At 33.8% G+C, this 67,705-nt stretch overlaps 4 protein-coding genes and 1 pseudogene across 7 annotated transcripts; 4 read left to right on the top strand and 1 right to left on the bottom strand.

Moving 5' to 3' along the window:
- The first annotated feature begins 8,089 nt into the window (after nucleotides 1-8,089).
- Nucleotides 8,090-11,584, top strand: LOC115974966 (annotated as a pseudogene).
- A 29,596-nt stretch (nucleotides 11,585-41,180) lies between these two features.
- On the top strand, nucleotides 41,181-43,345 carry LOC115977912 (peroxidase 9-like). The gene is made up of 4 exons (XM_031099943.1): nucleotides 41,181-41,491; nucleotides 41,853-42,044; nucleotides 42,476-42,641; nucleotides 42,745-43,345. The coding sequence occupies exons 1-4, from the start codon at nucleotides 41,225-41,227 to the stop codon at nucleotides 43,155-43,157; spliced, it is 1,038 nt and encodes a 345-aa protein (XP_030955803.1). The 5' UTR covers nucleotides 41,181-41,224; the 3' UTR covers nucleotides 43,158-43,345.
- Nucleotides 43,346-44,877: 1,532 nt separating this feature from the next.
- LOC115974395 lies at nucleotides 44,878-51,912 on the top strand. Of its 4 annotated transcripts, none has more exons than XM_031094743.1 (7): nucleotides 44,880-45,410; nucleotides 45,491-45,633; nucleotides 46,841-47,112; nucleotides 47,971-48,125; nucleotides 48,951-49,213; nucleotides 50,222-50,284; nucleotides 50,372-50,541. In XM_031094743.1, exons 1-7 carry the CDS (start codon nucleotides 45,110-45,112, stop codon nucleotides 50,393-50,395), a joined length of 1,221 nt encoding a protein of 406 aa, XP_030950603.1. In that variant the 5' UTR covers nucleotides 44,880-45,109; the 3' UTR covers nucleotides 50,396-50,541. The 4 variants fall into 4 exon arrangements, with proteins under 4 accessions (XP_030950602.1, XP_030950603.1, XP_030950600.1 ...); XM_031094740.1 differs by lacking the exon at nucleotides 50,372-50,541 and adding an exon at nucleotides 51,278-51,912 and having other exon boundaries at nucleotides 44,882-45,410; XM_031094742.1 differs by lacking the exons at nucleotides 50,222-50,284; nucleotides 50,372-50,541 and adding an exon at nucleotides 49,749-50,195 and having other exon boundaries at nucleotides 44,878-45,410.
- A 1,083-nt stretch (nucleotides 51,913-52,995) lies between these two features.
- Nucleotides 52,996-57,266, top strand: LOC115974394 (26S proteasome regulatory subunit 10B homolog A). Its single transcript, XM_031094739.1, has 10 exons — nucleotides 52,996-53,251; nucleotides 53,739-53,858; nucleotides 54,477-54,613; nucleotides 54,780-54,941; nucleotides 55,088-55,174; nucleotides 55,280-55,366; nucleotides 55,464-55,601; nucleotides 56,236-56,427; nucleotides 56,508-56,606; nucleotides 56,838-57,266. Exons 1-10 carry the CDS (start codon nucleotides 53,152-53,154, stop codon nucleotides 56,910-56,912), a joined length of 1,197 nt encoding a protein of 398 aa, XP_030950599.1. The 5' UTR covers nucleotides 52,996-53,151; the 3' UTR covers nucleotides 56,913-57,266.
- A 787-nt stretch (nucleotides 57,267-58,053) lies between these two features.
- LOC115974393 (TLC domain-containing protein 5-like) lies at nucleotides 58,054-61,995 on the bottom strand. Its single transcript, XM_031094737.1, has 5 exons — nucleotides 61,632-61,995; nucleotides 61,276-61,416; nucleotides 59,961-60,080; nucleotides 58,629-58,724; nucleotides 58,054-58,533 (listed from the first exon to the last, which is right to left on the bottom strand). The coding sequence occupies exons 1-5, from the start codon at nucleotides 61,956-61,958 to the stop codon at nucleotides 58,429-58,431; spliced, it is 789 nt and encodes a 262-aa protein (XP_030950597.1). The 5' UTR covers nucleotides 61,959-61,995; the 3' UTR covers nucleotides 58,054-58,428.
- Between the last annotated feature and the right edge of the window lie 5,710 nt (nucleotides 61,996-67,705).

Genomic DNA, 67,705 nt, shown 5'->3' with positions numbered 1-67,705 from the left:
TGATCCTACAGCTGTCTGTTCTTCTAGGCACCATGAGATTTTACATGACTTTCATTGGCGATGGAGTAGTACTTTACCGTATATAGTATAATTACAAGTATTGTAGTAAGTTTGCTAACTTTTTGTGTAGTTCAAAGATGCTATATTCTATATTATTTTAGATTATATAACCTTAAACTTTACCTTATGGAGACGTATGTTAGGTTGTCTCACATCAGAAGTAGCTTATTGCATTTGTTGTACAAGTTTTCAATTCCTTTTGTGTGGATATTTTTTCACAGCTGTGGAGTAAGGTATATGCACTATATGTTATCTTATGTTTTCTCTTATGGTGTCATGCTTCTTTGTTTATTAATTAAAGATTATGTTGGAAGCCTATATTATTTGCACTTTCAAAGTGTTTGACAATGTTTGAACCAAATTTTTCATCAATTAGGAAGAATTGGATAAAAAAAACTTAGAAAGGCTTTCCATCCTTACTGAAATTGTCTCGCAATAATGACTTTTTTTTTTTTTTTAATAATTTGTAGATTCTGAATCTTTTGATTTTTAATTTTATTGTCTTTTGAAAGTTTGACCATCTAAATTTTTGGGTTCAATTTTTTGCAATATTTGAAACAGTTTAGCAAATTTCAACTGTTATAACTATGGATTATTCTCTTGAAAGTAACCTATCTTTCTCTTATATTTATCTATTTGGTAGTCATATATATTTTGTTTTGTTTCAATAATTTCTAGGTAGTGCCAGTAAAATTTTTTCCTTTTTTTTTCCTATCAGACGTTTTAACATCAGAATTTTTTAGTTATTTTTTTTCAATATCTAAATTTGTTAGCTAGATTTTTTACAACCCATTGCATGTTCAAACAATGACCTATTCATCAAATTGTAACTCAAAAAGATATGAGCAATTCACACAATAGTATAGTTTCATAATCAATTTAAAATTTTATAAAATTATTTTAGTCTATTATAAATAGGTAAGTTCCCATGCATTGCACGGGTTTCCAACTAGTAATATTAAAAAACAAGTCTTGCACTTGCCTGATGCTGACCTCTCACCAGCTTGAGTGGGCTTCACATCAATGTTATAAATTCCGTTTCAATACCTATTTTAATTTGTCTATTAAAACGAAATATTTTGATATTAATTAGTTTCAATGTACTGTTTTGAAATTTACATATTAATGATGCATATTTTTTATTTTATAATTTAAACATATGACTTAATATGTCAATATTTTTGCAAAAAAAAAAAAAAGTCAATATTAATACATCAAAATGTGATATAATTCTAACAACAATAGGTAATTTAAAGATGAAATTAGAATATTAATTAGATATAACCCATGAAACAATTATTGTAATTTAGCCTAAAATTATGGGTTGATAGATAACCTGCGAGAGTTAAGAATATTCAAATTATTTATTGATACCCACCCACCATGGATGAGTGCCTTTATTAACCTTAGGTAACCTATGAAATCAAAATTAATTGGGAGGGTGGGAGTTTAAAAAGCCACTAAACTCAAAGCACTAATTAAAAATGTGAGAGTGCATATTTTGGTAAAGTAGGGTTATAAGAGCATTTTCAATAGATGCTCTATCTCTACTTTTTCTCCAAAAAAGCTCACTGTTCACGTTCCAACAACTTCTCTAAACACACAGGGTTCATTTGGCAGAGAAGTTTGAGTAATGTTGTTTGGGTGTTTTTGATATACGTATGGATGAAAAAATGTGTAATGTTGTTTAAAATGTGAAAATGTGTATTAGAACTAAGCTACCAAACAGGGCCACAATTTTTCCATTTTTTTTTTTTTGAAGTTCCTACAGTAGTTCTCTTAATCTAGAGAACACTGTAGCAACTCCAAACCATTATTTTATCTTTAAAAAATACCTGGCTGAATAAAAAAATATTCTTTCTCTTTCCTCTTCTCTTCTTTGTTCATCTGTCTCTCTCTCAAACGGAAATACAATCAAAACACAAACACAATAACTGTTAGAATTATGTGCCCTCAAAAACAATACTATGCATTTTTATTTGATGATAAAATTCTATTTTCACATTCATAACTTTTATAGGTATATTTCATTGTTTAAATGTGGCATGTGATGTCACCTCTGTAGGAAAAATCATGTTAATGGTTAAGGAACCAAAGACAGGGAGTAATGATTTTTCATATATTATTAAATTGTTCTAGGCTGTGGATATTAATTGAATATTACTATTGAAGCCTACACTTGTTGTGCTGCTATATGATAGGATGATTTACTCCATCATTGAAGTAGTGACTTTAAGCAAACAAGTGGGTGTAATGTAACAAGTACATACACTGAATTGGATCCGATCAAGGACACCTTATGGAGTGATCATTGTTATTTAAAAGGTTGTTCTATCACAATTTTTCTATTGTCCTCAAACATGAGGGGTTTGTGTATATTTATTTATTATGCACATAACTTTGACAATGTCAACTGGTGATGTCAATTTTAAAGGCTATATACAGACACGTTGGGTTATGTATGTAATAAGTAAAATATATAAATGCTCAACAATGAATCCACCAGTCTCTAAAGAAGATAGTATATTCAGTTGATTTTCATATTGAAGTTGGATTCAAAACAAAACCGGCCGGTGACATTTTTCAAAAATGTTTTTCATATATATAATATTGTATATATATATAGTTAAAGAGTTTTTTAAAGATATTTTGGAGTCCAATAGAAATTATGAAATCAAGAAATTAAGGGTCACATAAGCTAGGGACATGACAATGATATTTATCCAGTCCTAGTGGCTTGTGGGAATATAGTATGATGAAAGGACATAAATATAAAATTGTATAAAATGGGACCTCATTTGTAATTCTCTAATCTTCAGGGGTCAATTGCAATGTGTTGATGGACATTATTGCAATATGTAGAAATTCAGATATTTTTTTGATATGATTGAGAAAATTAAGAAATAATTTTGGAAAGAGTTTCAAGATAAGTCAATAACGTTCAAAAAGTTATTGATAAAATCCTATGGCTGAAGATTAGGATCCCTAAGGATCCCACGTCCAATCTCTCTCTAGGGTTTTAGAAGTCTACTATAAAATAAGATATTATAATATCATATTCAGTTGTTGGCCATCAAAACTACTGTGTGATACTGCAGTCTTTTGAAAACTCAAAAGAAATAGAGAGAGAGAGACGTGAATACCTTGGGAGGCAACACGCTTGGGTTGCTAAGAGAGGTACGCAATTTTGTTCTATTTATAATCCATGGTTGTGTGGTACAATGATCTTTAAATGAAAATATGATTTTTTGTTTTATATTGCTTCCGCAAAAGCTTTCAATAACATATCAAGAACAGGGAAAAAGACAAATTTAATTGGAGCAATAAATCTAAAATCAAAACAAAAACAACAGATTAAGAACATGAAAGCCTAACTAAGCTCCATTGTAACAAAGTGAATCAGAACAAGAAAAGAAGGAAGAAAAAAAAAAAAAAAGGATAGACAAAGGCCAATCTCTCTGCCGGTTGTGTGTGTGAGTGAAGTGAGATGAAGAAGAAAGAAAATAAAAAACAAAAATGCAAACATAGAGGAGAAGTCAAAAGATCATGGTCAGCTGTGTGTGTGAAGTAAGCCGAAGATGAAAGAAAATAAAAACGAAAAGGTAAGCACAGAAGAAGACGAGAAAGAGAGAGGGAGGTTATGGAATCAAGTGGAAAGTAGAGATAAAAAAGGAGAGGATGGAGATATATGGGTATACAAGTATGGTGGAGAAAAAGAAAAAAGAAAAAAAAGGAAACGTATGGATGAAAGAAAGGAAATGAATAGGAAATGACCATTTAGAAATACTATCACAATATTTTCACAATAAATTTTAAGTAATTAGCTAATATTGGTGAGTAAAAAAATAATTTCAGTGGTGGGTTTAAATTAAAACTAGTAACAACTTTCCACATAAATTTTGATATGATTCTTGTGAAAGTATTGTGAAAAATGTTGTGAACATAACACTTTTCATTGAAAAATATAATTGTTGGGAATGAATAAAGAAAGAATAAATGATGATAAAAAAAGAATAAAAAAATGAATGAAGAAATAATATTTAAATGAGATAGAGAATGGGATAGAGAATCTGTTGGAAAGTGTATTTGAAAAAGTGGATAGTTAAAAGGTAAACATCACTGTTCATTCTCCAAACAGTACAAAAATTTGGAGAATGTGTTGGAGATGCTTTAACCAGTAACCAGTAACCAAGGAATTAGTGGGTAAATTTAGTCTATGGTCCTACTGAAGTAAGGCTTTGTTTTCCAAGATTTTTAGGGCCCGTTTGATAGAATAGTTTGAATAATGTTATTTGTATTTTTTTGAAATACGTGTGGGTAAAAAAGTGTGTAAAAATACGTGTAATATTGTTTGAAATCTAAAAACATGTGTTTAAGATGCTCTACCAAACAGACCCTTATTTTCACAAATCACAAGAATCAAAGTGCTTTGTGTTGACTGGGCCTAGCTCATTAGTCTATGGTCCTATTGAAGTTAGGCTTGGGCCCAACACAATGTTACAGGGAAGGGTTGACCTGGTTTGGCTCGATTTGACATTTTGAATCAGGTTAAGCAAGACCTAGATTTTTATTTTATTTTTTTAATAATTCAATAGTTAGAAGAGAGATATTTGAACAGTAAATATTTTTATTAAAAATACTAAAAAATATTAGTTAAGTTACAAAACTCTTAACAAAGCACATACTCCAGTTAAATCTTAAAACGTGAAAGACCGGCCCTACATTCTAATCTAATTCATTGATCAAGTTGGATTTAAGTGATAGTCCAATGATTATAGCATCATTGATAGTGTCTCATGTTTGTGGTTCAAATTCTACCAATCTCCCACTATTTATTTATATAAAAAAATAGAAATACATAAAAATAAAAATAAAAAGAGTTGGTTTTAAGTCTTTATTTAGTTTTTTTAAATTAAAATGTTAGAAATTAAGTCTAATTTATTTTGGTAAAATAAAATAAGGTGAGTTTATTTAAAGAGTATTGTTACGTGCACAAACTATTTTACAACATTTTTATAAAAATATTAATGTGACCAACCTTTTATTGGTTTTCATTTAGGCCTACAATTAATATCACTTTTTTTTTTACCAATAATCACTCACCACATCAACAATTTGTAAAAAATTTTGTAAAATAGTTTGTACCTATAGCATTATTTTTATTTAAATGGTCAATAAAAAACTTTCTTTATACAATTATTTATACCCATATGATACGACGACGTGTTGGTTGATTTTTTTTGGAAGAACCCTGGGTAAATTGGTAACCATGCAAAACCGAACTATAAAAAGAAGTACAGAACCAACCATCAAAAATTAAAAGTAGAGAAGCACAAAGACTAAAGAGGCTACCTCTTTCTCAAGTTAAAAACCACCTTGGTTCGATTTCTTTAGAGTTGGGCATTCTTTATTTTCAAGGCGAAAAGCACTTTTTAGTTCTTACATTTTCCGGCGATTCCCATTTTAGTCTCTACATTTTATTTTTACCATTTTTAGTCTCTATCTTGAAAAACGCTTTCTGTTTTGGTTCCTGCTGTTACATCAGAAACGGAGAATGCTGACGTGGCAAACGACAGGAATAAATAATACTAAATGAATGTTCACGTGGCCTAAATTAATAATAAAAAATGTTTTTTGGCATTAAAAAATGCCACGTCAGTATCTAAATTAAAAAAATAATTTATTAATTTTAACTAAATTAAAAAAATTAAAAACTAAAAATCATATGAATTGAGATCTAAGTGTGTCTTGAACAAGAACAACAAGAATACAAACCCATATCCAAAAACACAAACCTAGAAATTTAAAAAAAAAAAAAAAAAAAAAAAAAAAAAAAAAACAATTTAGATCTGTCTTCATCTTCAACAAGAACACTAAAGGCCACAAACCCAGATTTTAAATATAAGAACACATGCCCATATTTTCTTACCCTTTCTTGTCAACCAAACACAAAAATACAAACCGATCTCTAGCAAGAACACAAACACAAACCCAACAGTAGATCTCTCTTGTCAGCCAAACACAAAAACACAAACTGGTCTTAAGTGGGAACATAAACACAAACCCACAAACCGGTCTTAAGTGGGAACACAAACACAAACCCAGTAGTAAATCTCTCTTGTCAACCAAACACAAAAAAGAAAACACATACCCAAAAATCCGCAAGAAAACAAACACAAACCCATCAATCCATCTTCAGCAACAACCCAACAATCCAAACACAAAATCACAATGATCCGCGTTTTGAAACCCAACAATCCAAAACTAAACTCAAACCAATGATCCAAAATCTTCAAACCCACCACATCCACATCCACAAGCTTTAATCCTTCACCGATCTTCAAACCAATCACAACCATCCGATCTTCTTTTGTTTCACCGTGAGGAAACCAGGCCGAAGCTCCTCAAGCTTTAATCCTTCACTGTTGACCACCACAACCATGAACGGCAGTGGGTCCTTTTTGAGTTTCGTTTATGGTTTTCAAATCCAAACACCATACAACAGTGGGTGAGGGTTTAAATCGATCGAGAGAGAGAGAGAGAGAGAGAGTCGAGGGTTTGTGTGAGAAGAGAGCTTGAGATAAGAAAAGACGAGATCTGAAAACCATGGCCATGAAGGTGATGATTCGGTCTTGATCTGAAGAAAGAGGGGCTTTGAGGAGGCCATGGGTCTTGATCTAAGAGAGAGAGAGAGAGAGGCTTTAAATTTGGTTTGTGTTTGAATCGGGTGAGATAGTATGGGGCTTTTCAACATAATATTTGTTTTGTTTATTTTTTCCATTTGGGGCTATCCGGAGCTTGAAGAACATGAATTCATGTTCTGTTTAGAGTTCTTAGTATTCTTCCCAAAAAAGAGAAAAAAAATGATAATTTTTTGGGTTTCAAAATTTTTAGGTTCAAAATCCACTAAAATCTTAATTAATGTGATTTTTTGTTTTTAATTTTGTTTTTATTTTTTTGTTTAGTTAAAATTAATAAATTAATTTTTTTAATTTAGATGTTGATGTTGTATTTTTTAATGCCAAAAAATATTTTTTATTATTAATTTAGGCCACGTGAACATTAATTTAGTATTATTTATTTCTACCGTTTGTCAAGTCAGTTTTCTCCGTTTCTGATGTAACTGTAGAGACCAACCGTTTCTGATGTAACTGTAGAGACCAAAACGGGAAGAGCCTTTCAGGATAGGAACTAAAAAAAAAAAAAAAAAAAAAAAAAAAAAAAAAAAAAAAGGTAGAAACTAGGACAGGAATAATCTAAAAATATAGGTACGGTGCTTTTCGCCTATTTTTAAGAGTGTGAAGATGAGCGAAGCGGAAGAGGCAACACGACGCCGTAATGCGGTGGCCGAGTACCGCAAGAAACTCCTCCAGCACAAGGAACTCGAATCCCGAGTCCGATCTGGTCCGTCTCTCTCTCCCTCTCTCCCTCTCCAAACCCTAATTCCTTTCAATCTAAAAAGGCTTTGTTTTTTCTTATTCGGATTATAGCTACGGTTTCGGTTTTTCTATTAGCTTCGAATGATTTGGGAAAGTTCTTTATTCTTACGGTTTTCGGCTATTCATCGCTAATTCATCATCGATTAGCTTCAAATCTGATTCAATTTTGTGATTTTCACTATAAAACCTTGAGGTTTTAAAATTTAATTTGTGCTTTTGATATGCTTAGTGTGTAATTTCACGGTTTAGAATATGTTAGACTTCAAGGATCTATCGTTTCAAGCAATTAAGTGCAGATATAGTTCGCAAGATGGAAAATTTTACTTATTTTGCATATTTAGCTGAACAAATTTGAACCTTTTTTGTGTTTTCGTTCGTGTTTTTGAAGTTTTTTGTTTTGTAAACCATTATGCACTTTTTTTAAAGCTTGTCTTAACGTTGAGGTGGAATAATGAATGAATTTGCAGTCAGGGAGAATTTGCGAGCTTCAAAGGAGTTCAATAAAACAGAAGATGACTTGAAGTCGCTTCAAAGTGTTGGGCAGATCATTGGAGAAGTTCTCAGGCCCCTCGACAATGAACGCTGTAAGTTCTCCTTTGTCCTCTGCCTCACTCCCATTCTTGGTTTGAAACTCTTGCTTGAAGAAGAAAGAGTTCCTTTTTTTATGTACCACTACTAGCATCAGCAACTTATTGTCACTGCCTCATCCAACATGGCAACACACAATGAAGTGACTGCCATTTTGTGGGGGCCAGGGTGAGGGGATGTTGCTGGTTGTCATTGTATACTCTAGTGGCAGGGGGGTTGGGGTGGGGGGGGAAGGGAAAGGGCACCAATTTAGATGTGTTAAAATACTACGGAACATAATGGTTGTTATTTCATTGGTATGTCGGTGCAAGCTGTTAGCTTCAGATAGAGGACAAGGGAGACAATTAGGGACCTTGGTAGATTTAGGAAAGAAAATTTAGTTAAATACTTATATGTGCACCTGACTGAACAGTATAGTTAAGAAAAAATGAGCGATAAGAAATTGTTGGTTTTCTGTTCCAACTTTTATGGATGGGTCTGCTATCCTCATATTTATTAACACAATATCATTTATTGTTTATCCCCCAACCTAGAGTAGCTAGGTGGGGAAGTAAAATTAATCCCTGTTCATACATCGGCTTTTTACCTGTTAGTTTTTTTATTTTTCCCCTTAAAATTTTGTAGGAATATAAATAAAATGGAAGATTAGTCAAGGCGTATGTTCCCTTGCAGTTTGCAAGGTTGCTCACACCGATGAGGCAACTGTATATATCATAGTCTCCAGCATGTATATACTTCTTTACTTTTCCCGAACATTGCTATCACATATACTTCCATCTGAGGAGCCATAATATTTTTGTTGTTACAGAGGGGAGAGAGAGTGAGGGAGAGTTTGAATTTAGTCTGTATGGCGGTTATTGTATCATATTCCTATCTGTCAAAAGATCTGTATGTAGAGTAGCCAGACTTTGTTTTCTTTTGAAAGTGTAAAAAACAAAACAAGCGTAGTTCCAGTTTTTCCTGTTAATGGAGTTTATTTGAAAAATGAGTGTGAAATTTAGCATAATTTTGAATTATTTTTCTCCCCAAAAAAGTAGCGTTGGCAAGATACAGATAACCAAACAAAAGGCCATCTAGCAAAAGGTTAAACCATTCTTGTCTCATGAATTATTCTGGGTTTAATAACTGTGTTAAGTTCAAATGTTCAGCTGTATAAGTATTTACTTATATTTCGTCAACTAGTACTTGTTTGTTTATCCAAAAAAAAGAGAGAGGAATATCAATTCAAGTAAATAACCTAATATGGTGTTTAGTAACCATTTTAAGCTATAAAGGTTGATGAAAGAAAGATTCCACAAGGGGCACAATAATGTAGAAGGCAGATCCATCCAAATTTGTCCTTGGTGCAGGTAATACCAAAAACACTTTCAAAACCAAATCCCTCTCTCTCAGACACAATCGAGTAACATAACTCTTGTGCCAAAAAGAGGTTTGCACTTAGACTTGGTCCTCCCTCGGCATCCATATTAGGCGAGGGTTTTTGGTCGGGAAAGTGGTTGATTTGATCTCTTGAGCTCTATATATATGCAAGCAAAGGCTAGGCAATCTCTAAAATGTGCAGCTATAATTTGAGTCATCAATGGAACTCTTCAAAGTTACTCTTGGTCTTATAGTAATAGCTTCCCTCTCATACTCTCCTCAGCTCAACCAGGCCTCAATTTTGGCTGGGGTGGTCATGGTGGAAGTAGTGGATGGTCTTTTAGCCTTTTCCCTGGATTTTATCAGTTCTCGTCCTGAAGCCAATAACATTGTCATGTCTGTGTTGGAGAGGGACATTGCCAATGAGCCAAGGATGGCTGCTTCTTTGCTTAGTACAGGTTATAGAATTTACTCCATTGGCTCCAAAAGCACAAACATATAAAATATGAGTGATGCTAGGCATACAAACGTTTATTTCGTATTTTTTTGAGTTGTTAAATTGTAATTGGTGCAACATCGTTTTCATATGGACCTCCCACTCATGTCAAAAAAAAAAAAATTATGAATAATTTTTTTGTAATTAGAGTTATTGATAAAATACCATAGAAGAATGAAAGTTTCTCCTTTTTGGGGGTTTTAAAGTATAACAAATCATTTAAAAGTTACAACCCTTTGTGCTTATTATCACTTGCATAAAATGGTCCATCTGTCTAATGTTACAGGGTTGCGATGCCTTAGTATTATTGGATGACAATGCCACAATAGCCAGTGAAAAGAAATCTGGGCCAAACAGGAATTTTCTTAAGGTTTTGAAGTGATTGGTGAGATCAAGGCCAAGTTGGAAGAAGCATGTCCTCAAACTATTTCTTGTGCAGACATTCTCGCCCTTGCTGCATGTGGCTCCACTGTATTAGTAAGCCAAAGCCCCAACTTCATCCCTACTTTGTTTGCCTTTTTGTTTTATTTTTTAATTTTTATTAATGTTGTTAATGTGACGCTAATCATATTCATAGTCTCGTTAATTTGTAAGTTTTTATAGTAAAATTGGTAGTATTTTAGCATTATTATGTTTAAACATATCCTTAGAAGGACCTTGATAGAAGAAAAGGTTTAACTTTACTAGAATGAGTCCTAATGGCCTTCTGAATTGTACTCTTTAAGGATTTCTTACCAACCAGTTTGCTAAGTTTGTTGGGTGTGATGAAACAGAGCGGTGGACCGAATTGGGAACTCCCATTGGGAACAAGGGACTCAAAGGCAGCAAGCTTAACTACCTCAAACGCTAATTTTTACTCACCAAACTCTACTCTCCAAAACCTTGTGACACTGTTCAAGCATCGAGGACTCAATGAAGTTGACCTTGTTGCACTCTCTGGTAAATTTGGCCTTTTAAATGTAACACACTAACATCTATCATGATAAATTATTAATTGTCCCAAAAGCTTAATCATTTAACGATTACTCAGCTTTCACATTACTTCTTTTTTTGTTGTTGCTAAGTACGTATTGCAGGGGGGCATACAATTGGTATGGCAAGGTGTGTGACATTCAAGCAAAGGCTGTACAACCAAAATGGAAACAATCAACCTTGATCAGACTCTTGACAAGGGCTACTACTATAATTTGAAATCACTTTGTCCTAAATCAGGTGGTGACAATAACATCTCTCCCTTGGACTTTGCCTCCCCACCAAAATTCGACAACGTATATTTCAAGCTCATCCTGTGGGGAAAAGGGCTCCTCACTTCAGATGAAGAGCTTTTCACAGGAAGTGCTGGGACTACTATGCAATTGGTTAAGAGATATGCTGAGGATGAGAGCCTATTCTTCGACCAGTTTGCCAAGTCCATGGCTAAGCTGGGAAACATAAGCCCTCTCACTAGTTTTAAGGGTGAAGTTAGGAAGAACTGTTGCCAAGTTGATTGAGCAACTAATTATCTACCTAAACTGTTTGATTTATAATGCTTTTATGTTGTGTTGACATCTAGTTTGGTAAAGCTTTGTGATGTTTGTAATGTACGCAAGTGAGAGCTTTTTATAGTGCCTACTTTCTCTCTATCGACATTCCTTTTTCACCTTTTAACTTTTGTTTGGATGGATTAGGATAGTTCAAGACGCCGGGATATTTATATTCGGTTAATTTTATTTAGCCAACTTGATTGTGCAAAAGTCCAATTTAGCATGGGATGGGTATAAACCATATCGTAAAAATTTGAAGTGCGGAAAGAAAGAATCCCAAATACAATCATATTAAAGTATACATCAAAATGTGAAGGACACAAGTTTAGGAGTTTTTTTTTGTATGTCCGCATATATATAATCTTAATATTAGTCACTTTGTAAATGCTTTTTAACTTAATAAGCCTCCTCATCCCCACCCACCCCGTATCCAATACCCTCAAGATAAACGAAGACCATATCAGAGAGAGAGAGAGCACTGAAGTGATATAGGAAACAAAACAATAATGCTAATCATTAACTAAGAGAAATCACAATTTGCAGTGATGTTACACATGTAAAACAAAACAGTTTGAAGTCTTAACAAGCCACGTCTCTATGTTCATTTTTATGCTTCTTTTTTCTTTTCCATTTTTACTAAGCTGAATTGGAATGAAGGGCTATTGAATATTAAGAAACAAAAGATGTGTATGTCGAATAGCCAGCTTCTGATTTTTTTTTGGAAGTGTAAGAAACAAAACTAGCATAGTTCCAGTTTTTCCTGTTAATGGAGTTCATTTTTTATTCTTTGTCTCTCTCCTTTCATTAAAAAAACCATTTCCTCTCTTTTTTCACACACTCTCTCTCCCTCTTTCTTTATTTTTATTTTTTTTTAATTTTTTTTTATAATTTATTTATTTTATCTCTCTCCAGTGCCTCACTCTCCTTTCTTCTCTCTATCTTGCTTTGGGTTCGTCGAGATCATTATTTGGGTTAGTGGGTGGGTTTGTGGTGGTGGGTCAGGTAGTGGCTAAAATCAAGTTGCTAGCTATGGATGTGGATGTGGATGTGGATGTGGATGGTGGTGGCTGGGATCAATGGTCAATGGTGGTGTGGTTATGTTGGTGGTGGTGGTAGTAGATTTTGGCTATGGTGGTGGTAGTAGATTTTGGCTATGGGTTTCGTGAGTTTGGTTGTGGTAGTGCGTTGTGATTGAGATGGTAGGTTGTGGTTGGTGGTGATGGATTTTTTTTTTGTTTGTTTGTTTGTTTGTGTTGTGAGCTGTGGTTGCCATAGTGGTGGTTGTGGTTGTGGTTGTGGCTAGTGGAGTGGTGGTTGTGGCTGGTTCCTGAAGTTTTTTGCGGTGGATTTTGTTTATTTATTTTAATGAGTTCTTTATATTATTTTAATTGAAATGGTAAAAAAATAGAACTATTGATATTGAGTGTGTTATAAAATGGTGTGTTAAAATAGATGAGGTGAGTTTTTGATATGCTAAAAGCTAAAAATTTTAGCTCTATCAATGCTAATGCTCTTAACTGTTAAGTTCATATGTACAGCTGTCTAAGTATTTACTTCTTTTTTGTCAACTAGTACTCATTCATTTATCCCCAAAAAAGAGAGGAGTATCGGTTCAAGTAAATAACCTAATACTAGGGGTGGCAAAATTGGAAACAACCTGCGAATCAAACACAACACAATATGAAATTAGTAGGTTATAGGTTGAGGTTTAATGAGTTTGTGTCATATTCGGGTTAACACAACTGACTCTTTTAATAAACAGGTTGGGTTAGTGTCTATCATATGGAACCCGTTTAAGCTGTTTAATTAAATGACATTTTATCAATATACCTTTCAAACCCTAGGTATATAAACTTTTTTTTTTTTTTGATAGGTAATAAGAGTATTATTAGTTGTTGTGGTTTATTTTCTAATTTCTTTGATATATTATGATTTATTATTTGTGATATTGAGATATGCTTTAATTTTGAATGATTATTTGTGATACTCGTTAGTTTTGAATTTTATGTTAAAAATATTTATTTGTTTGGTTTTTCATAATTCATATCAAATTGGTTAATACTAAAATTAGTTTTTTATTTTTATTTTTATTTATTTATAAAATCTGATAAATTAGTTGACATGACTGACCCGTTTAATAAATGGGTTGTGTTAGGGTTGAGGAATCCTGACCTGTTTAATAAATACGTTAGATTAGGGTTAACCCATATAATCGAATATTCATGAGTCAACATGACACGAACCCGACACACGAACACGAATAGCCACTCCTACCCAGTGGTGGCTTCAGGAATTTTGTTTTGGGGGGTCATTAAGAAACTTAAATTAAAAAATTTGTAATAAAAAGAGAACTTGAATATATCAAGTTATTGACCAAAAAAAAAAAATGAAGTTTTACAATTTCCTTCTACAAGTTTTCAAATTTTGAATTGTTACATGATAGTTTATTATGAGTATTTATTGCTAATGTGGGTAGCTATGACCATTTTATTTTGGTAAGTTTGTCTAACATTTTTATTTTTATGCGGTTGTTATTATCTATTAATTTTTCATTGTTTTTATAAAAATATTTTAAACTAAATGAATAAACTTCTCATTGGCTCTGTATTAATTATTGAAGCATACAACCATACTCATTCATACATAAAATAATACACTATGTGTCTACTTAACCAATTAAATGCTTGAACAATCACTAACTTTACAATTTTCCTTCTTGAATTTTTCTGACTTTATAACAAAAAAGTTATTATAACATGATAATAATACATACACATGTAATAAATCCTCTCTATTTCCTAATTATTAAATTATATAAAGTTATATTATATTTATATTGTACACACAAATATCCACACACGTCATTATTCACACAAATAACATTATAACAAAAAGTAATGCACACAATTAATATTAGACACACTCATACACATATAATATAAATCAATATATATTATATATAAAAGTAGAGACCTCATGCGAGAGTGCATGAGGTCTTGCCATGTGGCGCTCTAATTTTGCATTTAGCCATTTTTACCTCTTTGAATTAATTTTTTTTTTTTTATTGTTACCCAATAGGTCATAGTAACTTCTTTTTACTATTATATAAAATATGGGTTGCTCTTAACAATTAGACCAAATGTTGTTCTCTACAAAATGAACTACCATTTAAAAATAGACAAAACCTTAAGAAAAGCCCAAACCCAGTTATTATCTTACATATTATGACCCAAGTTTGACCCTTCTCATGTGTAAATCAAAGCCAAAACTCTTACCTACTTACAAACTCTCTTCCTCCTCCCCCACGTATGGATGATACTTCTAGAAAATCTCATTCTCATGAAATCATGTCTTCCTTTATTGTCAATTTCAAGTTAATACGCTTTTGTTTATTAATAATGTTCTATACAATTTATGCAGGCAACTTCTCTTTGTCATCGACCAGTGCAACAAAAATATATATAAATCTTAAGATCCCTAAAGTTGCTGAAATAATTAATGATTGCATATTTCTAAAATTTATAATAACAAAAAAAAAAAAAGTCTAATAAATAGCATATACTTTCTTACAAAATGCCATTTACTTAATATTTTCTTTAAAAAAAACTCAATCATAGGAATGGTAAAAATAATGATCCTACACAAGAAATACCAAAATACATGCATGTTGACACCCCATTTTACAGCCCGCATTTAACCTCCCATGGAGGGTAAATGGATAATTTCACCTTAGAAATATGCATCTTTATTTTGGTCACTAGATCATTAATCTCATTTCACCAAAATGATCTTGATGCTGTAACGATCAAATTGACTGGTCATAAGCCCTAATCGGACCATCAGATTGAAAGTTATCATCAAATCAAGTTCTAATGGCCGAGATGTACTATCACAAATTGAGTCCGACTATATGTAATTATGAACAATTGATTTCAATTGGTTATAAGTATAATCAATTTGAGAACGATAATATGTCATAATTTGATTGGTTAAAACTACATTTTATGGTAGGGTTGCACACACCTAATTAACTAGATAGTTAAATATTAATTATTCAATGAGTAATTTGTGCAATTATCTTTTAATTAGGGTAAATTTGGAACCAATTAAGTCTGAAATGGGAGTGATTGAAGCCATTTAATGTTAATTGGGAGCTAATTTGGGACCTATTAATGTTAATTGTGCTGAAATCATTTTCTAACAAATGACCTTTGCTCACCATTTCATCGATATCTCTCAAAATATTTTGAATCTATGAATGAGGTTAATATTACAAAAACTAGACATTTGGGGCTTCAATTTGAGCACAAGAACGAGACAATTCCGATTAGAAGTGAGTCAAATATGATTATTCGAAATTGGCTCTACAAGCTGTTATAGCAGCTACGAGAAAATCGAATTTTGGCTTGCTTCTCACTCCCACCAATCTTTCCATTTAATGCACCAGATTTCCCCCAAGGCTAAAATGAGGTCTAGGTTCATGATTCTTTGTCAACCCTCATTAAATGGCATTCCATTTATATTTTCTCCATCACTACTATATAAACCCCCCTCTCCTTCATTCCAAAAGACACAAAAAAACCCCCTCTCTTCCCCTCTCTTGAGTTCTAGTGAAGTTGAATAGTCTTGTCATATATTAGTCTTCCTGAGACTCAAGATATTGAGTGAGACTTACTCTTCCTCTCCTAACTCTTCTTTTCCTCCACCCTTAGGACCTCCACCGAGAGTCTCCTCCTCTACTATATGGATCTTGCATGAAGGTATAATTTCTTTCCCTAACTTGTTTTTTATGTTGCCATGATGAGAATTTAGAATTAAAGCATGATAGTAACTATTTAAATTCTCTTAAATATGTTTGAATGTTCTTAAATTTTCTTATGTGTTCTTCATATGTTCTTGATTATTCATCACATGTTCATGCATAACACTAGTTTCGATTTTAAATCCACATAAAAAAATATGAAAAATATGTTTGTTTAATAATTCTTTTAAATTCTTGAATCTAGGATATCACCATTCACACACATTCACTAGAGTTTATTTTTCAATTCAAATGCAATACTTAATAAATTGAATTAGGGTTTATCACATGCACACACATTAAATTCAACATGCAAATTGATTGATAACATATTGGATAATGTGATATGAATGTTGGCCACCATAGTCTAGAAAACCGGTTTCACCGGGCAAGGTGGGTGCCTAACACCTTCCCACCTTGTAACATAGCCTCCGAACTTAGATCAAGGGTTGATAGACCAATGTTTATCCTTGTAATTTTCATTTTTTAGATTGTAACTAGGAAACAAAGTAATGTACTTTATCTTAGATTGTATCTAGGACCAAAGTCATGTAATTTTCCTATGATCAATGTAAATTCAATTGAAAATTAATAAAATGAGGAATTTTTCAATTCTGGTTTTCTTATTTATTACAATAATTAAATAAGTGGCGACTCCATTGTAAAACCCTTAATCTAAAGGGGAAAATATAACTAGTCGAACCTCTATTTTGAGAGGTAATAACACGACTCCACCCAGGCCCAACATCCTATAAAAAAGGGGCCGGGGGCGCGGTCTCTCACAATGCAAAATAATTTTCATAGGAGGATTTATCTTTAAAAAATATGAAGACAATAACAAAGATAAAATGCATAGAATGAGATCTTTCAAAATAGGTTTGTTAATCATTTCAAATTATACTCATCATTTACTTGAAAAAATAATAATATATCATATTATTTACATTAAAATAATAATACACATTAAATTTAAAGTTCATTGCAGGATATGAATTGCTAGAGTATTGAAACAATAAGCAACATTGATACAACAATGGGTTGGTATTACATTTCATGCGTGCTTTGTGGAAGGAAGGTCAAACCACAATCACTATCATTTTGGTGTGCAAATGTGAAACAAAAACAAGTCTCTCTATCCCAAGGCTAGAGGTACTCAAATTAACTATGTACTTTACAAATATTTATAATATATTCATCTCACTATAACTACTATATATACAATCACAAATTACTTTAGATATAGGATTTAAATTGAAGTTTTTGATGCAAGGCAAAACAAATTTTGTAATATTAAATTGAGATGCCGATAAAAGCCTAAATAAATCTACAAGAGATCTTGCTGAAAAACAAATTGAGACACAACTTATTTAAATTATTAAATTACTGTAAAACTATTGATATTGGAGAAGGAATCCCACATAATTTGAAGAGAATTTTAGGAAAAAAAAAAGATTTTCCTACTTCATTTGAATGAATTATATCTAAAGGATGGTTTTGAAAATTACATAGTTACTAAGATTCTTATTGCACCTTCAAATGACAAAAAGATATGGAAGAGAAAAAAAATATACACAATCCAATATGCTCTATTAATTCTTTTGCTACACTATTCCAAAATTAACAAAAAAATAAAAATAAAAAGATTTTCTAAAAAACTGTCGTATCATTGAAATTTAATATGAATGTAAGTACCTATGAAAATCTTAGCGACAACTCCTAGCCAAAAGAAACTGGGTTCAAATCATATATGATAACTATTCAATTGATAAAATCTTTGTCATCAAATTAGGAACTAGGTTCAAATCTTAAAGTTCCTAACTACACAACAAAATAAAAAATAAAAACTGATATTTTGGGCTTCTTGACTTAATAATAAAAAATAATTATTATAATAGAAAAAATGTTATGGATATTTTAAATCCTATTATATCTGTAGAAAAGATTTCGAAATTCAAATTATTAGAATTTACATAAATTATAGCCATACAATATTGAAGAAGCTCAGTTTCAAAGGTTACAAAATTACATGTGGTTTGGTGTCATATTTTTAAGGCCTAAATGTTAGGTAAGTAGTAATGAGTAATGACATAAGGTTGACATGAAATATTAGAATGTGATCACATCACGTCATAAACAATCCCCACTTCAAGGTTTTGAAACTCGGATCAGACCGTACGGTCCGACTGAAAAACCACGAACCTCTCAGTTTTGCAGTTTTTTTAGCTTCAAGAACCGCTCTATGGGAAAAAAAGCAGGGACTCGTGCGAACCGTGGTCGAACCATACGGTTCTGAGAACCGTGACCGGTTTTGAGGTTCAGACGGTTTCTTTTTGTTTCAGCTTTTCCAGTGAATTTTGGCCAATACACCGGTATGAAGTTATGATCAGATCTAGAAGAAATGAAAGAACATGAAGAAGAACAAAGATCGGAAGGAGATCTAATAATTTCAGATCTTGAACAAAGGGATTTGTAAGGGGAAAAAAAAAAAAAAAAGAACTAGAGAAGAAGAAGAAGACAAGTTCCAAAAAAAAAAAACAAAGAGAGAGAGAAGAACACAACGAAGCAGGGTCTGCGCCAAAACAAACTCCACACTTGCTTAGCAAATAAACAGTAAACACAAACTACATCAGATCAAAAAAACAAAAACACAAATTACAGTAACATGTGTCTTCGTCTTTTGCTGTTGCTTCTTCTTCTTCTTTCTTCTTTTAATTTCCTCTTTTTCACTGAGGTATGTGTTTCTCTTTCTTTCTTTAGACTTTTGTTACTTTTTTACTCCTTTTGAATTCCTAAGTCCCTGTACCTCACGTGGCTAACTTGGAAATGATGAAAGGTTTTAATTTTTTAATAAAAGCAAAAATTTTCAGCCATTAGATTTAGATATTTTTTTCAGCTGCCTAACGTGATGTAACATGCATTGATAGGTGCATTAAATATTTTAAGTATTTCTGAGAGTAAGAGAGGTGCTAGGTCCACAACAATTTTACAATAATTTTACAACAAATCATAAGTGGTTAGTTGTTATTAGTTCAAATTTGAACTTAACACTAAGATTACTTTTTTGTCCTATTAATAACAACCAGTAACAACCTGTCACTTAGGATTTGTTGTAAAAATGTTGTGAAAATGTTGTGAACATATCATTTCTCTGATAGTAATGTAGTATCACAGTATTTTACACAATTTTTTTTTTATAGTTTGACACATGGCAAAGTGTGAGTAATGAAAAAAAAATTATGGGTTTACATCTCTACTACTCACATCTCGTCACGTGGCAAATTGTGGCAAAATTTGTATAAAATGTTATGGTACTATTATTGCTCTAATTTTAATTAATATTTACAGTTAAGTATATAATAATTATTAAATAATTATTTCAATTTAAAATTATTAAATAATTTAAATATTTTATTTGAGTGTCTTTCTAATTCTTATATAATAATAATTATTATTATTATTATTACAAGTTTAACTAATCAATATATAAATAAATAAATAGATATTATATTTAAATTTGCTTAGGATTTGATATTTTTTATTTGTCTTGTAAAAGTTATGATATGAAAATATATATTTGAAATATAGATATTTATATTTAATTGGATTATTTTAGTTAATTTAATATTTTTTATTAATTTAATATTTTTATATAAAAAATAATTATTAAATTAATTATGATGTCATCACGGTTCAACCCCGGTTTGACCTCGGTTCGACCTTAAAAACCTTGAACTTCTCCCTTTTACGGTTCAATGAACGGTCTAGGTTTCAAAACCTCTCCTATATTGATCATGGATTAAAGGGTTCTAAAAAAAAAAGATTATAGATTATAGATTAAGGACCATGCATCAACAACAAATTAGTGTGTGATATTTAATTTGATTCCATAAATTATGATATTGTCTTTGTTCATGTTATTTCAAAATCATTGTAAAGCTCCCTCCTGCCCAAATCATCTACCTATCAAAGAAAAAAAAACATTATAAAGCTCTAAATATAGAGTTGTGTACACAATCAAAATTGTTACAATTAGCTAATGAAAAAACATGTAACTTATAGCTTTTGGCGAAACTACATTGTTGATTCCTGAAGTTTATTTTATGAGCGCAATTGGTCCCTCAAGTTTTAAGCGTGTGTTATTGGTCCCTTAAGTTTTAAAGATAAACAATATTAGTCCTTCTATTAGCTACCATCAGTAATATTGCTTATATGACTAACAGAATAGTGACTTGGAATTTTTTTAACTAAAAGAATTACAAAAATTATTTTACACGCAACTGACCCGGTTCCAAAATCAAAATTTTATCCTACGTTGTTCTAAATCAAACCCAGCTTGGCTATCCCCATCTGATTCTGAAACGCAGGAGAGAGAAGATCTCTCTTCAGCAAAGCCCTCATCGCCTCAATCAATCAAAGAAGAAGAAGACATAATGGGCTCCGTCGTTGGCTGGCAGTGCACTTGTTTCTCCTTGCTCCTCTAACTAACGGTACACAAAAAAAACGGTGGTCCAAGAAGGACTTCTCTCTTTCTTTCTCTAAGAGATCAATGACATTGTACCTTGTTATTATCTCGTGTAACATGTGCTTTGATTGTTGATTATTTAATTCTGCTACTTATTCATTTGAAGATTGTTGAAATCTGGATCCATATTCCTACTCTACCTTTTTTTTTTTCTTGATCATTGTATAATTGAATTGCAAGCCAAACTCTTTATTGTTTGGGATCATTTAGAATTACTGCATTGTGAAGACTAAAGATAGAGAAATTCATAATGCTTATCCCCAATCTCAAATTGAGTCAGTATGCGTTGAGGATTGCACTATGGGATCCGATTTTTGGGCCGTCTGAATTGGATGTGAGTAAGGTCCGTTTAATCACTTTCTCTCTCATTTCAAAATCTGATGGCCAAGTGGGGTTTTGATTTGGAACCAGCTAGAATTAAGATTAGATTTTGAAACCGGGTCAATTTGATTCAAGTCTAATAATTTTTGTAAATTTTTTCATTAAGAAAAATTGCCAAGTTATTATTTTGTTAGCCACATAAGCGATACATTAACGATAGTTAACAAAATGACTAAGGATCCATTTGAAATCCGCTTATTTTGTTGAAACTGAATTTTTTTTGCTAAAAGTATTATAAATAAATGTAAAAGTTAGCTGAGATAGTATAGTAGGATCTATGAATAGTACCAAAAAGTGCAATGGAACTCATGAATAATTGCAAAAATAAGCTGAATAGTAAAATAAATTGGCAAAAATAATCTTTGCCAAATAGACACTTAGTCATTCTGTTAACTATTTATGGGTCTCATTGTACTATTTTAATTAACTTTTACCTTTATTTACAGTATTTTCAACAAAAAGTTTTCAGTTTCAGTAAAATAAGCGGATCCCAAACGGACCCTAATATTGCTAATTTTAAAAACTTGAGGGACTAGTGCACACTTAGAACTTGAGGGACCAATTGCACTTACATGGTAAACTTCAGAGACTAATAGTATAGTTTCGCCTTAACTTTTATATGTGGATGTAGGCCATATGTAACCGTTTGAAATTCGCATATATTGTCTATTCTTTCTTCTCATTTTCCATAACCCCATCTTAGATTTCTACAAAAGTCGGTTAGTTCAGTTTTGAGCAATTTGGCCTTTTTTTTTTTTAAAAAAAAAAAATCTGAATCATTAGAAATAGGGGTGGCAAAATCTGACACGACCTGCGAATCCGAGATGACTAACCTGTTTATAAACAGGTCATGGGTTGAGGCTAAATGGGTTCAGGTCATATTCAGGTTGACACAGCTAACCCGTTTAGTAAACGGATCGTGTTTGTGTTTAACATGCGAACCCATCTGACCCGTTTGACCCGTTCAGCTTATAAAATTATTAATTATTTTGATATTATTGCTTAATTAATGGTTGTTTTTATATGTTTATTACTATATTTATAGTTGCAATTGTATTTTAGTTTTAGATATATGGGAATTGAGAAAAATTATATAGGTTTGGTATGACCTATTTATGAAATAGATTATTAAATGGGTCATTTGCATTGACCTTTACATGACTTGTTAATTAAACGAGTTAAACGTGTTGAGTTGGGTTGACCTGTTTAATAAACAGGTTGTGTTCAGGTTGAAGATTCCTGACATGTAAACAAGTCGGGTTCGGGTCAACTCATATAGCCAATACTATCATTTTATAACACTTTTTATATTACAAAAGCACTTAGTTTTTGAATAAACCAATTCAAAGTGAAGCTTAAGCTTAAGCAATCAACAGGACAGAGAGAAAGAGGGCTAAATTAATTTTGAGTAGATTTGCACAGTTGGGAAGTTATCTCAAATTTCTGCTATGTGGGTGGGCATTGATTAAAGTATACAAATTGCAACCACTCTTTTTCACCAGCCATACCTTGCTTACAGAAAGCAAAAAGAGTCACAAGCAATTAAAGAAATATATTGACATTCAGGAATCAGGGCCGAACCAGCTTTTGTAGAATCTTCACAGAACTAAAGATCATACAAAACTTAAAAAGAAACTGGAAACTTTTTCTTTTTCTTTTTTTAATATTTTGCTATGTTATCAAATGGTAAAGGAGATTTGATCAAGTTTGAAAGAAGAAGAAAGAGGAGAACAAAAAAAGAAGAATTTTATTCTAAGTGCAACATTAAAATGCTTAATGGGGTATGGTAAGCTTCTTTATGCCATAAAAAGCATGTGAAGCCTCCAAACAATTACTGGTCTCTCTGCTCTGTCTTGGACCATGTATTCAAATGAAATAAGCTTTTAGGTGGTTCTGGCAAATGTGCATAACTCATTTATTGCTTGCAACTACAGGATACTCTGGCATTAATCTGATTAATTATAAACAGAACTATCCTTTGAAAAGGTTTGGGGGCTATCTTTAAGATCTTGAACCACAATCATTTGAGAACATTTATTTCTGTTTGGTCCCCGTAGGTCGTAGGTACAAAGTGTACAATGGACACACAAAATGTTTTTCAATCATCAATTATAAATAGTTCTTGATAATAAGCTCAGCATTAGGAGGTAAATAATAATAATAATAAAGAAAAAGCCAATTCAGTGTGGAATTCTTATTTCAGTGTATCTTCAATTTTACTCAGAGAATCGTTTCTTAGCTGAAAGTTGGGCTTTACAGGTAATGTTTTTCCACAGTTTGAAATTTATGACTTCATCGAACAAATTTGTCTAGCATGAATAAAATAATGTCAACTACCAATATGGTTACTGAAAAAAAATTAAATAATACATGTACCTGCAGGATCTGTGATATGCTAAATACAATTTGATTATCCAAAAAAAATGAAAAAGAAGAAAAATTGGTACAATTGAATAAGACCAGTATTTATTACTCCACATAGCCACCTCCTTTGCATGATTTATTTGTTTACGTCCATTACGATTCTGCTCATTGAGATCCAATAGACTTCTGAACCTCCACCAACTACATTAATTTCTTGATCCCTCTCACAAAGACAAGGTCATCTTTGACTTTCATAACCATCCAAAACAAGCTGTGCCTTTCTTTGATTTTACATTCACATTGCTATCCTTGCAAGTTCTATACAATTTCAATCTCGAAAGTGCTACTATTGAATGTAAAAGCAAATGATACCTTTAAAAGGGTTTTGAAAAAAAACCAATCCATCTTAATTAATTTGGTAAACAATAGAATTAAAATGAATCTAGAAAGTTTTTATTTGATATTCCCTCCACCTTTCCTTCTAGTTGTTAAGAAACTTGTGGCAACAAGAAAGCCTTCTCTATGACTTTTTGAAAACTCAAAAAAGTTCTACTTCTTAGCACATGAAATTCTTCCCATACTTGTCAACCAAAGAAAAAAGAAAAAAGAATTGTCTTTTGAGTGTTCAGAGTAGCTTAGTTTCAAAGTCTCACTTCTGTATAATTTCGGTCTATGCAATTCCCATTTCCCAATAGAGGTCCATATATGGTGTGAATTCTTCTGTGACACGCCTAAAGTGGCAAATGATAATGAATATGGTCCATGAACAATAACATTACTAAATATGTTCAATTTATAATACAAAAATATTGCAGCAAGTAGAACTTGACTTCTAATCAATTAAAGGGTTAAAGCCCAAAAAAAAGAAGAAGAATTAGTTAACTAAAGAAAATTTTCCACGCTGAATCACAATCACAAAGCAATCAGTTAAAAGAAATATGTAAAGGGTATAAAGTTCTTTGGCTCCCTTCTCAGGGCTAATTAAAGAAAGGTTTTTTTTTTTTTTTAATTGCATTGGGATAAGTTCTTATAAAGAAGATATCATATGCACAATTGCCTATATAATAGTTCAATAAAAAAAGCCTATGTACTTGTAACAAAGATGCCTTCTCCATAGCTCTTTTCTAAGTCTATTTCTATTATTAATTTTTTTATAAATTGATAATTAAATTTTGAATGTTTTCGTTAAAAACATGGTTATACCAATTAGGAGGAAAAAATTGGCTTTTGCCCCTTTCAAAAAAACAATCTAGCATTTTACCCTCTTTCGCAAATTAATTACGGAAATACTCCTCTTTTGAAACTCGATTTTCTCAAAATTGAGTTAAGCCCTATAGTGACGTTTTTAAGGAGCCTATAGTGATGTTTTAAGGACTTATAGTGGCATTTTATAATCCGATCTCCATGAAATTATAGGTAAAAAAAAGAAAAAAAAAATTGCATGTAACTCGACTTCATGGAGATCGGGTTACAAAATGCCACTCCTTAAAACGTCACTATAGGCTCCTTAAAATGCCACTATAAGGCTCCAGAATTTTTTTTTTATAACTCGATTTTGAGAAAATCGAGTTTCAAAAGAGAGACATTTTCCTAATTAGTTTAGAAAATGGGGCAAAATGTTAGATTTTTTTTTTTTTTTTGAAATGGGCATTTGCCCATTTTCTCCCCAATTTGGACGTGCCCTCTTTTCTACGTTGGAAAATGACAATTGCGTAGTGGTCCTTTTCTTCCTTTAACTCCTTTGTGGTGAAGAACCAATTAATGGGTAATTCTCTTTTTTTTTTTTAATTCCCAGCCAAAATGAAATGTTAATTCTAGGACAAAAGAAGTGGACCACAAATTTGTACGTAGTACTAATAAATAGCAATCTAGCACCAACTAAAACACAAGTTGATAGTGGATTTAAATGATCGCCGAAAATTCTAAGATTTGGTTGCATTCGTAAAACTTCATGTCGATCTTTAACACCGACAACCAAAATGAAGATGGTATACGACAAGCTTCTTTTGAATCCAATATAACATTTTTTTTTTTTTAAAGTTAATGGAGAATATAAGAAGTTAGTAGAGTGGGGGTAGTGAGTTTATTGTCCAAAATTCCTAGGACTATTAATATGGGAAAGGGCTTAAAATATTTCTAGGGGTTGGGTGGGTCATGGGCATAGTTGTCAATATCATACAATACGCGATACATATCGTACAATACGTATTGTATCATGTGTAAAAAGTTCTGTATCGTATCGGCGTATCGTAAGTGCTCATGAATCATACGATACAGTATGTATATCGTATGAATCGTATTGTAATGCAAAATCGTACATACTGTATCGTATGAATCGTATCGTAATGCAAAATCGTACATATCGTACGATACATGGACAAATGCTTAAAAATGAGATTTTTTTGGTTAAAATTTGTACTTTTATTTGAATCTAACAAGTTGTTAGACTTGTTTTTAACAAAAAATTATTAGTTTACTAAGTTTACCCTACTAAAATAACATATTCATAAGTTTTTTTTTGCTCTCTCTCCTACAATTAGACTACATAGTACACACTTACTCTTCACTTTAATATTTACAAATTTATTTTATATACTACTAATAAAATATTAATTGACAATATAATTTTTTTTTATTTTTATCATTATTGTTATAAGTCCAAGAAACTAGATTGCCAAATTTTTTTTTTATAAAAATATTATTAAAATAAAAAGAACAAGAAGAGATTGTAAATGTTAATGACAAATGATGAAGAAGAAAATTCTAATGAAGAAATAAGTTTACAAAATTATAAACATGATGATAGCATTGACTTAGATGGGGTTGATTAGGCAATATGATGAAAATAAATTATTATTTTTGGGTCATTTATAATATATTATCATATTTGAATTTAAGAAATTTGAATATGTATGTTATAAACACATGCTAGTTTGATTTATTTAGTTAGTTTGTTAAATATTATTACATAAGTGATGAATAAATTAGTCATTAGTTGAATATATTCAAAATTTATAATGAATAGACCCTTTACATATGTATATTTATAATTTTTTTATAAATTTTATTAAGTGTTTATGTATCTTACGATACACGATACGATACAATACACGATACAGAAAAATTAAAAATCGATTCACGTTTTGACAACTATGGTCATGGGTGTTTGGTCTTCAAGAAAAAGGAAGGAAAATGTGATCATTATCTCTGGAGAAGAATTCATTGCCATGCATGAAAGGAAAGCCCTGAAGGAATCAAAAGCTACTATTTGACGAGTCCAAATCTTCTATCTCATACTTTCTGCTCCACTATATACTCCACAAATAAAAACATGCCACATGTCCATCTAATTTATTAAATGCTAAATTTATGCCTTCTATTATTTCAATTTCCTAAAATAAATAAATAAATAACCCATCATATTCAGGTAATTGAAATAATAAAAGGCACAAATTTAGCATTTAATAAATTAGATAGACATGTGGCATATTTTTATTTGTGGAGTATATAATGGAGCAGAAAGTGTAGGATAGAAGATTTGGACTCCTATTTGACCTCTGTTTTTTAAAAATAAAAATTTAATTCTATAAGGATTTCTTAAAATAACTTTTACTATACCCCCAATAAAATTTTGTCACATCAAATTTTTCTTTACACTTGGTTGTATTAATAAAAAACTTTATGTGAAAATAATTTTCTGTATTTTTTATTTGTTTGTTAGTATAAAAAAAGAAGGTCAAATTAAAATTATCTTTTAACTTCCCATGTTTTAACTTAGCAAGAAATAAAAATGTTTTCCACTTACGCTCTGTTTGTTTAGGAAAAAATATTTTCTAGAAAATGAGTCATTTTCTAAAAGTTATTTTCTATAAAACTATTTCATTTTCCTATATTTGGTAATTACTTTAAATGAATTGAAAAATAATTTTCTAATTTTCTTCATTTAACTTGCTATGAGATAGAGTTGTTTTCCAAAAAAATTAATAGAAAACAATTTCTAAAAATAAGTTATACTTTTTCCGCTGACTAAAGATAGTTTTCCTTTAATTTTTTTTTTTTTTTTTACTATCAAACACTGGAAAACACAGAAAACTATCCTTATAAAAGGTTTTCCATCAAAATAATCAGAACGTTAAATTTTTTTTAAAACAACTTTATCTCAAGCGGAACTAAATATAAAAAAAATAATAAATAATTAAATAAACTTTATTCACGCAAAATTAAATGAAGAAAGTCAAAAGATAATATTTCAACTCATTTTAAGGTCATTGACTAAATATAGAAAAATGAGATAGTTTTATAGAAAATATATTTTGCAAAATGATTTATTTTCTGAAAAATATTTATGTTGAAACAAACAGAAAAATTATACTAATATAAATGTCTATAAATTGCATTCATTATTTTTTTCTCAAAAAACATTTTTGTAAAAAATCTCTCTTCACATGTTTTTAATGTTAACACACACGGACAGACACAGTGGGGGAAAAAAGGGGGCTTAATTAATGAAATATAAATACATGCCTACAGCAATATTTGGAAGCTAGCTGCAGCAGTTGGCTAGTGACATTTCACATTTCTATGGTTGTGTGACTTGTGTCATGCTTCACTTTCTAAAAATCCGTGACATTAGTAATACAACTCTTTTATCGAATTAATCATAAGCAAATTCTTGTAGTTTAACTTGTTCCTATTTTTTAATGTATTTAATTGAGATATTCAAATTTCAAATAATTAGAACCCCTCACCTATTGTAAACTATCCTCTCAACACAAATTCTTTGACCCTTGTGTTCCACTTTATGTTATATCAATCAGGGATGTAGCTATGCTTGGACCAGGGAGAAAAAGCAAAATATAAAATATATAAAGCTTGGTTTTGAATTTTCATGCTCCATTTTTGTTCAATACTTCCATATTTTCACAAAAAGTACACTTTCTTTATTCAAATTTATATTAAATTTTGATTCTTTTTGTGAGTTTCTGTCTAGATTCTAAATGATTTATGAAATTTATCTTAAAGTATTAGCATAAGATAATTGCAGCTTAGTGTTTGATGAAGTTCCCCAAAGAAACTTGGGATAAACACACACACACACACACATATATATATATATATATTCTTTTATAAGTAGCTTGGATAAAAAAAAAACATGGTTGTCTTTGGGTTAATCTAGAGGTACAATATGAAAGTTTAGGCTATAACAAATTTTTTAAGCATTTGGGTTTGAGTGTATCTCGCCCCCCCTCACTCAAAATCCTAGCTCTGTCCCTGACATCAATCATAACTTTTCATATATTTATTTGACTTTTTTTTATAAAATAACCAATGTTTAAAATAGAAAAAAAAAAATCAAACACATAGTATATTATAATTGATTATAAAATAGAATACAAAAAGTAGGACAAAAAATTCGTCTTCAGCTTGTTTTAACTATCAAATTATTTATATAAAAAAATGGTATATATTGTATGATTCACGAAAAAGAAAAATATGAGGGTATATATTACATAGATATCATACAAAATATTTACTATGCTTGTAGTTGCTTGTTTCCTCGTAGTCACAAGAGTATGCTCAAAATCAGATTGGCCAATTATAAACTATGTGATGAGTCCAAAAAAAAAAACATTAAGGTCGTCCATTAATATGGATGACCTTGCATCATTAACAGACCAAAAGATGTAACCGCTCAAGCACATTCAACACATTAATGGCTACCATTACTCATCGGTCTTAAACGCCCATCAATATGATAACTGTTACACATGAGTAATAATCACCTCCAATTATGTACAACAGCTATCCAAATCACCTATAAAAGGGACAGTCCGTCTCACTTGTGAAGGTACATCAAAAGCTACAACAAAACACTATCTAAATACAATAAATATGGGTTGATACTAACTTAAGCATCGGAGGCTCCCCCACCGAGCACAACCCGGTGGTCTCTTCGATCTATCTCTCTTTATCTTGCAGGTCCTATAAGATCATCTAAAGTTCCGGATTGGATGAGTGACCCAACTGACGATTTTGGCATCATCAGTTTGGCGCCGTCTGTGAGGAGGGCGATTAGTCATCTAGCTCTTCCTGTAACAAAGGGTTCACTCGATTCAATCTAGAGTACCTCATGGGATGAGACTCAATGATCATCTCTTTACTCTGCCCATATCCAGTCATCTAAAATTGGGTCGAGATGGGAAAGATAAAGAGATATTACCAAGGCACCGTCGTCTTTAAAACACGAATTGTCAGCCAAATGAATAGACGATGATGAGAGAGCCTAGATCCAAGGTCTCAAATCTGTTGGCCTCTAGCTTAAGGGTCTGTTGGAAAGACACCTCCAATGATGCCGTTACCAATGAAAGTGTGATTCCCAGCCACAAGACATGATTGGGTTGGTTGACAGTGACGTAAGAACTTCACAACCTGTGACCTTCTAGGCATGACACAGTACACACGACAACCACAGAAATTGAGCGACTTTGGTAGACCTCGTAGGAATGGCCGAGCTCCTAGGCCTTAAGGTAAGATGTGTCGTTTCTCATCTTGTTATATGGTCTTACATCATCTTGTTAAAAGATCTAGAGTACTAGAAGTCTCAAAACGAAATGATAACCTCGTCTAAAACTTTAGAAATATAACAAAGGATTTTATTCTATTAGATATCCTTTTGTTAAAAAATAAAAAGAAGTGATTGTAGGTGGTCATATAATTTTCAGCCACCCAAGTCAACTATGATGAAATTACTATAGGAGAACTTTCCTTTCTTAGTTTCACCGGCTCCCCATTGTTTTTAGTTTGCATGAAAGGTGGAACCAAACTTCAATAAAACATAATTACCTTACCAAAATTGTGATATTAAATATAGGCATTAAAAAAAAAAAGGAAAGGTAATGAATACCTTGACTGTTATAAACTGCACAGTCAAACTGGTCTCTTTGAGGTCCTTGCCATTAAAGCCAAATATAATTATATATTGTTAAGGATACAGCTGTAGTCATCAAGGATAGCAGCTAAGTCATTCGCAGCTAGTGTTAAGTATCACAGCTGTAGTATTCAAAATACAAATCTTGGATTGTGTTGAGATAGGATTAGAATAAGACGGAATTGTATTTAATTTTGTATCTAAGTGATAAGGGAGAAACATATCCGATTTGTATAGAAGAGTCAAGGCCGAATTGCATGGAGAAGCATATCTGATTGTGTATAGATGTGGTAAGGCCGAATTGTATTTTAAATTTTGAATATGTTACAAACTATGCTATATATGAAAATGCCTTGAACCGTGAATGGTAAGGCTAGGAAACAATTTCAATTAATTGTTTTTACATATATTGTGGCGTAATTGACATCCTAATAATGGCTCCTGCTATAACTAAAACAAAAATAGAATGTTTGTGTCCCTTTATGGTATTAGATTAATGGTACACTAAAGAAGAAAAATAAATGGTACCCTGATAATATCTTAGTTGATATTCACGGGTGATAAAGCCACAAAATAAGGCCATCCCCCAAACTTATGTGTATTTATTGGTGGTGAAAGTATAGTAGAAAATGCATAACATGGTTAGAATGCTCTACAGTCGGTTGTGCATGAGTTATTAGTCCGTCAGTTGGTTAATGAAACTATGTTTTTTAAGGAACAATTCTGAAAAGATTTAAAAAGAAACCTTTAGGAATAAAATGCATGAATGATGTATTCGGCCTTGCACACAAAATAATTTTCAAAGTGAATGCAAGGTGGGACTGAAGTTGAAAGACCCAGAGAATTATAAAATTCAGTCCTTACAAAATTACCGCAATAGTTAAGCATAAATCATTTTCAAAATATTATGAAATTTTGTATCTTAAAATGTTCCACAATAGAATGAACAAAATTTACTATTCAAATTTTTCCCTGTATAAATATATGTTTCTTTGACTTTGAGAATGGAGAATTTAAATGGTTCCATCTATACCTAATCATGCTTCGAGCATTCAAAGGGAAAAATGTGGGACTCTCATGGTGTCACAATCCACATGTATGATTCAATAAAAGCAGCTATACATGTACAATGTTTTTTTTATTTTATGCTTGCACTAGTGACATCACCAGAGTAAGTACTTACTCACATATATGATATATAAGCAGAGCTTACTGTCTCTAAATACTAAATAGTATCAAATTATTTCCACGTGATTCTATTAAATAGAATGACATGTACTCTATATTAAGCTCATCATTTGAGAACAATCGAGATTATTAATTTGTTAGTATTTTTTGGAGCAAAATGAGCCTAGTAAAGCTTGACAAAATGGATCAACCAAAGGCTCGACATAAGAAAAATCATCCTGTAGAAAAAGGTCATGGTGTAGGCACAACTATTGAGAATGTCATAGAGGTTTTCTTACTAGCGAATGTACCTTTCATGTTTGAACGGGGGCAAACCTTTTGGATATATCTACATCTTCAAATAGCTAGAACAAAATACATCAACAATGGTGCCCAGTTCTTGGGCCTTAAGGTCAGATTTAAAATTTTCTTTTACTTTTAGCTCTCTAAGTATTTGCAACAACGTTTGAAGTCAAGTTTTAGGCATAATAACAAATATCATTATTGCCAAATAAAAACCAAGCTATGAATTTAAAATAAGATCATAACTGTTTACTATGATAAATATGATGACTGTTTATCATAATGGCAAATGTCATTAGACACACCGAATTCCAACACTCTTTAAAAAGTTTAAACACTTTGCCAAGTGTTATTTAGTTGCACGAGAATAGGGTAATAGTTATGAAAACAATTGTTGGAAAGGCAAATTGCTAAATTACAAGATTAGTACAAACATGTACACAAAAGGCTAGATACTTTCTTGCTAAAGTTAAAAGGCTTGACTAATAATATCTGCTCTAACTAGTGTGACCTATTTTAAACTTTTGATCTCTAGATCTTAAGCCCATCCATTTCTTTTATTATTCTACTATCGCCAAAACCAAGAAAAAAGTGGAAATGGTTGAATTGCCTATAGAGCATGTGCTTCATACATAAAATAAGACAATTTTATTCAATTGCATGGCATTAAGTGTGGATTTAATTCTCACTAAGTTTCTATACTCTTACATGAAATGATATTGTTTGGACATAAGCTATATCAATTCACCCAAAATTTTGTAAAATATGTAAACCTATAAGGGGTTTGCTAGATTACTAGCTTAAGATATGCAAAAAACAAATGTTCCAAATTTTCTAAGGGGATGTCATAATTTGATGAAGAGAAACCCTTAAAAAGAAAATAGAGATATAGCTAAAAGTTGTGAAAATTCCATATATATCACAAATGCCGAGTTTAACTCCTGTAAATTATGGGTTGTACAAATCCAACAAAGAAGAGCTCTATAAGTAAGAGTTCAATGACGAAGAGTTCGTCAAGAATACTACAACAATGAAAAGACCAAGGTATGTACAAAATAGTATTGAGATTTAAGGTCTTCTATTGAGGTAACTCATTTCTTTCTTTCTTTTTTATCCAAGAGATCATTTTATTGAAACTAAATAAATATTTAACTTGCATGATTATTACAAATGTTTATGTAGAACATGTTGAAAATATTGCTATAAAATTGTTACAATTATCACAATCAATATGACTATATTTTTAGTTGCATATGTTTCTTCGTCATGAATCTGAGAAGTTCAATTAAGTTTCCTACACTTAAAATGCTAGATGATCGTGTTCACAATATGCTCATGAATTTAAGTCTCAATAAATTTCCGCTATCTCCATCAACTCACCAAAATCTTCTTAAATTGCTTTAAAAATCATATATGGTGCAAGCACCTAACAAAGACTAGTTTAAAGAAGCATATAGTCAAATAGCTTCAATTCTTATACTTCTCTATGATTCATATAGAATGCACTTCATCTTGTATAGCATGCAATTGCACATTTGTACATTGTCATGCAGCTAGCATTATTGAAGTGACTTAAGTGTACAATTAAAGAAGAAGGAAGAGGAAATTGCTATTACAAATGGCAATGACCATAGTCATCAAAGCACGCCAAAAAAAGAAGAAGAGAGGTTCCAATAGTGAAAGACCATTCCCTAGTCGTCAACAAACGAGAATTGTATTTTTCACGTTTGAGCGGGGGCAAAAACGTGGCCTAGTTTTTATGCCTTCAAAAAATTGAAGCAAAAGAGATCTAGGCCTTAGACATAAAGTATCATGTTGAGCTAAAAAAAAAAAAAAAAAAAATTGAATAGGGAAGAGCTCGTCACCTTAAAAAGGGAAGAGCTTGTCAAGAAGATCCTAACAATAAAAAGATTGAGGTATGTGACAAAATAATATCGTCATTTAAGGTAACACATTTATCTCTGTCTCTTTTATAGTCGTTTATAAAAATTTACACCTAGTAAGGTTTCATGCAAAAATGTACGCATTACTAGACATATCACAAAAGAGGTAAAACTCTAGGATTACAAGGAAATAAGAAAAAAGGTCCACCTAGGCTATTGGTAACTTATTATTTATGAATTGTTCTAAAATTCTTGTTTAACAAAGTCTTGGCAAGTGCATGTGCTACTTAATGCAAATATCAACATGGCCTCAAGAAGGTCCAAAACAACATAGCATCAAGGAATCTTTCTAGCAACAAGTGACAAGATTCCTTAAATGGATGTAAGTCACTAAAAAAAATGGCTAAGTGATAAGATTCTGCCAAGACGGATGTAAATCACTGACAAAGCCTAAGTGACAAGATTCCTTAAATGGATATAAGTCATCAAAAAATGGCTAAGTGATAAGATTCTGCCAAGACGGATGTAAATCACTAACGAAGCCTAAGTGACAAGATTCCTTAAACGGATGTAAGTCACCAGAAAATGGCTAAGTGATAAGATTCCGCTAAGACGGATGTAAATCACTAACGAAGCTTAAGTGACAAGATTCCTTAAATGGATGTAAGTCACCAGAAAATGGCTAAGTGATAAGATTCCACCAAGACAGATGTAAATCACTGACAAAGCCCAAGTGACAAGATTCCTTAAATGGATGTAAGTCACCAAAAAATGGCTAAGTGATAAGATTCCGCCAAGACGGATGTAAATCACTAACGAAGCCTAAGTGACAAGATTCCTTAAATGGATGTAAGTCACCAAAAAATGGCTAACTGATAAGATTCCGCCAAGACGAATGTAAATTACTGACGAAGCCTAAGTGACAAGATTCCTTAAATGGAAGTAAGTCACCAAAAAATGGCTAAGTGATAAGATTCCGCCAAGACGGATGTAAATCACTAACGAAGCTTAAGTGACAAGATTCCTTAAATGAATGTAAGACACCCAAAAAAAAAAAATGACAAGATTCCGCTAGACCGATGTAAATCGCTGACGAAGCTTCGTAACTGGATCTAAGTCACCTAAAAGTGGCTAAGTGACTAAATACCCTTAGACGAGTGTAAGCAGACAAGGATTCTCACACAAATGCAAGTCACACACAAATCAAGAATATCAAACGTGACAACCAGAAAATGAATGAAAGAAGAAGCATCAAAGTGATAAAAAATGGTCGTCCAAAAAAATCACCTCGCTCTTCAATAGTGATAAAAGATGGTTGTCCAAAGAAATCACCTTGCTCCTTAGCAATGATAAAAAATGGTCGTCCAAAGAAATTACCTTACTCTTCAGCAGTGATAAAAATGTTCGTCCAAAGAAATCAGCTCACTTTCAAGCTATGATCCCTCGAATGTCCAAAAAGACCTTCAAAAGGCAAATACTAAGAGGTCGTCATAGAAATACTAACATTCCTGAAGAAGAAAGTAGTTGATGATAAAGAAGCTTGAATCTGAACAAGTCAAGAACATTCCCTAAGCCTGATCAGCATAAAGCAAAATCAGACTTGGGAATGAGGGGCAACTAATGAGTCCAAAAAAAAAACATTAAGGTCGTCCATTAATATGGACGACCTTGCATCATTAACAGACCAAAAGATGTAACTGCTCAAGCACATTCAACACATTAATGGCTACCATTACTCATCGGTCTTAAACGCTCATCAATACGATAACTATTACACATGAGTAATAATCACCTCCAATTATGTACAACAGCTATCCAAATCACCTATAAAAGGGACAGTCCGTCTCACTTGTGAAGGTACATCAAAAGCTACAACAAAACACTATCTAAATACAATAAATATGGGTTGATACTAACTTAAGCATCGGAGGCTCCCCCACCGAGCACAACCCGGTGGTCTCTTCGATCTATCTCTCTTTATCTTGCAGGTCCTATAAGATCATCTAAAGTTCCGGATTGGACGAGTGACCCAACTGACGATTTTGGCATCATCACTATGAATGAAAAAACAAAAGGAAAAGAATAAACATTAACGTTATTAAAAAGTAAAAAAAAATCATATAAAAATCAATCCCTATATGTCTCTTTATAGGAAATCCTTAAAAAAAAAATGTAAAGTTATTATTAAAATCGTGTATAGGTAGTAGGTAACATATATCTTTATAGGAAATATCATTAAAAGGAATCCCAAAGAAAATGATACTAAAATAATCAATCATGGAGCCAACACAAGAAGTCTAAAATCCATGATACCACTAATAAATTTAGAAGAATAGGAAATTGCACGAGAACTAGTATAATGTAAAATTTTCCCTCAAATATATTTCAATAAAGAAAAATGAAGAAGCAAAAATTCATGAACTCAAGTCCACACTTGCTTCAGATTATGGAAAGTAGACTAAGGTCAAAATTTTGTCCAATCAACCCTAAAAGTCACCCACATCAGCTTCTATAAAATTGTGCAAAACTCATCGAAGGTTACGTGGTGAACCGGGTATCACTTGGGCTACAAGGTCCGGTGGTAATTTCTCTTACATCTATATCCAAGGTGATTAAATAATCCCACATTGGAACTCATAAGCTACTCGTGAGAATATATGCCCCGTGTTTAGGCCTTCTTTCGTTGAGATATTGGACCTTAAGCCTTTCGATAGTGACTGCCACATATACATATGCTCGTGAATCATCTTACCAGTGCTATTACTGATTTTTTTGATTCTCCAACATATGATATATAATATGGAGAAGCCACACAAACACTATACGCTGTTGTTTACTTGTTTAGACTTTAGAAAAGTATGGATAACCACAGTACAGACACTTGGGGTATATTTCTTTTGTTGAATTTTTTTTTTCTTTAAAAACAATTATAAGATTGATTAATTTTTATGCTTAGTGATTATGTTTTCCAGAAATTTTATCAAAATCTCTTACTATTAGGATTGTTAACTTGCCAATGATCTTTTAGTTGAATTGACACATCTTCATGCACAAAGTATTTGGGATCAAATTTCAAGCTATAGGGTTAACAATATACTATGACTATATATATATATATATATATATATATATAAAAGATTATTTACCAAAATTGAAATACAATAATAGTTTTCAAACTTATAATTATGAACAAGCCATGCTAAACCAAAATTGACGGTGTATATTTATGAAGAAACAGATTATGATAACATACCCCCTCAACAAGCTCTACAAGCATTGCCATACCACAATAACAAAGCATTGAAGAATTTAAAAAAAAAAAAAAAAGGTTTCCTAATGAAGCTCTTTATTACATCATATAATAAAAATCAATAATACGGAATGAATTAATATGTTTTTATCAACTTTTATTATACAATATTACTTCAAAATTGTTTTTATTTTTATTTTTTATTGCTCATTACTTGAACAAAATAAATATAATAGATATATGTGTGCAATTTATAATTGTTATTTCTTATGATGTACTCATTACTAACAAAGTTTTATAATAAATACACTATAATATATCTACAACATCCTCCAAAAAATTTACATAAAACATTACAATATTATTCGTGCATCGCGTGAAAAACTTACTAGTTTATAATAAAGAGTGATACTTACAATTCACAAACACTTACTCGTACTTTTAGAGTTGGAAATAATTGTAGTAAGGGTATATAAGATTTAAATTAGAGTGTGCAAAAATATATTTAAGAATAAATTAAAATATTAAACTAACAAAAAAAATATTATAAATATATATAATATTTTTAAGTTCGGCTCTCCTCCCGTTTCAAACTCTCATGTTTTCTCCAGTTTTAATATAGCTGAAAGACACCTTGCAGACCAACAATCTAAAGGCTAAAAAAGACCCAAGTCATTCTCTCTCTCTCATTCTATCTCAATTACAAACCAAGCAAACCCACTGTCACACTCATACACCCAAGTAACACGTGAAATACAATTTTTCCTTCTTTATAATTTGTCTTTATTTCCCTTTCCTTGCTCCAATCTCTCTCCAATATCATCACTGTCAACCGGGTATTAGAGCTAAGACCAGATCTCGCTAGAGAAGAAAGCATCACCCAAATTGAAACAAAATTTTTTGGACAAATTCAAAGAACCCAGAAGAGGTAAAGCAAGAACTCTCTCAAAAGTTTGTCTTTCTGTCTCCCTCAAAAGGAAACCCCAAGAATAACCTTGCCGTGCGAAACCCATAACAGTAAAATCAAAGAAATTTAAGCCATATACCAGCACCCATAATCAATCACCCATCCATCAAATATATCACAAAATGAAGTGCTAGAAACAAAAAGAGAGAAGAGTAATCATGCAGTAGTGATGAAATCAGTAGCAAGAGGGCGAGACATAGACGTTGGAAATTAGGAATATAAAATCAAAGAAAAATTTGTTAAGCTTCTAAGTATTTGCAACAGCGATCTTGATGTGCTGGCCACGCGTCTCAGATGGCGTCTCTGACATTATTTTCGACAACTCCTTGCCGTCCTTTGCCAATGGTGTTGGGTGTATGTATGATAGTGCCTAGTGGGTTTGCTTGGGCCGTGAAAACTTCTGAGTAATTGAGAGAGAAAGAGAGACAAAATTGGGATAAAATAGGTAACTAACACTAATTTTTTAACTATTTAGTTAGTAGGCTTAGTTATCAAACTAATTGGTTTTATAGCATCTCGAGTCTAAGAGACTCGATTTTGGCCTATAAGTCGACTTTTTGAAGGTCGATTTTCATGGTTTGATCGGGTCTGAGGTGGCACTTGTGTCAGGAGAGGTCCACCTGTAAATCGAGTCTCTAAGACTCGATTTACATCTACAGTACACGTGTCTGGGTCGTTCTTCTCCATTCTCATTTCTCAAACTTCCAAAAAACCCAAGAACAAAATCAAATCAAACTTTCAAGTGTCTGTTCGTCATTCTCCCATTCTCATTTCAAAAAACCCAAGAACAAAATCAAACTGCAAACCCAAGAAAAAACTGACCCAGGCCAGCGCGACCTGGGTCGCGCTGGCCTGGGTCGCGCGACCCTGGCCGCTCGACCTGGGTCGTGCTCCTGGCGCGACCTGGGTCGCCGGAGAGATCGACCTCCTTGGCGGTCCAGAACGAGGCTCTTCAGGTATTTGAAATTTGAAAGAGATTTGGGTTCTGGGTTCTGTTTTATGATTTTGGGATATAATAGTTGTAAATCGAGGCTAAAAGACTCGATTTCCACTATCTGATGTGGAAAAAATGCCACATCAGACTATGAAAATCGAGTCTTTTATACTCGATTTACATGCCAAAATCGACTCTAAGAGACTCGAGATGCTAAAAAACATATTACTTTCATAACTGAACCATTTAACTAAATAGTTAGAATATTAGGGTTAGTTACCTATTTTATCCGACAAAATTGAGAGAGAATGACGTGGGTTTTTTTTTTAGCCTTTGGATTGTTGGTCTGCCAAGTGTACTTCATCTATATTAAAACAGGAGAAAGCACGAGAGTTTGAAACCCAATATTTTTAAGGGCCGCCCCTGCCCCTAATATGGTGTTCAGTATCCATTTAAAGCTAGCTAGAAAAGGTTGATGAAAGTTTCCACGAGGGGAACAATAATGTAGAAGGCAGATCCATCCAAATTTGTCCTTGTGAGCAGCTAATACCAGTCAAAACCAAATCCATCTACTTAAACAGTTAAACTGTTTGATTTAAATGCTTTTATGTTGTTTTGATTGACATGTAATTCTGGTGAAGCTATGTGATGTTTGTTTATTGTTTGTAATGTAAGCGAGAGCTTTTTAGTAGTACCACTTTTTTTTTCCGACCAAGCTTCTAACTTTTGTTTTGATGGGTTAGGATAGTTCAAGAGACGTTGGGATATTTAGACTCAGTTAACTTTATTTAGCCAATACTTTTTTTTTTTTTTATTTAGGGACAAACATAAACTTTTCGTTAATGAAAACCAACGATGTTGATTTAGACAACAAAAAATAAAGGTGGTGGAATATCTTTCATTCACACAACAAAATCCAAAATTCTTAAAGCATATCGAGTTAAAGAATAAGCAACCTTATTACATTCTCTCTTTACATGAGAATAACGTAATTGATTAAAAAACCTTGCATCAAAGCGAATATCGTCAATAAGCAAACCAACAGTGGACAAGAATTAACTATCCTCGTTGATTAATTCAGTTATGCAAAATTCCAATTTAGCATGGGATGGGTATAAACCGTATGGCAAAAATTTTAAGTGCGGAAAGAAAGAATCCCAGATACAATCATATTAAAGTATTCATCAAAATGTTAAGGAAAAAAGTTCAGGAGATTTTTTTTTGCATGTCCGCATATATATGATCTTGATATTAATCACTTTGTAAATGCCTTTTAACTTAATAAGGCTCCTCATCAAATAGAGAGAGAGAGAGAGAGCACTGACGTGATATAGGAAACAAAACAAACATGCTAATCATTAATTAAGAGAATTTACCATTTGCAGTGATATTACATATGTAAAACAAAAAAATTTGAAGTCTTAATAAGCCACGTCTCTATGTTCATTTTTATGCTTCTTTTTTCTTTTCCATTTTTACTAATCTGAATTGGAATGAAGGGCTATTGAATATTAAGAAACAAAAGATCCGTTATGCAGAGTAGCCAACTTTTGTTTTCTTTTGGAAGTGTAAGAAACAAAACTAGCATAGTTCCAGATTTTCCTGTTAATGGAGTTCATTTGGAAAATGACTGTGAAATTAAAATGTAGCATATATATGAATTATTTTTCTCCCAAAAATAAAGCAGCGTTGGCAAGATACAGATAACCAAACAAAAGGGTAAACCATTCTTGTCTCTTGATTGGAAGAATTCCAATTAGAGCTAAGTATTGTCTTGAATTATTCTGGGTTTAAATGTGTTAAGTTCATTTGTTCAGCTGTCTAATTATTTACTTCCTTTTTTGTCAACTAGTACTTGTTCGGTTATCCCAAAAAAGAGAGGAATATCAGTTCAAGTAAATAACTTAAATATGGTGTTTAATATCCATTTAAAGCTAGCTAGAAAAGGTTGATGAAAGTTTCCACGAGGGGAACAATAATGTAGAAGTCAGATCCATCCAAATTTGTCCTTGTGAGCAGCTGATACCAGAGTCAAAACCAAATCCGTCCTCTCTCACAGACGCACTCGTGAGTGACATAACTCTTGTGCCCCAAAAACAGGTTTACAACTAGACCTAGTAATCCCTCGGCAGTAGGCATCCATATTAGGTGAGAGTATTTTGGTAGGGAAAGTGGTTGATTTGATTGTCTTGAGCTCTATGTATATGCAAGCAAAGGCTAGGCAATTTGTAGAACGTGCAGCAATAATTTGAATCATCAATGGAGCTCTTCAAAGTTACTCTTGGTCTTATAGTAATAGCTTCCCTCTCGGCCACACTCTCCTCAGCTAACCATGGCTTCAATTTAGGCTCGGGTGGTCATGGTGGAAGTGGTGGATGGTCTTTTAGCCTCTTCCCTGAATTTTATCTGTTCTCTTGTCCCCAAGCCAATGACATTGTCATGTCTGTGTTGGAGAGAGCCATTGCCAATGAGCCAAGGATAGCTGCTTCTTTGCTTAGGGTCCACGTCCATGACTGCTTTGTCCAGGTTTTAGAATTATTCCATTGGCTCCAAAAGCACAAACATATAAAATATGAAACATTTTCACAATTTCTTTTACATTTTTTTTGAGGTGTCAAATTGTAACTAGTGCAACACTGTTTTCGTATTGTCATACCACCCACATTATTTTATTGTGTGCAATGAAAATATATGAAGGAAAAAAAAAATTCTATAATTAGAGTTATTAATAAAAATATAGAAGAATAAAAGTTTCTCTCTCTCGTTTTTATTTTTATTTTCCTTTTTTGTTAAAAGTATAACAAATCATTTAAAAGTTAGAATCATTTGTGCTTCTTCTTGTCACAATGTCACTTTCATAAAATGGTCCAACTTTCTAATGTTACAGGGTTGCGACGCCTCAATATTACTAGATGATAGTGCCACAGTAGTCAGTGAAAAGAATTCTGTGCCAAATAAAAATTCTCTTAGAGGTTTTGAAGTGATTGATGAGATCAAGGCCAAGTTGGAAGAAGCATGTCTTCAAACTGTCTCTTGTGCAGACATTCTCGCCCTTGTTGCTCGTGACTCCATCGTATTAGTAAGCCAAAGCTCAAACTTCATCCCTACTTTGTTTGCCTTTTTGTTTTATTTTTTTATTAATTTTGTTAACGTAACACTAGTCATATTCATAGACTTGTCAATTTATAAAGCTTTGTAGGAAAACTATAGTATTTCAACATTTTCTTTTCTAGTTTATTTAACTTATTTATGTACAGTTTTTTAAAGTCTTTTATTTTTTTTGGGTTACAACTGTACTTTATGACATAAGTTCCTTGAAAATGGAAACTAGAAGTTCATGGAAAATGATAGTGTCATTGCATAATTGTTTAAATATGTCCTTAGAAGGACCTTGATAGGAGAAAAAGGTTTATCTTTACTAGAAGAATTTCTAATGGCCTTCTGAATTGGTACTCTTTTATGGATTTCTTACCAGCCAGTTTGCTAAGTTTGTTGGGTGTGTTAAAACAGAGCGGTGGACCGTATTGGGAGGTCCCATTGGGAAGAAGGGACTCAAAGACAGCAAGCTTAAATGCTTCAAACACTAATATTCCCCCGCCAAACGCTACCCTCCAAAACCTTGTAACATCGTTCAACCGTCAAGGACTTGATGAAGTTGATCTCGTTGCACTCTCAGGTAAATTTGACTTTTTAGATGTAACACACTAATGTCGACCATGATAAATTATCAATTGCCTTGAAACTTAATCATTTAATGATTACACATTATCACATTGCAGGGGGCCATACGATTGGTTTAGCAAGGTGTGTGTCATTCAAGCAAAGACTGTACAACCAAAACGGAGACAACCAACCTGACCAGACTCTTGACAAGGGCTACTACTATTATTTGAAATCAGTTTGTCCTAGATCAGGTGGTGACAATAACACCTCTCCCTTGGACTTTGCCTCCCCTGCAAAATTCGACAACGCGTATTTCAAGCACATCCTGTGGGGAAAAGGGCTGCTCAATTCAGATGAAGTGCTTTTCACAGGAAGTGCTGGGACTACTATGCAATTGGTTAAGATTTATGCTGAGAATGAGGGCCTATTCTTCATCCAGTTTGCTAAATCTATGGTTAAGATGGGCAACATAAGCCCTCTCACTGGTTTTAATGGTGAAGTTAGGAAGAACTGTCGCCGAATTAATTAAGCAACTAATTATCTACGATTTATAATGCTTTATGCTGTGTTGATTGTCATCTAATTCTGGTGAAGGTATGAAGCTATGTGATGCTTGTAATGCAAGTGAGAGCTTTTTAGTAGCACCAAGCTGGCTATTATTCTGGTCAATCTTTCTATTTTTATGTAATTCTTGAGTCAGCTTGTTTTCTTAAACTAGTGTTTAAAAAAATATATCGGGCAAACATGCAACTATGCTAGGAAAGAAAGAAAAAAAATGATATTTTAAAAAGTTTGTACTTATCAAAATGAGCCAAATGAACTATGGAAAAGGCATAGTGAAACTGCCAAACATAAAATGGCAAGCACAAGAACGTATAAAAGGTAATCTGGTTTGATAAATTCTATGACAACCAACGCTAAACAAAATCTACTATTTACAATTATACTCACAAATAAACCTAGAAATATCCACACACTAACATGCTAGAGAAAACTAAAGTCTTTATTTCTCTCACTAGACAAAGGTCTTCGAGCTCTCACATATTAAACAAAGCTACACCACCATTCTATTTATAGGGATTGAGACTTGCCTTTATTTTTTTTATTTTTTATTTTTTTCAAATATAGAACTAATTTTCCTAATAGAGTTAGTATTCTTATCTTACCAACTAACACTCCTCATAAGATTAATACACCTCTCATATAGTTAATTTTCAACTTTGTTTGATACTATGTCGTTTTGAGGGTCTTTAATAACCAAATCCTTGCGAAGCCTAATAGGAATATTGATACTGAATTAAATAAAGTTGAAAGTTAGAGGACTGAATTAAATGAAATTGAAATTAGAGGACTAAATTAAATTTTACAAAATAATAGAGTGCAATTTGTAATTTAGCCTAACAATAACAACTCACATAAAAATCAATACAATAATTGGATTTTAAAGATATTAATTTCTCCCTAAAAGAGTATTGTTCCTTGCTAAAAGAATACTTCCCATCAAAAACCATTGTATGCACCCATTTTGAATCCCATATGACAACATCAAAATGAGTAAGTTCAAATAAAGTAAAACATGAAATTTCCAAAACGTTTCCAAAAAAAAAAAAAAAAACCATAATCTTACATATAGCTGGTAGTCAGAGAACCCAATATGGCACTGTGGGAAGTTTTTTAAACGAAAATCATGAAAATTAATGTGAAACCTTCTAGTACCACAATTTCGATAGTATCTTTTTAAACTAAAATCATGAAAATTAATGTGAAACCTTCTAGTATCACAATTTTGATAGCATCTAAATATAAAAAAGAAAAATTAGAGCACTCATTTTTTTAGTGTATGATAGAAGAATATGTAAAATTTATATATTTTTCTCTAAAAATGACCCACACAAATGAATATATAATTGTGTAAATTTACAAGTTTTTTACAGTAATTATATAAATTTATACTGACACTATTCATTTTGCATTTAATCTTTTATTAGTTTTTTTTACGTATCACAAGGAAGAAGAAAAAGAAAAGATGGTGGTTGTTGTACTTGTATGTGAAAAAAGATAAATAATAAAAAATTTTAAAAATTATATTTTAATAAAATATAGTTTGAAATAGATAATATGATGTTTTAAAAAATAAACATGAAAAGAAGAAAAATAGTTCCTTATTTTAAAAATGAATACTCCAAACAATCAATAGCAAGCCTTGTAGAGAAATAAATTAAGTAGGCCGGTCCAAGATAAATGTGGCTGGTTTCAAAGCCCAAGAAAAGAAACTCATATCTCATCTTTTCTTTCAAATGCCGAAGCATTAAATTAATCTTCCTCTCCTCTGAACTTACGCTCCCTACTGTACTGCCCAGTGATCATTCTACATTTTCTTCTTAAACAATCACACCCTCTCTCAAGATAACAGATCGGAACCGAAACTTCTAGAATGCGACGAGATTGTATATTGTAGCGAAATCAGAGTCAGAGTCAGAGATGGGGAAGCAGAGCGCGTGGGTGGCGATTCAGAAGAAGCGGTGGCCGCTGCTGATTCTCGCTCTGCTTTCGCTCTTCACCGCAATGCTTTTCTTCACCAGAACCTCGTTCGATTCCTGCGCCACCAACAGTACCAGCTCTGCTACAAGTAATAGCATTGTTATCAACAACAATCGCTTTGGAGAAGAAGAGAAAGACAAATTTACAAACGTTCAGATTCAATCAAAAGCCGCACCGAATCCGCTAGATTTCATGAAGTCGAAGCTCGTGCTCTTGGTTTCCCACGAGCTCTCTCTTTCTGGTAACATTGTTATTTTCCGTTTGGTTCTTCAGAAAATAAACTTAATTAATTTTTTTTTTAAATTTTATTTAAATTTTCAGGTGGGCCGTTGTTGTTAATGGAGCTAGCGTTTTTGCTGAGAGGTGTGGGTGCGGAGGTTGTGTGGATAACTAACCAGAAACCGGTGGAGCTAGACGACGTCGTTTACAGTTTGGAGCATAAAATGTTGGACAGAGGGGTTAAGGTAACATTTTCAAATTCATACTCTGCTGTATTTTCTAGCATTAGCTTTGCTCTTTCATTTTGAGAAGAAAAATTCAAAATCGATTTGTTTATCATAGAAGAGGGGGCTTTTGTTTGGTTTGGTGCACAAGTGTATGTGTGTGTTTGAATATTGTGTTTGTGGTATGTGGATTTGGGCTATGTAAGCGATTATGAGGAACTCTAATTGTAACTTGAATTAGTCCATTTGGGATATAGTGCAGATGTGGCTAGCGCTTCCTCTGGTCATGGCATTGAGAGTTAGAGCGCATAGGACTATATCTAATGTCAGATTGAAGTTTGGAGAAGCTCATATGAGTGGAAAATTAGGTGGTTTTGTACAGAATCATGTGCTATATAGCGTTAAGGGTTGTTATATCAATTGCAATGCAATGTACTCCTTTATTTTTTGAAGGATGGAAGTTCTTGTTAAGAATTATCTTATGTGGGACTTAGGGTGTTATGTATTGTTTTATGGTTTTGCTTTGTTCCATCTGGATACTTGTAAAGCTTTTGTTAGTTAGTCATAGCTTTGACATAATTGTCCCATGAACCCTTTGTAATAGTGGAGCAGGTCTATCTATAAAAGGTTTTATAGAATTTTATTATACAAGAAAAGTTTATATTTGGATGCCTCCTGCTGTTGTAGAAGAATTTTGCTTAGTGGGTTATCGCTGGTTTTACAGTGGACTGCTATCTATGGCAAGATTCATGGTTCCTTTCTCATAATGCCTATTTTTTTGTTATTAATCTCACTATGAATTATGAGCTGAATCAGTTAGTGGAGGCACAGTTCTCAGAGTCTTTCAGTACATCATGCAATAAGTGTAAACATGTGTATAATAGATTTTGTGTATTGACTTTAAAGTTGCTCCTAAATGATGTTTCTGCCAGTAGATTTATAGCTCGAGCTAGACAGAAATGAGGAATAGTCAGGCCTTTGTTGGTTCCCATTCTTTTTTCTCTTGCAAAAGGAATTATGTTTTTACATACTTCAGTATTCAGCTTTTAGGCGGCTTTCAAGAGAAAGCACTCCTCATGTTCTGTACTTTACTCTGACTTATTTATTCTTAATGGCTTTCATATTTGTTGCCTTGCTTCATTTCTTCTAATTTGTGACCAAGAAACTGGCATTCTGTTGTGCTACTAAAATATTAGCCATCTAATTGTGAATTCTCCAATTCTTTTAGGTCCTATCTGCAAAGGGTCAAAAAGCTATAGATACAGCTCTTAAAGCTGATTTGGTTATTTTAAATACTGCTGTTGCTGGGAAATGGCTGGATGCTGTTCTCAAGGAAAAAGTTCCTCATGTGCTTCCAAAGGTTTTGTGGTGGATTCATGAAATGAGAGGGCATTATTTCAAAGTGGAGTATGTTAAGCACCTCCCTTTTGTTGCAGGTGCCATGATTGATTCACATACAACTGCAGAATACTGGAAGAACAGAACCCGAGAGCGTTTAGGGTATTTTACTAGAATCAATTAGTATATGCTGTGTTTCATGTTTATCTATCCAATCAATCCTCAAGTTCTTTGATGCTTATTTCACTCAACTTGTCTCATTAAGATGTTTTATGCAATCCCAACAATTAGGCCATATTTCCTCTTCCACAACTCATTGCATTGTTTTAGGTCCCATTTCTCTTAACTTCTTGCAAGGGGTGAGATTATCTAGCAAGGAAGAGTAATAGATCACAAAGCTAACCGGCTATAATTTGGCTTCATCAGAAGTGCACCCTTTACCTTTAGAGAGGCCATATGAAAGGGAATCCAGGACTCTTGCACTCTGAAATGTCATAAATGCATTACAGAGTGCTATATCCCATACCGAGTTTCTTAAATGTTGGCACTTAATGTCTAATAAGTTAAGTATCTGAATAAAAGTTGTGCATCAATTCAGGTGTAAGACATACATAATCTTCTTCTGATCAAATAATTTCATGGCAGAATTGATTGGAAATAAAACCAAGCAAATGAATTTGATGAAAATATAGTAACCAGTGGATAAACATTACTAAGACTTCGTCTAATTGCTGTACATTAGCATGCTACATTGAGTGGAGAGCATCTTCAGGTCAATCTTCACTAACCATTGCCATTAATAAGGTTTTCAGAGAGAATGACTTAGTTCTCTTGGCACATAGAACTGAACACATACTTATACTTTATAATAGGCTTTGTTGATATAGCATGTAATGTAGAATTGGTAAACTCTTTTTGCTACCTATTCTATGTAATTCCAATTCCGTAGATAGAATACACTTTCATATGCTTTCTGCAAGTGAGCTTTTTCTTATAAATGTCCCTGCCAATGCTTTACAGGATTAAAATGCCTGAAACTTACGTTGTGCACCTTGGAAATAGCAAGGAACTAATGGAGGTTGCTGAAGATAGTGTATCCAAGAGAATTCTTCGTGAGCATGTTCGAGAGTCTCTTGGAGTGCGGAATGAAGATCTAATCTTTGCCATCATAAACAGTATGCTCTCCCTGTGGATAAGATAAATATGTTTTCCTTCATTAGTCTGATTGGTGAAAAGTAGTATAGTAGTAAGTCATTTGGTTGCAAAATATTCCACACTTCTTCTTTGGAGAAATCTTAGTATATAGATGATTTTTTGTAATTAAGCTGGATTAGAGTCCATCTCTTACTAACTTGACATTTTGCATTGCGACTGTGATTGGTAGCCAGCTAACTGCACTGTTTTTGGATAGTCATGTGAATTTTTGTATTTAATGCATATTTAGCTGTGTTCTTTATGACCCTTACTTTTGCATATCCTCATAAATTTATTGTTGCTTGCGTGCCTATGATCTTCTTGAGATCTGTCACTACTTTTACATCATTGCTTTAAGATGCACCTATATTTCCTTTTCTTTTCTTTTTTGTATGGTAGTGGGGGTGTTATGGTGAGGCAAATAAATGAAGCTCTAATTAACAATGTGTCTCTTCCAAGCACAAAGGTTTCTTTAAGGATGTTCTTGATTCTCAATAGCAGAACATGAACCTTATAGTGCCTGGTTTTTCAGTTTGGAGTTAAAATTGGTAATTTGTGATCTCTTCCTCATTTGTTGAACATTCTGCTTTTGCAAAGATGTCAAACCTACTTTCCTAATTGTAATCATATTTCCCCCTCTTACTATGTGAGGATGGCATCTTTTGTTTACTTGGATATTACATTAACTTTTTTGCATTATGTTTCCAAATTGGTTCTTTGTTTCAATACACTACCCTAGGTTAGATCCATTTGTGACTGTACTATTTAAAATTTATATTTTCTGAGCAACATGCATGACATAACAGGTGTTTCACGTGGGAAAGGTCAGGATCTATTTCTTCGTTCCTTTCATGAAAGTCTGCAACTTATTAAAGAGAAGAAACTGCAGGTGCCACCAATTCATGCAGTAATAGTGGGAAGTGACATGAATGCTCAAACAAAGTTCGAGACAGAACTGCGGAACTTTGTACTAGAGAAAAAAATTCAGGACCGTGTTCACTTTGTCAACAAAACCCTGACAGTAGCTCCTTATTTGGCTTCTATTGATGTTCTTGTTCAGAACTCCCAGGTACTTTCTGCAAATATATCATGTTAATTCATGTAGGAGACAGTTCTTATGTTCTATTTTATTATTTCCTCTTTCTGCTGATCACCTTTATTACTGATATTGAAACCTACACTCTTGATTTGATACTTGATTGTTGTAAGTACTTAATCATTGTAACTGCTTTTTCATTGGTCCTCACCCCCACTCTTCCACCAAGGACTATTTGCTAAAGTGCAAATGGCCCTTGAACTAACTGCCATCCCATCTCCCGTAAGTAAAGTCTTTGGTTCAATTCAATCTGAGGCAGTTTAGTTTGTTGTGTAAAAAATGAAAAGGAAATAACAGGAGAATTTGCTATGGTAAAATTTAGACTAAGGCAACAAGTTGAAATGTTTTCCTTCAAATATCTTGCATTACCAGTGGTGTCCTTGGCATATGATGTGTTGCATGTCATCTCTCTTTTTTCCTTTTTGGGCCTCACACCTGGGAGTTGGGGGGGGTCTTTCACTAGAGTGTGCATAATCCTCTTTTCATTGCTATGCTTTCTTCTTTGCAGAAATGTGTTCTACGGAGGGCTTATATAACTAGGATGTCTTGTTTACTCAAACCTTGCAATAGAAGAAAGGCAAAAACTAAAAAAAGGGGCAAAATCTCTACTTTCTGATCATGTGCATTTATTCAATTCTATATGTGGTGTAAAATTATTGTTTATGTGAAACTTGACAATATGATAATAAAATAAAAAATGCTAATGGCGGTGAATATGTGAGAATCTGGCTATTCCATGCTATGATGTCTTTGTTATCTTATTTGGCATGTTTCTACCCCCATGTTTTTTAACAAAGAAGAATAAGAAATCTTGGTTGCCCTGTTTCATATTAATTAAGCTGCATTTTGAAAATCACCGTTTTTTAGGTTCCGTTGTTCTTTTTTATTTCATATTTTAGTGTTCTTTTGGTTTTATTTTTGTTTCATGGACTCTATTTGTTTTGTGCTCCACTCCAAATGTTTAAACTAATTGCTGTGTAGGCCCGAGGAGAGTGCTTTGGGAGGATAACCATTGAAGCAATGGCCTTTCAGCTGCCTGTGTTGGTAAGTCTTCATCATATGATATGACTTCGTTTCCAACAATTTCTGCAGTTTACTTAGACTACGGTAAATTAAATACTGTCTTCTTAGGCTGATGAGTTCCAACTCAAATGACACATCCTCCCTTGCAAGAGCAACATGGAGGGTGAGGTTGGCCAATATGTTCTAGCTCAAATGGCAAACCCTCTCAATGTAAGAGCAAGGTGAAGGGTGAGGTCATTGATCAAAACCCACTTGGTACATGTGTAATTACCAATAAGGGAAAAAAAGGAGGGTAAGGTTGTGGGTTCAATACTCATTAGGTGTGTGTGTAACTTATCAAAAAATAATATAATGTTATATCATTTGGAGTGGAAACTTCCGTTTTCCTCAAAGTTTTAGTTTCATTTTTGTTTATTTTCATATTGTGTTTGTCAATCATCAATTATTTTGGCTGTTTTGCTCATCAACTGCTTGGCATTTGCTTGCATTAAATATATTATCAAATGTGGATTGAGTCTGTTTTTATTTATTTTATTTTATTTGTTCATATCTTTTCATCATCTACCCCTCTCTTGTCATATTATAATTATACCATTCTTTTTGCCCTGTTTTAGGAATTTATTTTGGAAACAGTATACATTTTTAAAAACTATTAACTGCATAGATCCTTGTAACTGCACTTGTACAGTATGATAGCTTTATTTTCTTTGAAAAAAACTCGAATATCAAGCTTATTATCTTTCGATTTTTCATATAATTTTGCTGATAATTGCCCCTTCTAGAAAATTATTCTCATATGATAGAATGGGTTCAAAACTCCTTAGGTGTGTGTGAAACTTACCAAGAAAAAAAAAGAAAAAGAAAAAAGAATGGAATGTTTTGTGTTCTTGTTTTTGTTTGGATCATCTTCTCCACGTGTGCACTAATGCCCATATGTGTGTGTGTGTGTGTTTTGATTTCTCCTTCTCATGTTCCAATTGACATCATTGTTTTTGTCACTGACAATATTATCAGGGCACAGCAGCTGGAGGCACCATGGAAATAGTGGTGAATGGGACAACAGGTTTGTTGCATCCTGCTGCAAAGGAAGGTGTGACACCTCTTGCAAATAACATTGTCAAATTGGCCACACATGTAGAAAGGAGGCTAACAATGGGAAAGAAAGGATATGAGAGGGTGAAGGAGAGGTTTCTGGAACCCCACATGTCACATAGAATTGCTCTGGTTTTGAAGGATGTTCTTCAGAAGGCAAAGAGCCATTCCACTTAAATCAAATGAGAGTTTTTCTTCTCCACTTCAGTTCAGAGGAGTTGGGATGTAATCCTTATGTAATGACAAATCTCATACACATGAAAGTTCATTGTATTTTATGTAGGAAGTTCCATAGATAAGTCAAAGTGAGTTGTGATATAATAGTCGGTTTCCTCCATTGTTTATAGGATCATTGAAGTATATCTGGACACGGCAGTTTCTTGTTGAAAATTTTGCTTGTTAAAACCGTTTTGACCGGAAATTTATGTTCTTGTGAGCATAAGTGCACTAAAGTTTGCAGTCCATGAACTGCAGATCTTCCCACAATGGGCATATGTTCGACTTGAAAAAAAAAATTGCCATATTAATGTATTGCAGAGTTATTCCTTTCCTTATTAGCATTTGTTGTGGATGGCAGAATCAACATGCATGCTTTGCTTTCCTTGTTCCTGCTGTTATGACTGTTATCCATGAGTTCCCTTCTTTTCTGCTGACATTAATCCTTATGACTTCGTTTGAGAATAACTTATTTAGTTGAAACTGAAATTTTTTGCTGAAAGTACTATAGATAAAACTTAAAACTAGTTGAAATTGTACTATGAAATTCATAAATAATACCAAAAAGTGCAATAAAACTTATGAATAATAGCAAAAATAAGCTGAATAGTAACAAAAATAAGTTAAATAGTAAAAAAATTGCATTTTCAACCAATGCCAAACGCAACCTACATGTCCAGACCATCCAGTAATTCCGAGATTTTTATTTTCACAAATCGCACGAATCAAAGAGCCTTGTGTTGACTGGGCCTGGCTCATTAGTCTATGGTCCTTCTGAAATTAGGCTTGGGCCCAACACAACGTTACAGGGAAGGGCTGACCTGATTTGGCTCAAGTTGGCATTTTGGGTCAGGTTTGGCAAGGCCTTGATTTTTTTATTTTTTTTTTTAATTTGGTAATTCGGTAGTTAGAAAGATATTTGAACATTCATTAAAAATACTAGAAAATATTAATGGAGTTACAAAACTTTTAATAGGATACATACTCTAGTTAAATCTTGAAACGAGGTCTGCGCCTACATTCTAATCTGATTCGTTGATCAAGTTGGATTTAAGTAATAGTCTAATGATTATGGCATCATTGGTAGTGTCCCATGTTTGTGGTTCAAATTTTACCTATCTCCCACTATTTATTTACATAAAATAAATAAATAAAAATATATAAAAAGAAAAAGTTAGTTGTAAGTCTTTTTTTTTTTTAAATAAAAGGATAGAAATTAAGTCTAATTTATTTTGGTAAAATAAAATAAGGTGAGTTTAATTAAATTGTCAATAGAAAACTTTCTTTATACAATTATTTATACCCCATATCATACGACGACGTGTTGGTTGATTTTTTTGTAAGAACGCAGAAGAGGGGTAAATTAACCACGCAAAACCGAAGCTGTATGCCTGTATCAGCTATTATTATTATTATTTTCTTTGGAGTGCTCTCCTCTCCGATAAATATAATACAGCTTAGCAATATATTAAGAATTAGAGAAGCACAAAGAGTGAAGAGGCTACTTCTTTCTCAAGTTAAAAACCACCTTGGTTCGATTTCTTCAGAGTTGGACATTCTATATTTTCAAAAGTGCGAAGATGAGCGACGCGGAAGAGGCAACACGACGCCGTAATGCGGTGGCCGAGTACCGCAAGAAACTCCTCCAGCACAAGGAACTCGAATCCCGAGTCCGATCTGGTCCGTCTCTCTCTCCAAACCCTTATTCCTTTCCTTTTATCCCTTCAATCTAAATCTAAAAAAAAGCTTTGTTTTTCTTATTCGGATTATAGCTAGGGTTTCAGTCTTCTATTAGCTTCGAATGATTTGGGAAAGTTCTTTATTCTTAGGGTTTTCAGCTATTCATCATCGATTATCTTTGAATCTGATTCAATTTTGTGATTTTCGCTATAAAACCTAGGGGTTTTGGAATTAAAAATTTGTGCTTTTGATATGCTTAGTGTTTAATTTCACGGTTTATAATATGTTAGACTTCAAGGATCTATGGTTTCAAGCAATTGAGTTCGCAAGATGGAAAATTTTACTTATTTTGCATATTTAGCTGAACAAATTTGAACCTTTCTTTTGTTTTCGTTTGTGTTTTTGAAGTTTTCTGTTTTGTAAACCATTATGCACTTTTTTTAAATCTTGCCTTAACGTTGAGGTGGAATAATGAATGAATTTGCAGTGAGGGAGAATTTGCGAGCTTCGAAGAAGGAGTTCAATAAAACAGAAGATGACTTGAAGTCGCTTCAAAGTGTTGGGCAGATCATTGGAGAAGTTCTCAGGCCCCTCGACAATGAACGCTGTAAGTTCTCCTTTGTCCCCCGCCTCACTCCCCCATTTAGGTCCTTATTTTAGCAGCATTAAGATTTTACATGTGTAGCAGCATTGTGTATTATGATTTGTTGAGTTTAAGCTGTGCTATGAGATTTTGATGAATTTGAATAAGCTACTGCACCGGGCACCTATTAGAATTTCCTCACATATGTTTTGAACATGTAATAATTTTTCTTGGGTTGTGTAATTGCATTATATGATACATTTTCATATACGACAACATGAGTTATTTGATGTATAGTACGCATAATTTGTTTCAGGGATTCAATTGCTAACATTGTTTATCAGAGTTTTGCTTTACCAATAGTATTATAGTAATTCCATCTCTGAATTTATAGGGTCTCTACACTTATGTACATAATACCCCTTCTTTGTAATTCTTTAGACTTCTTTGTGTTAATTATTATGTACATGAAGTGGGTTTTTGGTTTTTTCAATAAAAATATTATTAAAAAAAATAGAATGCGAAAATTTCTTGTCTGGGAGTTGTTTTTCCTCCCTCATCTTTCTTATTACATACTTTTTGGGTTGAGGTGTTCTTTAGAGTTGGTTAATAATTGTAGAACTTGATTGCTTGTGGTTTCAGTGATTGTTAAAGCGAGCAGTGGGCCCAGGTATGTTGTGGGCTGCCGTAGTAAAGTGGACAAGGAAAAACTTACTGCTGGAACAAGAGTGGTTCTTGATATGACAACACTCACTATCATGCGGGCTCTTCCTCGTGAAGTAAGTTATCGTGGCAAGTTAAATTGTTGGATTGCAATGCTAACTAAAAATATTAGTAGTTGATGGCACTGATGTTTATGCAGTTCGACTATCTAATATCATAGTTATGAAAATAACAGTGGTCTTGTAAGATTCTTTGTTCATAGCTGTTTGTTTGAATTGACAGGTCGATCCAGTTGTTTATAACATGCTGCATGAAGATCCTGGTAATGTTAGCTACTCTGCGGTGGGTGGTTTATCTGATCAGATCAGAGAATTGAGAGAATCTATTGAGCTACCTCTCATGAATCCTGAGCTCTTCATTAGAGTTGGAATCAAACCTCCTAAGGTTACTAAATTTACTCATTTTTCTTCCCCCCTCCACCCCCAACCCTTTTCTATATTCATGGGCAGCATATTCATTTGACATTGCTGCAGAATAATGTTCATTAAGAGGCCTAGATGAATGGATTGTGTTCCTTTTTTCTTTTTCAGGGTGTTCTTCTTTATGGACCTCCTGGTACTGGCAAGACATTGTTAGCTAGAGCTATTGCAAGTAACATAGATGCAAACTTCTTAAAGGTGAGTTTTTGTTACATGTACCAATACTTTTGAGTATGCTTTTATTTTGTGATTTTTGCTAATGATATATTATAATTTTTGCATTCACTTTTCATGTGGATATAGGTTGTTTCAAGTGCCATAATTGATAAATACATTGGGGAAAGTGCACGGTTGATACGAGAAATGTTTGGATATGCACGCGATCACCAGGTAAGATCATTTGTGTTGTGAAATTTTTTCTTCATATATACTTCATCTTCATGAGGGAGTAATTTTTCTCTTTTGCCTTGTTTTTGGGTTTGTGAAGCCCTGCATCATTTTTATGGATGAGATTGATGCCATTGGTGGGCGCCGTTTCAGTGAGGGGACAAGTGCTGACCGTGAAATTCAAAGAACACTGATGGAGTTACTTAATCAGCTTGATGGATTTGATCAGCTTGGAAAGGTATGTTGTGGTTATAACCCAGTTTTGGAGAGGATTAAAGTTGCTCACATAAACATTCATGCTATATTTTGGTTGGGGGGTGGGGAAGTTAAAAAGAGGTGGGTGAGGGGGTAGCTCTTATGAAATCATGCCATTGCATGGCAGCCTTTTTAACCTAATTTTAAAAATTTTCCTCCATAGTTGATTTGTATAGGAAAAGATAGATTTCACGTATAAGTTGTTGTTAAAGGTTTGGAGATTGCAGGGAATTAAATAGCATTGATTCGCTTGATTTATGTTGGACAAGGTATCATATATCCATGATATTGCATGTTATATGTTTGTTCTGTTTGTTCTCATGCTTACCTTACTACACACCTCGTGTGCTTTGACCTTTTATATGTTTTTCTATCAATGAATTTTTTTACTTATAAATATATATATATACATATATATATATATATATATATATTGCACATTATATGTTGAGGGGTAGTGTAAAATTTGTAGACCTTAATATTGCATATAACATGTGTTTGTTAAGTGTAAATCTCCATGTGTTGACTGAACATCTTTTTATCTGATTCTTCAAGCCTTCAAGCATTTTCTTTTGCTAAGCTGAAATAATATTGAATTATTTTACATATTTTTATAGGTCAAAATGATAATGGCAACAAACCGTCCTGATGTTCTTGATCCTGCACTTCTTCGGCCAGGGCGGCTGGACAGAAAAATTGAGATCCCATTGCCAAATGAGCAATCAAGGATGGAAATCCTCAAGATTCATGCTGCTGGAATTGCCAAACACGGTGAAATTGACTATGAAGCTGTTGTAAAGCTTGCAGAGGTGAGTGATTTTGGCTGGTGCTTTTTTTCATTTAATTATTGCAGCTTCCTAATTTAGTTAGTTGTTGTGAATTGTCTTAGGGCTTTAATGGGGCTGATCTTCGAAATGTTTGCACTGAGGCTGGAATGTCAGCAATCCGTGCAGAACGGGATTATGTCATCCATGAAGATTTCATGAAGGTAAGCCTTTTACTTTGTTCAAAACTTTATTCTAATTCTGTGGAGCAACCCATTGTGATGTTTTCTGTCCTGGATGAGGTCGCAGCCTCTTCACTCTGTCCACTTATTCCTGTTGGGATCTCTGTCATTTTCTGCTATGATGCTAATTCTAATCGTAATTGTGGCCCATGTAGTTTAGGAAATTTAAGAGCATTGATATATCCTCTGTTTCATCTGTGTATATTGTCCCAGGCTGTGCGGAAGCTGAATGAAGCAAAGAAGCTTGAATCTAGTGCCCACTACAGTGCTGACTTTGGAAAAGACTAGCATTCTGTCATTTCACTTTCAGAGCCATGGATGTTTGGGCAGTGCATCTTGTTCCATCTGTCTGGAAATGTGCTACCTACTGCATAATTGGACACTCCAGACATTTGTGCCTTTACCAGTCTGGTATATGGGATTTAGCTTGTATCCATCTAAACAAGGAAACTATCAACCTACTCAAAATGAGGAATCTCATGACAGTGTTTTCTTTATTTATTTTACTATTAATTTTGGGCTAAGAACATTGTGCTTTATTTTCTTAGTCATGTTCTTGAATCTCCAACCAATTGTTGTGCAGAATATCAGCTACAACTATGCAGTGAAAATGGATTATTCATAATGGCTTTATTTCACTTAGGATGTAATGTGGAGATTGGATTATTTAGGCCACTGAAAATTAGATAGCATCTGAATTTGGTTGAACTAATATTTAAATAGTTGATCCTGCCATGATTGTCATTGTCTACAGAAACGTTTACAATGTATACTAGTCACAAATTCATGCAAAATATAATATAATTATTTTTTTAGAATATAAATCCATCTTTGTGTGGGAAAATGTAGTCCTAGGAAAATATAATATAATTATTTTATAAGAATATAAAGTAAAATTTGAAGGTTTAATATTGCATATATTATTTCAAAGTATTTTCCTATTTTTTTTTTTTTTAAGTTTTATGTAATAGAATATATTAATGTATTTTACATTTAACAAAAATAATATTAAATCTTAGAAAAATACATTTATGAGACCTTCCTCTCAAAGCAAGCATATAAGACCCGCACCCACGCTTATGTGGATTTCACATAGAATGGTTTCATAAGATGCCTAATTCAATGATTCTCAAAAAAAATAAATAAATAAAAATAAAAAATAAAAAATGATACCTAATTCCACTAATATATACAATCCCAAATCCATTAAAACCCTATTACTTAATGCCCGAATGTTCATTGAATAAATTTTATTAAACGTTACTTTGTCCACATGAGCAATCGCAACCCTTAATTAAAGGGATTGGGATTTTGTTGTGAACTACATGGTGGCGCTCAAGGATGAAGGAGATCATAATGGCTAAAAAAGGGGAAAAGAGAACAAAAAGGTGATGAAGAAAAACAGATGTCCACAACGGAGAGAGAGAGAGAGATAGAACAAAGATACATTTTTAAAATTTTAGAAAAACAGAAACAAAACTACATCATCTAAAGGGTAGTTGACACAAAATATGAAAAGACAACATTGTCAATAATGTGAACTTTTTGAAGAAATTACCAAAAGTTAAAAGTTACAAAAAAAGACAAATATTAACTCAAACTTAATAAGAGGCATAAATTGGATTTCAAGATTTTAACCTTATTTCTTATGTGTGATAAATGAATTCTTAGTTGTTGATTATCTACATAAATGATTTGTGCAATACGGTTGGCTGACAAGTTTGACCATAGGCACGAACTTTGAATTCTTGATGATCACAATATTCTGCCATAGCGCACTATAGTTTTTGGGTTCAAATAGGTTTTACGCGACTTTTTTACTAGTCCTCTTTGTCAATTTGTATTTCACCATTGCTGCGATTTTGTAAAACCAGAAGGCACTGACCAGTTGCAAGCCCAATGCCATTGCCTAAACAACATGATGAACACACATGAATTATTAGAGGAAGTTACAACCAACCAAAACAAGTTCACATACATGCTATATAGAGCATAGTAGCATACCTTTATGAGAAATGGATTGTTAGCAGCCAAAGTCACATAAGTGAGATAAGGCCCACCTCCCATCCTGGCAAATGTAAATATCACTGCAAACAAAATCTATGCAATTTCTAAACTTAGTAATGAGTCTAATAACCATGATTTATATAGTCCATTCAAAAATTGATGTTTGACAGCATTTGATTAGTGTATTTAGATGGGTTGCATTCAGAATATGAATGATGTTAGGGATACTTTAAATTTTAGGGTAAAACTTAGATACAGTTATTTAGGTGTAATACATTATATTCTTCAATTAAATTTAAACACTGTTGTATTAATTGATAAAACACAAACCAAGTTATCTTTTCTAACGTGCAACGATGTGGTTGAACTTAATTGGAAAACCTAATATACTGCACCAATTATAAAAAGAGTAATTCCAACATTCATTAGGTTATTGAAGTCCATTAATCAAAATCCATTGTTTATTGTTAGGACTTGGCTTTTGGTGAACTAGATTGGTGGTATTTGTGGATGGAGCTTCAATAAATTCAATAACACAAAAAAATTTATGATTTTTTTTTTTCACAATTATTAATGGATCTGTTGTGATTTGTGATTGGTATAAAATAAAATGATGTCAATAATAGGCCCTTAAAAGTAAAGTTTCCATTAGAACTTTTGTTGACGAATGCCTTAATGTCTCAAGAGCATAAGTTAATGTGCATTTAATGTTTTATTAAATGAGGGTTTTATACATTTAAAAAAAAAATAAAGTCAAATTCAGCAAACGTATCAAGAAAGACACATACAACCATAATAAATTTGTGCATGCACATCAATAGATTATTGTTAAGTTTATTTTTTTTTTATTTTCATGAAAAACATGCATTACAACTCATATTGAATGATTGTATTTAATTATCTATTATTCTTTAATTTGTGCATTTAGGATACTCGTTAACAAAACCTTTATTGAATTTTACCCCACCCATAATTAAGAATTCATATGTAAATCCAAACTCAACATTAAGAACATCATATCACATAGATTATATTAAATTCAAAGCACATCCAAAATCTAAATTGAATCCAATTTAGTTTCTAATTGTTATTTAATTTTGTGCCACATGTCCAATTTAATTTTCTTAATTTTGATGTCAAGTGAACTATTTATAATACTCAATGTGAAATACTAACTCACTCACCTAGGTAAGACTACATCATTGTCACTACTATTGAATATTTCCAAGCGTAAACACATGTTACAAATACTAATATTGCAAAACCAAGTTCTACCCTTAGCACAAACTATAGAAAAGATGGTAAGAGCCCCCAAGAATTTGAACTCACATCAGCAGCAAAGTTAAGGTCATTGTCTTTGTAACCAAGCTCTTTTAGAAGCTCCCTTAAGTGAAGGAAAGGACTGGAGATTTCAGTTATCCATAATGCAGCGACCGTCTCTGATCCACACTACATAGAAAAGAAATGTGTGATATTACTTAGTAAAGTTGGTTAAGCATGCAAAAGCCCAAGAAACTTTTTGCAGTGAATTGGTAGAAATAATAAAGCCATTGTCTTTCTCCTAAGAAAATTAACAACAATTAAATCGAAATTCAAGGAACTGGCCTATAAGGGGAAACTCAAAGATCAAGGAACTGGCCTATAAGGGGAAACTCTTTCTCCTAAGAAAATTAACAACAATTAAATTGAAATTCAAGGAACTGGCCTATAAGGGGGAAATTAACAACAATTAAATTGAAATTCAAGGAATTGGCCTAGAAGGGGAAACTCAGAGATCAAGGAACTAGCCTATAAGGGGAAACTCAGAGAGAGAGAGAGAGAGAGAGAGAGAGAGAGAGAGAGAGAGAGAGAGAGAGAGAGAGAGAGAGAGAGAGAGAGAGAGAGAGAGAGAGAGAGAGAGAGAGAGAGAGAGAGAGAGAGAGAGAGAGAGAGCTAGTTTAAATTATTAAATTACTAATGGATAAAGTTCAATTTGGTTACTTAACTATTAATTGTGCATTCTCAAAAAAAAAATATATATATATATTAATTGTGGCATTTTAGTCCCCAAACCTTCAAAACCAAGTCAATTTTATATTTAAATCTCTTCCCCATTTAAATTTTAACAAAATTAGATAATATGTAAAATGCAACACAAGTTAATAAATTTCAATGAAAGTGTAAAAATTTTAAATAAATCAATTTCAATGACTTATTTCATTGAAATTTAAACAAACACAAGACTCAAAGGTGAAATTGACATGATTTTAAAAGTAGAGGGATTAAATTGACACAATTAGTTTGTCAGTTGATCATATTAAACTTTAACCAATAATTGAATATCAAAATAGTAACTTATATATATATATATATATATAAGACCAAATTAGTAATTTAACATAAATTATATACTTTTTTAGATTAATAATTTGATCATGTTTAGATGAGAATCTTGAGAGTCAAAGCTTTTATACCCAAAACACAAGAAAGTGCCAATTAGTTGAGTTATAATGCTCTTGGCAAATTTTAGTGTAATGAATTCAATCACCTTCTTTGCTCTTTTTTCTTCTCCTTTGTTTCAAACATATGCTAATATGGTGTCAACACTTCATAGGAAGACATTATTATTGGCCCAAGATAACCAAAAAAATATAAAGATTAATACCTTCTTATAGGTTAGGACTGCTCCAATTCCAACAATGCTGACTAGATGATGGATCGAATTGTCCAATTTGACTCGCTTGTCAAAGAGGCAACATACCAGATCATAGATCATATAAGAAAGGGTCAATGCTAGAGTTTGCATCTGCTCAGCAATCAAGTTCGCACCATCAAAATGAGAGTCACTAAAACACAACAATCACTAAATTTAAACTAGGCTCTCCAAAGGAATTCCCTCATTAGAATCTGTTCAAGTTCTCAAAAAGACAGTAGCTAAAGTGTTCAAAATTCTAAAAGATTTTAAAGAAAACAACCTCATAACAATGGAAGAATGAAAAAACTAAAGTGTTATTAGATTACCTGCTTTGGGGAAGATTTTGAAGCCAAGGGACAAACTGGGCACCTCCAATCTTGAACAGTGAGAGAGGCTAATATTACGGCTAAAATTGCATGAATCGTTGAAACAACTCGGTTGCAGAAATCAAATGAAAGTTTAGGGAAGACCCTCCTTGTCAACAGAAATATTGTTGACCATGAAATGACTCCAAACACGACAAAATTCATAATATTGTCTTCCATTTTTGTGCTCTTCTTAGCAGAATTTGGCTTTAAACAAAGGTACCCAACTAAAAATATTTCAGAAACAAAAGAAAGAAGCCAGTTGATTTCAATAAAATGCACGTGCATGCATTATTAGTCTCTCTTTTTTGCTAATGCATTATTAGTGTTTCTCAATAAGAAATAACATACGAAATATAATGGGTTTCGTTTTTTTTTTTTTTGCCAAGTATATAAAGGGTTTAGTCGTTGTAACTTGTAAAGTGCAAATTTAAAATAGATAGCAATGATTTCTAGTTAGAACTTTAATGGTTCGTCGCAATCAGAATTAGAATTAGGTGGTAACTAGCTATAGTAGGTTAGTTGTATGGTTTATCAGTAGTCTAGCTAGACCAAAAATGTGCTTCTAATAATTTCTGACCATAAACTTGTGAAATATATAGATTGTTGCGTTGCATAGCCGCATTGCCACATGCTACTATCAGAAAAAGGAAATTTATTATAGAGTTATAGAGTCATAGTCATAGATGACATTTTTGTTTTTTTTTTTTTGGTGAGTACTATTGGGAAGACATTGACTTTATTAATGTTTTCCACTTCATGTGCTTCTGGAAATTTTTAAATGAAGGAATATAGCAGGGGAATCATTTCCAACTAGGATGGGAGTGGATCCGATCTCGCAAGTCTCAACAATGACTCAATGAGCTCCCGAGTCCCGACATGTCTAAAACTTGTTTGGTTGAACTTAATTTCGAATAACACCTATTTTCAAATTATTTTTTCCCTTAATGCAAGTTATGGACATAACATTTTCATAAAAATTTTACAACAAAGTCTATGTGACAAATTGTTAATGACAGATTAAAAAAAAAAATGTTAATAGCACTATTTTTTCTCTAAAGAAAAATAGCACTAATTTAAAAAGTCTAGAAATACAATAAAATGCACAACTCAAGGAAAAGCGCTAGCCTAGCCACATTTGTGTTATACCTCAAAAAGACTAGTCATAATTCAAGTTTCTTGTAGTTATTCATATAGTCCAGATCTATCCAATAAACGTCTGATGTGGAACTCATCACACATCCACACACTATCAATCAAGTTGGAACATAACAGTTATGATCTACATAAATGATTTGAGCAATACGATTGGCCTACGAGTTCGACCACAGGGCAGGGCTTTGAATTTTTTATGATCACAATATTTTGTTATAGCCCATTTCAATTTTTGGGTTCAAATAGGTTTTACGCAACTTTCGTACTAGTCCTCTTTGTCAATTTGTATCTCACCATCGCGACAATTTTGTAAAACCAGAAGGCACTAACCAGTTGCAAGCCCAAAGCCATTGCCTAAACAATGCGATGAACACACATGAATTATTGAGGAAGATACAACCAAAAAAAACAAGTTCACAGACAAGTTAAATTTATATTCATCGCTATATAGAGCATAGTAGCATACCTTTATGAGAAATGGATTGTTAGCAACCAAAGTCACATAAGTGAGATAAGGCCCACCCCCCATCCTGGCGAATGTAAATATTACTGCAAACAAAATTTGTGCAAATTCCAAAGTTAGTAATGACCCTGATTTATATAGTCCATTCAAAAAGTGAATGCTTGATAGCATTTGTTTAGTGTATTTAGATGGGTTGCATTCATGAATGAATGATGATAGGGATTGTGGGAACCAGGAATGAGGCTGTTGGGCCTTAACTCTCTTGGGCTCACAATTTATTTGTTGTGGGTTTGAGGATTTCCTACTCTGGGTCGTTCTCGGCAGAGAGACTCAAAACAACACTCAGTTTCTTCTTCTCACTTGACTGTTTTCTCTCTATTTTTCTGAACCCCCTCTTCCTTCCAAACCTCTGCTATTTATAGCCAAGGTTAGTGGTGAGATTACGATTTCAGCCTCTGTTAGTGCTATTGAAGGTCCAGTATTATCTGATTTAAGTGGATTTTTAGGTGAGAGTGGGGTGCAACAATTATGGCCTTGGAACTTGGTTCCAGCTTAGTTGATAGTGCTCGGTAATGCAGTTTACCGAGCATATCATGATTTACCCGGACACGGTTAATACGCTTGTTCGGGAAAGCTTATGCCGAGCACACATCAGAATTCAAGGCCCAAAATTGGTTTTTGCGCTAAGGCAGATCCAAGAAGGGCTTAGGGCAATGGGGCTGTTCCCGTTGGGCCTGGGCCCAAGGGCTTATATGGGGCTTGGGATCTCGGTGCCGTACATTAGCCCCCCCCTTGATTCATACCCGGTTGCCGGGAAGAATCAAGGAGTTGCCCGAGCCTTTTGACCTCGGAGACTTTTATGGCCTGGGAATCGTGGTTATGGTTCCTAATTAATGCTCATCCCAAAAGACGCGCCGTTTCACGGCGCCAGGTACAGTTGTCATTATTGCCTGACGCTTCGTGAACCGGAGCGGCGCGCGTACTGGTTACTTTTGGCATCCGTAGGGTCGTTCGTAAATCGTGCTCATTTACTACTTGATTAAACGCTTCTTTACCCCCCCCCCCTTTCTGACTCTATAAATAGTTCCCCATAGAACATTCTCTCATTTTTCCTCCACCTCTGATATTTTGCGCTTACTCTCTGCCGACCAACTCTCTGTGTGCTTACTCTCCTGCCCAGTGTTCTCTTCCTCCTTAGAACTCAAAGTAAGTTTTTCTTCCTTTTTCTATTCCTTCAACTTATTTCTTCAAGTTCCCTTTCATAGCATTAGGTGTTATAGATGGGTTACTCTTACCTTCTAGAGTCCTCGGATGCCTTGGCCACCTTTAGGAGCACATTTAGTATTCCCGATGACGTGGATGTGGCTTACTGCCACGAGAGTGATATTGCTCTCCACCGAGGATTTGGTACAGCCTTTTTTCCTCTGATGGCAATCTTAGAAGGCGAGGTTAGGTTCCCCGTGGATCCCCTTTTGACCGATACACTTAGGTACTACGGGCTGTGTCCCGACCAGCTGCCCCCCAACTTTTACCGGGTAGTTAGTTGCGTCAGTAGGTTGAACCATACCTTCAATTTACAGTTAAATTACCATGACATTAACCATATGTATAGACTCTGTGGGAACAAAGCTACCAACTATTACCTAAAGGCACGAGATAATCGGGTACGGCTGATATCATGCCTGCCTGATTCGAACAGGAACTCCGCCGGGGAGTTCGTTCGGGTGCGCGGCAATTGGTTTGCCGGGGACGTCCCTTGCCCCCTTTCACGGCGTGAAGTGGGTTTGTACCAATCCCTTGATCTAACTGTTTTCCTCCGCTTTTCCTTTTCTTTTAATGGAATAAATCTTTATAATCAGATATTGATATGACACCTGTTCTTTTACAGACGGCAAAGTGTTTGTTCCGGACATTAGAACCGTCCACGCCAAGGATTTGAACTTCATCCTTCGCTCCGAGATATACGTGCATTGGGACGGACAACTCCGAGCTTCGCACCTGATCCTCGGGATAGAGCCAGTTTACTCCACATGGCAGAATTTTAAGCAGGCACTTCTGGTTGACAATCCCCTGCTGTCATACATAGACGTCCGGTACACGAATTTCCTGCCACCGAATCTTACAACCAGGGAGGCGAGAGATTTTGGACGGTGCTTCACCTGCTTGGACGAGCTAGCCCGATTGTGAGACGAGTCCGCGAAACGAGTGTCTCGGCGCCTTAGGGAGTTAGCCCACGAAGCTGTCCAACAAGAGGGCCTTGTTCAAGAGCAGCCGCAGCCCGAGAATCCCCCGGTCGAGACTCAGCAACTAGTGATTGAAGCAGCTGCCCTGTCGGTTGAAGCTATCCATCCCGGCGGAGGGATGGTGTCAAGGAAGGTCATGACCATTAACCGTTTCGTGCCCGGTGCACGGCAACCCAACCAGCCCTCACCTTCTCAGGGCCGGGGCCAGGGGCCTCAGCCTCCACCCTCTTCTCAGGCTGGACGGGCCCGTAAGAAACAGAAGGTAACCGATCAACCTTCCACGAGCCCGGGGGATGCTGCCGTCCAGACTCCTCCCCAACCAACAGGGGGAATCGTTATCCGTGAGCCGCCAACCCAGGCTGGTACGGGGGTTGCGTCCTCCTCCCAAGTGGCTCCAGCGTGGAAGCCCAAGTTCTTATTGGACGGCAAGCCGCTGCCTTCAACCGCCTGTGTTCGGATGTGGGAGAAGGGCGAGGGTGGCCGTATTGCCCAAACTTTGGCCGAAGGTCTTCTTCTTCCCGAGGACGTGCATGCCTTCGAGGAGGGATCTGAGGAGTCTGTGGGGCGCCGGTTAGAGTGGCACGCCATTGCGATAATTACTTAGTTTATTCATTTTTTTTTTTTCATACATTCACTTCTGCTTCTTTATTAACTTTTGTGCTTGCTAGGCTGCCCAACTGGCTCACATAGTAGCCAGCCGGACACGGGATCTCGCTGAGGAAGTCGAGCGCGAAAAGGGAGCGCGAGAGTCAGCGGCTAAAACGGCGAAGGAAAAGCTCAAGGTAGCTGAGTCCGCCGAGAAGAAGGCTGCTGCCGCGGAGAAGAACAGGGCATTGGCCAAAAAGAGGTGTGCGGAGCTCTTGGCCAAGCAGAATGAGACGGAGGTCAAGTTAGCTGAAGCCATCAGCCTTAATACTGCCAACGCCGAGGAGTTAGCAGACCTTAGGGCAGCCCTGGCGGCCGCGGAGTAAAAATGGTATAACGAAGGCTTCGTTGATGCCGAGAAGTCTGCAGAGCCGGTAGTGGCTCAGGCTCGAAACCTGGGTTTTGAGGCCGGGTGGTTCGCCGCTCTCCAAGCACTGGGTGTTCCCGAGGATTCGCACCTGAGAGACCCCGGCCAAATTCCCTTTCCGAGCCCCGTTGCTGCCGTCCAGGACACCCCGGCTGCTATTGACGAGGAGGAAACGGCAAGCATGAGGGAGCTGGTTGAACAAATTGACGCTCATGCCGAGCCAAAGGACATGGAAGCCACCAGCATCCCGACTGTGCAGGAGCTTCTCGGTGAAGACTCGCGTTTCCCCCTGACCGACCAGCCAGAAGCGACGGACCCGGCCCGACCCTCCAGCTGATTTTCTTTTTGCAGTCCCTTTAAGCTTTTCCTTATTTTTATCTCATTTTCAAACTATTGGTTTATTTGCCTATGTCACCGGGATGTGGTGAACGAACAATTACCTTTATTTGTTTGATTGGTAAACTGTTTTAACCTGTTGAATGAATTTCTATATATCTGTATGTTTTGCTTGGATCATGCCAGTGTTTTGGCCATTTAATGGAATGATACCCCCAAAACCTATTGTGCGGTGCTTTGGAGAATCCGAGAGCGCCAATGGTTTTGGCGTTTGTAAAGGGTTAGGGTTCCCGTATGTTTGGTGATTGTGATTCTATCGAGGGTGATGTTCTGGTTTTCTTATCTTTTTATTCTTTGATGGTGATAAGGCTTTCACCCGCTCGGCGAATTGAGATTAACCGAGTGCCAGGTTTCTGTCCTTGGTGTTTTTAGTGATAAGGTTTCAACCTGCCTGGCGATTTTAGTTGAGCCGAGGGCCAGGTCCCTGTCCTTTGAGAGATTAGTTATAAGGTTTCTACCTGATCAGCGATTTTAATCGAGCCGAGGACCAGGTTTCTGTCCTTAGAGATATTAGTTATAAGGTTTTCACCTGATCGGCGATTTTGATCAAGCCGAGGACCAGGTTTTTGTCCTTAGAGATATTAGTTATAAGGTTTCCACCTGATCGGTGATTTTGATCGAGCCGAGGACCAGGTTTTTGTCCTTAGAGATATTAGTTATAAGGTTTCCACCTGATCGGCGATTTTGATCGAGCCGAGGACCAGGTTTCTGTCCTTTGAAATATTAGTTTTAAGGTTTCCACCTGCTCGGCGATTTTAATCGAGCC

The sequence above is a fragment of the Quercus lobata genome, chromosome 2, assembly GCF_001633185.2.
Source record: "Quercus lobata isolate SW786 chromosome 2, ValleyOak3.0 Primary Assembly, whole genome shotgun sequence".
NCBI classification, from domain to species: domain Eukaryota; kingdom Viridiplantae; phylum Streptophyta; class Magnoliopsida; order Fagales; family Fagaceae; genus Quercus; species Quercus lobata.
Note: the sequence above shows the minus strand (reverse complement) of the source record. Positions and strands in the feature narration are given on the sequence as shown.

Excerpts from the sequence above, each read along its gene's own strand:
- LOC115974393 (XM_031094737.1), bottom strand. The coding sequence starts at position 61,958 with ATGCACGTGCATTTTATTGAAATCAACTGGCTTCTTTCTTTTGTTTCT. Across the intron at positions 60,081-61,275 it reads CAGTCCTAACCTATAAGAAG|TGTGGATCAGAGACGGTCGC; the intron begins GTATTAATCTTT and ends TTTTCTATGTAG. Across the intron at positions 58,534-58,628 it reads ACAATCCATTTCTCATAAAG|GCAATGGCATTGGGCTTGCA; the intron begins GTATGCTACTAT and ends CATGTTGTTTAG.
- LOC115974394 (XM_031094739.1), top strand. The coding sequence starts at position 53,152 with ATGAGCGACGCGGAAGAGGCAACACGACGCCGTAATGCGGTGGCCGAG. Across the intron at positions 55,602-56,235 it reads GATTTGATCAGCTTGGAAAG|GTCAAAATGATAATGGCAAC; the intron begins GTATGTTGTGGT and ends ATATTTTTATAG. Across the intron at positions 56,428-56,507 it reads CTGTTGTAAAGCTTGCAGAG|GGCTTTAATGGGGCTGATCT; the intron begins GTGAGTGATTTT and ends GAATTGTCTTAG.
- LOC115974395 (XM_031094740.1), top strand. The coding sequence starts at position 45,110 with ATGGGGAAGCAGAGCGCGTGGGTGGCGATTCAGAAGAAGCGGTGGCCG. Across the intron at positions 45,411-45,490 it reads CCACGAGCTCTCTCTTTCTG|GTGGGCCGTTGTTGTTAATG; the intron begins GTAACATTGTTA and ends TTAAATTTTCAG. Across the intron at positions 47,113-47,970 it reads AGAACCCGAGAGCGTTTAGG|GATTAAAATGCCTGAAACTT; the intron begins GTATTTTACTAG and ends AATGCTTTACAG.
- LOC115977912 (XM_031099943.1), top strand. The coding sequence starts at position 41,225 with ATGGAGCTCTTCAAAGTTACTCTTGGTCTTATAGTAATAGCTTCCCTC. Across the intron at positions 41,492-41,852 it reads TCCATGACTGCTTTGTCCAG|GGTTGCGACGCCTCAATATT; the intron begins GTTTTAGAATTA and ends CTAATGTTACAG. Across the intron at positions 42,642-42,744 it reads TGATCTCGTTGCACTCTCAG|GGGGCCATACGATTGGTTTA; the intron begins GTAAATTTGACT and ends ATCACATTGCAG.